At 55.0% G+C, this 61449-nt stretch overlaps 4 protein-coding genes across 4 annotated transcripts; 1 reads left to right on the top strand and 3 right to left on the bottom strand.

The window, feature by feature from the left end:
• Positions 1-2145: 2145 nt before the first annotated feature.
• Positions 2146-8318, bottom strand: TMEM147 (transmembrane protein 147). The gene is made up of 8 exons (XM_065420195.1): positions 8245-8318; positions 7577-7723; positions 6827-6896; positions 6197-6262; positions 5958-6094; positions 4105-4189; positions 3202-3323; positions 2146-2425 (listed from the first exon to the last, which is right to left on the bottom strand). The coding sequence occupies exons 2-8, from the start codon at positions 7651-7653 to the stop codon at positions 2305-2307; spliced, it is 678 nt and encodes a 225-aa protein (XP_065276267.1). The 5' UTR covers positions 7654-7723; positions 8245-8318; the 3' UTR covers positions 2146-2304.
• A 5128-nt stretch (positions 8319-13446) lies between these two features.
• Positions 13447-31233, bottom strand: LOC135892732 (glyceraldehyde-3-phosphate dehydrogenase 2). The gene is made up of 11 exons (XM_065420529.1): positions 31181-31233; positions 22428-22553; positions 21555-21651; positions 19585-19691; positions 17987-18077; positions 17550-17668; positions 16970-17051; positions 16706-16857; positions 16167-16329; positions 14508-14605; positions 13447-13849 (listed from the first exon to the last, which is right to left on the bottom strand). The coding sequence occupies exons 2-11, from the start codon at positions 22454-22456 to the stop codon at positions 13777-13779; spliced, it is 1011 nt and encodes a 336-aa protein (XP_065276601.1). The 5' UTR covers positions 22457-22553; positions 31181-31233; the 3' UTR covers positions 13447-13776.
• A 9547-nt stretch (positions 31234-40780) lies between these two features.
• On the bottom strand, positions 40781-55310 carry LSR (lipolysis stimulated lipoprotein receptor). Its single transcript, XM_065420346.1, is given in 11 exon segments — positions 40781-40816; positions 41820-42290; positions 42292-42407; positions 42656-42787; positions 43491-43550; positions 44060-44245; positions 44510-44656; positions 46372-46428; positions 49511-49630; positions 52782-53123; positions 55241-55310. Coding segments are annotated over 11 exon segments (1737 nt in total).
• Positions 55311-57518: 2208 nt separating this feature from the next.
• Positions 57519-60922, top strand: FAM187B (family with sequence similarity 187 member B). The gene is made up of 2 exons (XM_065419926.1): positions 57519-58339; positions 60583-60922. The coding sequence occupies exons 1-2, from the start codon at positions 57519-57521 to the stop codon at positions 60920-60922; spliced, it is 1161 nt and encodes a 386-aa protein (XP_065275998.1).
• Positions 60923-61449: the final 527 nt, after the last annotated feature.

The following is a 61449-nucleotide window of genomic DNA, read 5'->3' as shown; positions in this document are numbered from 1 at the left end:
GTTTTTATTAGTTAAACAAAATGACCTTAAAGGTGCTGGCAACATAAGATGACCAAGTAAGTTCACGTTGCCGACACATTTAAGGTCATTTTATTTAACTATAAGAACCATTTTTTAAAAGTTTGGTTTTGTGCATTTTTAATTGCGTTCCAATTTCCATTCAACGGCAGCTTGACCCCAATCACGAGTAGAAAAAAATGATCGTGCAAATAAGGTCTGCGTCATTTGCTGTTTTCTAACGCTCCCAAAAATTCAGCTTCTGAATTGTCACGGAGTATGGGGGGACTCAGGGCCCTGCACCCCCGGCTTCCTGCGATTCACCATGACTCTCAGCCAGCCAGTAAAGCAGAAGGTTTATTTAGACGACGGGAATACAGTCCGAGACAGGTCTTGCAGGCACAGACAACAGGACCCCCCTCAGTTAGGTCCATCTTGGGGTCCTCGGGCACCCCAGCCCCCCTCCAGAGGTCAGAGCCCTCCCTGCCTGCCAGCCACCTCACCAGCCAGCTTCCCAGACTCTGCCTTCAGCGACCCCTCCCACAGCCTTTGTCCAGTTTCCCGGGCAAAGGTGTCACCTCGCCCCAGCCCCCTCCTGGGTTCTCATGTTACAGGCTCAGGTATTTTCAGTCAGTCTCCCATCCCCCAATGCCGACTATCCCAGCCACACTCCCCTGTCAGCACTCACAGACCACAGTAAGAACAGTCCCAGTTCGTCACATGAATAAACAGCTGTTAAGCTACAGAATTGCTTAAATAAATGTTTCAAGCTATTTCCGTAATTCTATAGCTTAGCCGCCATTTATCCAGGGGCTTAATTTTTATGTTTTTTGGATTGTTAGAAAATAGCGAATGACACATTCCTCATTTGCCAGATCCTTCTTTGGGCTTTAGCAAAAAGCAGCCCCAAATTTAGCATCAAGGCCGGGTTTAGTTGTAAAATCAACATGTGAGGTCTCAGGTGCAGAACTGGGGGGGGAGGGGACGGGACGGGGGACGGACACGACACACACAACCTTTGATAACGATGGGGATAAACTAGAGGGAGTCTAGAGGAGTGGGACAAAAATGAGCAAAGGTTCAGAAAACCTGAGCTGGGAGGGAAGGATAAAAACCGGGGCTTGTTTAGTCTTGAGAGAAGACGACTGAGTGGGGATCTGAGAACAGGCTGCAAACATGTTTAGGGCCCTTCTAAGGAGGACGGAGATCAAGGCAGGACAAGCAGGAATGGGCTTAACCTGCATCCAGGGAGATGGAGGTTGGATATTAGGAAAAACTCTCTAACTCCCAGGAGAGTTCAGCTCTGGAATCGGTGGCCAAGGGAGGCCGTGGGATCCCCGTCACTGGAGGTTCTTAGGACCAGGTTGGACAAACCCCCGTCAGGGCTGGGGTGACTGGGTCCTGCCTCAGCGCAGGTCTGGCCTGGACGGGCTCTGAGTCCCATTGCGACGACTGGGTTTTCATGCTTCCTGGCCAAGGAGGCTCAGGGTTTTCCTTAGAAAAATCACTAGAAAGCGCAACTGGGAAGCCAGGTTTACGTGGCTGGTTACGGTGCCGAGTTCCTGCGCCCGCCGATTTGAATCCTGATTAAAATTGGTGATTTAAATCAATCCACCCCAGCCTATTTCCTGCCTATTCCGCCCGGGAGGGGAGTGGGACCGTCCCCTGTCGTGCTGGGCTCCCCATCCCCTGGGGGCAGCTCCTCCAGCCTCACAGACCCGTTGGCGCTGGGACGGTGCCCACCAAGAGCTGTCTCCAGCCACTGTCCCCCCACCCTGCCCTGTAATCACCCCTGCTTTGGTGTTCGCCATCCCGCGCTGGATCCGTCCCCCTCTGCTGAGCTGGGCAGACCTGGATTGATTCCCACCCTGAGAGATAGAGGGCGCCCGGCACACTCATTCACACACAAGGGGCAGGGCTCGTCCCCTCCAGCAGGGACACACAGACACAGAACAGGGCTCATCCCCTCCAGCAGGGGGCAGCAGGGACACACACACACACACACAGGGCTCATCCCCTCCAGCAGGGGGCAGCAGGCAGACACACACACACACACACACACAGAGCAGGGCTCGTCCCCTCCAGCAGGGACACAAAGACACCTCCCTACCCCGAATACCACACACAAAAAATGTTGAAAATAAACAAAAAAAGACAGCTGTGGTTTATTCTGACCCTCATCCTGGTGGATCCAACATGGATCGGATCCGGTGCCGCGGCGGGCGGCAAATCCGGGTGTTTAGCCATCCCCAAGGTCCCTAGGTAGTAGAGCTGAGAGCATCCCTGGCGGGGTGGGGGTGGGGGCAATTAGTTTCCGTGGACTAAGGTAACAAAGAGACCCAGGGAGCTGAGCGCCAGGAAGCCGGTGATGACAGCTTTGACCAGCAGCGCCGTCCAGCTGCCCAGCAGGAAGACGTGAACGAAGGATCTGGAAGGGAGAGAGAGAGAGAGAGACGGGCAGAGACGTGAGTTAGCAGGAACTCCAAGGCTGGGGCACTGCCCTGGGGAAGCTCGCAGCACCACAGTGTCCCCACACCCCTTAGTGAAAGGGAACGGGGCGGGAGCGCTCTGAGAACGTACAGCGCGTGGCGCCGCGGGATGGCGGGCCGCTACGGAGACCCCAAGGGTGAGGAAGATTTTCGACAGGGCAGTTTACAGCCGTCTGCGGGAAACCAAAATGTTCAGGGCCGACAAGGGGTGGGGGGGAAGTGGGGAAGGTTGCGATTGTCCCAGGGCTCCGAGCTCGGGGGGCCCAAACCCCTGTAACTGGTGAAAAGGGAGGGAGGGGGACGCCGGCACACATGATGTCGGGGGCCCCAAACTTCTCTGGATGTACCTGTCCCAAGACAAGCCTGTCCTCCAGCCAGGGCTCTTGGCCCAGATCATCCCCCCCCCCGCTCCACTCCCTAGATCCTCTCCCTTGCCAGAGCCCCAGCCCACCCAGCCCCTAGATCCTCTTTCCCCCCTGCAGCCCACCTGGCCCCTAGATTCTCCCCCTAGCCCCAGCCAGGTCCAGCGGGAACCTAGGCCTGCTTGCCAGCCCCTGCACACCACCTAGGTCCCTGTCCCCCCTCCAGCTGGGACCTGCCACCCTCCCCAGACCCCACCTCCAGCCAGGTCCCCAACTGCCCTGGAGCCCTGTGCCCCGCCCCGAGAGGCTCCGCCCCATCCCCCGCCCCCAGAGGCTCCGCCCCCCACGCTCACTCCATGAAGAAGGCCTTGTAGACACTGAGGCCCAGCAGCAGGGTGAGGGGCAGGCGGTAGCGCTTGGGCAGGTCGTAGCGGGTGAACATCCACACCAGGGCAGCCATGGCGATGTAGTGAACCTGGGGAGGGAATGCAGGGCAGGGGTGTGTCAGAGAGAGCAGGGCACTGCCCTGAGGAAGATCGCAGCACCAGGGTCCCACCCCCCACAACTGGGGCACTACTCAGGGGAAGATCACAGCACCGATCTGTCCACTCCCCACCCACGTCTGGGGCACTGTCCCAGGGAACCTCACAGCACCGGAGCGTCCCCTTCCTTGGGGCTGGGGCACTGTTCCAGGGAAGCTCGCAGCACTCACACATCCCATTCCTTGGGGCTGGGGCACTGTTCCAGGGAAGCTTGCAGCACCAGAGCATCCCCTTCCTTGGGGTTGGGGCACTGTCCCGGGGATTTTCGCAGCGCCAGAGTGTCCCCTTCCTTGGGGCTGAGGCACTGTCCTGGGGAAGCTTGCAGCACTCGCACATCCCATTCCTTGGGGCTGGGACACTGTTCTAGGGAAGCTCACAGCGCCAGAGCATCCCCTTCCTTGGGGTTGGGGCACTGTCCCGGGAGAGCTCACAGAACTGGAGCGTCCCCTTCCTTAGGGTTGGGCTCACAGCACCTACATGTCCCCCTCCTTGGGGCTAGGGGACTGTCCCAGGGAACTTCGCAGTGGCGGAGCGTCCCCTTCCTTGGGGCACTGTCCCAGGGAAGCTCACAGCACTGGAATGTCCCATTCCTTGAGGTTAGGGCACTGTCCCAGGAGAGCTCACAGAACCGGAGCGTCCCCTTCCTTGCGGCTGGGGCACTGTCCCGGGGAAGCTCGCAGCAGAAGGCCCAGGCAGCAGTAGAGGGGCTCTCACCAGACTGATGTTGGAGTCGATGCTCATCTGGATATATTTCCAGTCAAACTCAATGCCGCGGGCTCCCACCCAGAGAGGAATGCACCTGACAGACACACAGGGAGGGTCGGAGGTTGCTCAGCCCAAACCCCACAGCTGGGACAGGCAGGGAGTGCTCGTCCAGCGCTGAGATGCAGCCAGCTCTGGGGCTGCTGGGGAACAGCCGCACAGAACATCAGGACGGGAAGTGAAGGAGAATCCTTGGTCCCAGTGACATTTTGTAGGGCCCTGAGTCGGTGACTGTTCACGGTGGCACAGCGCCCCCTAGTGCTGCGCTAGGGAACCGGGGCCAGCCCTGACTGCCAGGGGAGAGTCCTCACCAGTGTGCCCTCTAATTTTTCCCACCCGTGTGGGGAATGAAATTTGTTATGTGCAGCAATATGGAGGGGACGTGTGACACGACCCTGTGACACATCACCTCCATATTGGGGCACGTAACAAAATTCATGTGGCGGGGGTAGGGCCGAGGGGTTCGGAGTGTGGGGGGGCTCAGGGCTGGGATAGAAGGTTGGGGTGTGGGGGAGTGAGGGCTCTGGCTGGGGGTTTGGGCTCTGGGGTGGGGCTGGGGATGAGGGTTTGGGGTGCAAGGGCTCCGGCTGGGGGTGCAGGCTCTGAGGTGGGGTCAGGGATGAGGGGCTCAGAGGTTGGGGTTCGGGGGGGGTGAGGGCTCCGGCTGGGGGTGCGGGCTCTGGGGTGGGGCTGAGGGGTGCAGGGCTGGGCTGTGGGCTCCGGCTGGGGGTGTGGGTTCTGGGGTGGGGCTGGAGATGAGGGGCTCAGAGCTGGGGCAGAGGGTTGGGGTGCAGGGGGGTGAGGGCTCCGGCTGGGGGTGCAGGCTCTGAGGTGGGGTCAGGGATGAGGGGCTCAGAGCTGGGGTAGAGGGTTGGGATGCAGGGGGATGTGGGGGTGAGGGTTCCAGCTGGGGGTACAAGCTCTGGGGTGGGGTCAGGGATGAGGGGTGCAGGGCTGGGGTGTGGGCTCTGGGGTGGGGATGGGGGGCTCAGAGCTGGGGCAGAGGGTTGGGGTGCAGGGGGTGAGGGCTCTGGCTGAGGATATGGGCTCTGGGGTGGCGCTGGGGGTGAGGGGCTCAGAGCTGGGGTCGAGGGTTGGGGTGCAGGGGGGTGAGGGCTCCGGCTGGGGGTGGAGGCTCTGAGGTGGGGTCAGGGATGAGGGGTGCACGGCTGGGGAGTGGGGGTGAGGGCTCTGGCTGGGGGGGCTGGGGATGAGGGGTTTGGGGTGCAGGGGTGTGAGGGCTCCGGCTGGGGGTGCAGGCTCTGGGGTGGGGCTGGGGATGAGGGGCTCAGAGCTGGGGTAGAGGGTTGGGGTGCAGGGGGATGTGGGGGTGAGGGTTCCAGCTGCGGGTACAGGCTCTGGGGTGGCGCTGGGAGTGAGGGGCTCAGAGCTGGGGCAGAGGGTTGGGGTGCAGGGTGGTGAGGGCTCCGGCTGGGGCTGCAGGATCTGGGGATGAGGGGGTTGGGGTGCAGGCTGCCCCAGGCTATGGCGGGGAGAGAGGACTCCCCGCAGCAGTACCTGGGCTGGGGAGTAGAGGCACCTCTCCCCACTGCTGCAGCTCTGGTCCGGGGCGGGGGCGGGGCGCCGAGGCAGATCTGGGGCTGGGGGAGGGGCATCTCTCCCCGCCACTGCCTGCGCGGCACTTCATAGGCTGCTGCGCGGCCGCGCAGCTTAGAGGGAACTTAGGCCCTCCCCCATCCCTCGCAGCACAGCGCCCCCTAGCTCCACACGGGGGCCAGCCTTGGCCGCCAGGGGAGGTCTCCCATCCACGCCCTGGCCCAGCTTAGCGGGAGGGCGGGTCCCACCTGGACATGACGAGCTCGGCCGTGGCCCATCCCATGGCTGCCACCATGATCTTGTACTCGCCCTTCCCCGCGTTCCTCGACATCACCAGGTGCAGCCCCACCAGGTCAGCCAGGTCCACCGTGGCCTTCATGAACTCCTGGGGAATACGAGGGGTTAAACAGTGCCCCTCACTCCCGACCCGCAGCCCCCTGCTAGCCCAGCCCTGGGCTCTGCCCCCACACACCCAAGTTGAACTTACCCCCACAAAATCGTAAGCCCCGGCTCCACCCTCCCAGGTGGGAAAGAAAGTGGCCAAGAACAGCATCTGGAATGAAAAGCAACGAGAGATGACACAACATCACAGCAACGGGCCCAGCATGCCTCAGACCAGGTCAATAGGCCCATGTAGTCTCTCACTCCCCTCCCATAGCCAGGGAGAAAACCCAGGAGTCCTTGCTCCAACCCCGCCCCCTCCCCCCGCTCTAACCCCTAGACCCCACTCCCCTCCCAGAGCTGGGGAGAGAACCCAGGAGTCCTGGCTCCCAGCCCCCCTTGCTCTAACCACTGGACTCCCCTCCCATAGCCAGGGAGAAAACCCAAGAGTCCTGGCTCCAAACCCATCCCCTGCTCTAACCCCTAGACCCCACTCCCCTCCCAGAGCCAGGGAGAGAACCCAGGAGTCCTGGCTCCAACCCCGCCACCCCCCCCACCCCCGTTCTAACCCCTAGACCCCACTCCCCTCCCAGAGCTGGGGAGAAAACCCAGGAGTCCTGGCTCCAAACCCGTCCCCCGCTCTAACCCCTAGACCCCACTCCCCTCCCAGAGCTGGGGAGAAAACCCAGGAGTCCTGGCTCCCAGCCCTGAGGTCGGTGATAGACGCACCCCTCACCTTGCAGAGCTGGACAAAGAGGTAGGTAGCCCCAGCTTGGACGCATCTCCAGAAAGCGTTATACTCCGACCTGCGGGGAAGGGGGGAGAGATCAGCTGGGGGCATGTGGAGGGGCCCCCCAGTGATGTTCCCAACCCAGGACAATCCAACCCCTCCCCCCAGAGCCACCCCTGCAGTCCCAGGAGCAAAGGCAAGTTCATGGCAGGAGGAGGAATCCACTAGCCCAAACAATGTGGGGGTGTCACCAAGACCTCGATTCACGATAGGATCAGCCCCATGTGCCCATCTACCCTGGTATCCCGCCCACCACCCCGCTCAGCCCCAGGGGCCCCATCTATCCCGGTATCCTGCCCCACGGGCCCATCTACCCCGGTGTTCCATCCCCACCCCGCTCAGCCCCAGGGACCCATCTACCCTGATATCCCGCCCCGCTCAGCCCATCCACTCCGGTATCCCGCCCCCAACCCGCTCAGCCCCATGTGCCCATCTACCCTGGTATCCCGCCCACCACCCTGCTCAGCCCCATGGGCCCCATCCATCCCAGTATCCTGCCCCATTCTGCCCCAGGGGCCCATCTACGCCGGGGTCCCGTCCCCACCCCGCTCAGCACCAGGGGCCCATCTACCCCAGTACCCCACCGCACAGGCAGTATCCCCAGCCCCCCCGGAAGCATCGCTGCACCCCAAACCCTGCCTCCCCAGCTAGGCAGAGCAGCTGCCCATAAGTACAGACCCCAGACCAGGCACTCACAGGCCGCTGCACTTGTAGGTGATGAAGTAGGGGAAATAGGCCAGCGCGAAGCAGTTGCCAAAGTGGAAGAGGGTCATGGCTGCGCTGGCGCCAGGATCAATGTGAGGGTGGGGCGGGGGGGCCCGTCTGGCACCGCCCAGATCCTGCCTGGGGAGAATGACAGGGATAGAACCCAGGAGTCCTGGCTCCCAGCCCCCCCGTTCTAACCCACCAGATGCCACACCCCTCCCGGGGGCAGGGAGAGAACCCAGGAGTCCTGGCTCCCAGCCCCCCCCCCCCGTTCTAACCCACCAGACGCCACACCCCTCCCGGGGGCAGGGAGAGAACCCAGGAGTCCTGGCTCCCAGCCCCCCCGTTCTAACCCACCAGACGCCACACCCCTCCCGGGGACAGGGAGAGAACCCAGGAGTCCTGGCTCCCAGCCCCCCCGTTCTAACCCACCAGACGCCACACCCCTCCCGGGGGCAGGGAGAGAACCCAGGAGTCCTGGCTCCCAGACCCGCTGCTCTAACCAATAGACCCCCCCAGCTCCTCCCCCCGACTACACCCCACACACCCCCGGGCCAGGGATAGAACCTAGGAGTCCTGGCTCCCCGCCCCTCCACTACACCCCCCTCCGAACCAGGAACAGATCCCAGGAGTCCGGGCTCCCAGCCCCTGATACTCACTAGACCCCACCAGTCCCTAGCACATGCGCCGCAATGAGCAGCAAGGTGGATTGACTCTTGCCCTGCCCCAGTGCACTCTGGGAGCTGTAGTTACTAGTTTCCCTTGGACCAGCCTTTCTATTGGCCTAACTGGGTAATTGGACTACAACACCCATGATGCAGCGCGCACCCAGCTGGTCTGAGAGCAAAGCACTATGGGAATCAGACACGGTCACAGTACCATTGGACTACATCTCCCATGAGGCTGTGCACCCAGTATGGCGAGCGGGGCAGCATGGGAGTTGTAGTCACTCGTTCACTGGACTACATTTCCCGTGATGCAGCAAGCCCTGGCAGCAGTGCACTATGGGAGCTGTAGTCTTCCAGCCAGCTTGCACAGCAATAAGGACTTCAGATCCCCACCATGCATGTGGAGGCATTAATAATAGTAGGGTGTAGTTGGTTTGAGAAGGGGAGGGGGAGTCAGGACTCCTGGGTTCCTTGCAGGGAGTGGGGTCTGGTGGTTAGAGCGGGGGGGGACGACTGGGAGCCAGGACTCCTGGGTTCCATCCCCGGCACTGGAAGTGGAGTGGAGTGGAATTCTGCCTACACTCTACATCCTGAAGCCAGATCCAGGGGACAATAATGGATTAAACAATCATTTCCCCTTCCCCCGCCCCCCATAAGTGGCTCAATCCAGGGCCGCCTGGCCAGATGTTCCTCACTGCTGCATCCCGCAGCTCTAAGGGTTTCCCTGCCTTTGTGCCTAATCCCATTGCATAAACGGCTGGGATTTTCTCTGAGCCCTTTATCCGGAGCCGGGATGGGAGGGTGGCAGAGGTACCGTCCCCTGCCACCGCCCCTCTGGTTAGATCCACGCCCTGACTCTTTTCAAGTAGATCCCTCCCAGCAGGCTGCCATAAATCCCTAGCTGGAGTCAGGGCTGCCCCGATGTCTGTGCTCTGTGCTGCAGGGGGAAGGGTGCGGGGCTCTGCCCTGGCAGTCAGGACTGCCCCTGATGTCCCAGCACAGCTCAAGGGGGCGCTGTGCTGCAGGGGGTGCGGTGGGGGGCTCTCCCCTGGCAGCTGGCTGGCCCTGGTGCCCCCCGGGTGGTGCTAATGTTAAGACCCTGGATTCAGACATCTCGGTTCATTATTCAGTTCTGCCACAGGCTGCTTTTGTGACCTTAGGAGAGTCACTGCATCTCTTGGGGCCAGTTTGCCTGTCAGTACGATGGGCACCGTAATCATCCCTTTCTATGGAAATTGTGACATCTAGGGCCAGGGATTGGCTCTGGGCAGTACCTGGCACAACAGGGCCCCGATCTCAGCTGGGGCAGGGACTGTCTCTCACTGTGTCTGGGCAGTACCTGGCACAACAGGGCCCTGATCTCAGCTGGGGCAGGACCTGTCTCTCGTTGTGTCTAGGCAGCGCCCGGCACGACGGGGCCCTGATCTCAGCTGGGGCAGGGACTGTCTCTCACTGTGTCTGGGCAGTGCCCGGCACAACGGGGCCCTGATCTCAGCTGGGGCAGGACCTGTCTCTCGTTGTGTCTGGGCAGCGCCCGGCACGACGGGGCCCTGATCTCAGCTGGGGCAGGACCTGTCTCTCGTTGTGTCTGGGCAGCGCCCGGCACAACGGGGCCCTGATCTCAGCTGGGCAGGACCTGTCTCTCGTTGTGTCTGGGCAGCGCCCGGCACGACGGGGCCCTGATCTCAGCTGGGGCAGGACCTGTCTCTCGTTGTGTCTGGGCAGCGCCCGGCACGACGGGGCCCTGATCTCAGCTGGGGCAGGGCCTGTCTCTCGCTGTGTCTGGGCAAGGTCCAGCCCACTGGCATCTCATCTGCAGCCTCTAGCTGCTCCCAGAACCCAAGTCCCCAGGATGCCGATGCCCCAGCCGGGTCGCCCCACTGCAGCTTCACACGGGCGCTACAGGGCTGGCGGCTAGCATTGGACTTTCCCAACCAGCCGAGAGGTCTGAGGCTAGGCCCCGCGTTGCCGTCTCTGCATCCCGCGTCCCCGCCGCTGCTCCACACGCCCTGGCTGGTGTCCTCAGCCTCGCTTCCCGCTGACGTCAGCTCCTAAGTGGATCACATGCAGCCTGAGAGCCGAAGGCTGATGCCACACAGGGTGACCTTGCTGAAGAAGGGGCTCTTCCTCCCTGTCATAGCCACATTGGCCACTGGGGGGCAGCCTTGGGTTGCCATTTGAATCAGCTCACCTGGCCTAGATTTGAAGAGGAAAATAATAGGACAGCTGGGTTGTGGTCTAGGGGTTAGAACAGGGAAGCTGGGCACCACGACTCCTGGGTTCTAGCCCCACTTGTGGGGGAAGGGAGTGGGGTCTAGTGGTTAGAGCAGGAGGGCTTTGCTAACCCCAGCCTGTGTTCTCCCTCCCGGAGAAGGCACCGGTGTTAGGGGGAAGGTCCAGCCATGCTGGGTTACTCTGGAGTTTCACACACAGGAGGAACTGCTGCTACTTCCCCTTCTAAGGGAAAGTAAACGGACGTTGCAGGCAGTGAAAGCAAGTGCCAGTGGGTAAGGAGGATGGGGTTGTGGGGAGCAGCAGATGGGGTTTTTAGAGATCTAGCTTATAAGCCCCACTATCACTCCCATCCTCCAGAAGCCCTTGGCCTTCTGTGACTCAGTTTCCCTTCTATCATACATGGGTAATAGATCTGAGCTATGGTGCTTTGTTTACCCCACTCCTGACTCCCCTTCTCTATCACCTCAACCACCAGCTGCTTGTCTTCTCTTCCAAGGCTGTTCCTGGCCTGTTGTGTGCCCCCCACCCTCAGGGAGCTGTCACCCCCTTCTCTGCTGCCAGCCATCATCACCTCCTAGTTACATTTTTCAAACCAGACCCCACTGTAGGCCCCAGGCCAGCCCCAGAGCCACATTATCTGGGTGCATAGGTTGCCATACCCACACTGGGTCACTCCTGGGTCATTGTTGCTTTGTAGCAGCTGTAGTTTCCTTATATAGTTAGATTATAGGATTGCGTTTTTGTGCTGAGCAGATTAGTAACTGTTTCCTATCTTTTAACCCCAACCTAGGAATAAACAGTCAGTTTTCACCATCACAGGAAATAAATAGTGGTGAACGCTGGGGATCTGTATGGGGACCAGTGCTGTTCAACGTATTCCCAGCTGACTGGGAAAAGGGGTAAAGACTGAGGTGGCAAAGTTTGCAAGCAATACAGTTAACTTGGGCTAGGGAAGTCCAAAGTTGCTGATGAAGAGTTACAAAGGGACATCGCTGCACTAGGTAACACCAGGGTAAGTGAAATTCAACCTTGATAAAGGCAAAGGAATGCACAGGGGAAAACATTCCCCGTGCTGCCTACAAAATGATGGAGTCTCACTTGCTGTCACTGCTCATGAAAGGTCAGGTAGGCATTGTGGATAGTCCCCTGAGGGCAGCAGCTGTCAGAAAGCTAACAAGTGTTAGGAACCCTTTGGAAAGGAAGAGACAGTAAGACAGAAAATATACCACCACTGTATAAATCCATGGTACCTTGAATACTTGGTGCAGTTCTGTGCCCCACCTCAAAACAAAAATTCGAAGTGGAAAAAGCTGCAGAGAAGGACAACAAAAATGATCGGAGATATGGAACAGCTTGCGTGTGCAGAGATTGAAAACACTTGGACTGTTCAGCTTAGAAACAAGGTGACTGAGGGGGAATATGACAATCTATGAAATCATGAACAGTGTGGAGAAGAGTTATGGGCGGGGACAACACTAAGAACTTGGGGTCACTATGAAGAGAGCAGGCAGCAGGTGTAAGACAAGCGTAAATACTTCCTTCACCCCACAGTCAGCCAGCCTGGGGAACTCACTGCCAGGGGATGCTGGGAAGGCCAAAATTGTAACTGGGTTCAAAAGAGAACTAGTTAAGTTCAGAGGATAGGGCCATCGATGGCTCTTAGCTAAGATGGTCCAGGACAAAACCTCATGCTCTACCTGTCCCTAAAGCTCATGGCCAGCAGCCAGGACTGGACAGGGGATGGATCATTCTGGAACGGCCTTGTTCTGTTCATTCCCTATGAAGCCTCTGCTCCTGGCCCTTGGCAGAGAACAGGATACTGGGCTGGATAGAGCGCATGGTCATACTGGGTATTGAAGTGCTTACTACAGTGAGGTCCTGGCAGCAGGCTGGGGCTGCTAGAGTAGAATTCCTCTGCAGCAGCCAAGAAAGGCAGAGATATCAAGACTCTAGGGTTGCATGGCTGGGCCGCTGTTTTCAAAAGGCGCTGCAGGCTGTGAGCCAGGGGGCACAGGCCGGCTATTGGCCCTTTTAGGCTTTGGGAACAGCGCTTCGGCTACACCCGACACTACAGCTTAGAAGCGGGGGTGTTTTCTGGGCAAGCACTGGCATTTCAGCATATGGGTGCCCCAGCCTCTGGAGGGGACATGCTAGGAAAGCGTACACCAAGCGCAAGGGGCCCAGCTGCTGTCAAGACCCAGCATCCTGCTTTGGGCAAAAACAGCCCTTTGCCAAGATGGTGACATGCCAAGCTAGACATAATGGAGACCTTTATGGAGAATCTGCAACAACTTGTTGACTGTTGCCGAGCAACGAGACAAGGCCCTGAATGGCTCCATTCAGAGATCAGGTGTGGACAAGCCCCTGCCCTGGCTGGGGAGGTAGGGACTGCCGGCCTCCAGGCTCTAGAAGGAGGTCATTATGAAGCACCTGAAGGCTGCACTATGAGCAATGCTTTAATTTCTCCACCCCACCATGGTAGGACACCCTTGGCCCTAGCCACCAAGATCTGGTCCAACCCCTTGCACAGAGAAAAGACCAGACAGCAGCTGTCAATACAGATCCCAATCCCGTGGACCATTGGTTGTCTACAGGCAGGTGACAAACATTCAGCAGAGAAACAAGCAATTAGAGAGGTGGCCCCCATGAAAAATCTGCAGCTATGTGGTTTGCAGATCAAGACCCTGCTAGAGCCTCTTCAGGACCTACTTTGTGCTTAAGGCCCTGTCTGGGCCTTGCCTCAGTTTCCCCTCCTCCTCATGTATTTAGGCTTGGCTCTTTGGGGCAGGGATCATGTGTGCAGCACCTGGCACTACTGCACTGTTTGAGATGAGGTGCTACTGCACCATGTTTGCAGTCCTTGAGGACTACACAAATAGTCTAGCTCTGAAGCCATGATCGCATTTGGGCCCAGGCTTCAAAAGCAGGTGGAATAAAGGATCTGGACAATTTCACCCACATTTCCGCAACTTTAAGTGGCTTTTATTTCCAACACTTATGAAATCTCAATGACACTACCGCCACAGACCACTACTAACCCCGGGCTAGACTCCTTCCCCCGGGGGAGGTGTTGGTGCAGTTTTCTGGTTAGGCGCACGCAGGCCACTGTGAGAGCAGGATTCACACACGCACACGGACACGCACGAAGGTTTACGGGGACAGATGAGGCGCAGCGTTTGGGGCCGTGTGGTTGAAGCATTAAGATAGGATGGATCTTGTGGCCAAATATGTCTAGAGGGGGGTGAGGCGGATTCTTCAGATGGCCTGGAATGTATGTGGGACAGGCGCTCAGTTCTCCTTGGTGTACATGTGACTCAGGAGGTCTGCAACGCGGTTACTGTAGCCATATTCATTGTCATACCTACGGGAAGAGAAGAGGGACAAGTTCAGCTCTCAGCCACCTCACACACCAAGTGGACAACCCTGACCACAAAGGAGACCCTCCCAACTGGATGTTCTCACACGACCTCTAGGGGGCTCCTGGTTTCCCATCCCTATTGCCTCAGCCACATGCCACTGCCTATAGGCCTCTGGACCAATCGAGGATGGTTGGAAGGCGGCAGAGGTAGTAGAGGACCTTGTGCTTAAGGTACTGACTGGGACTCAGGAGATCTGGGTTTGTTCCTCAGTCTTCCTGTGTGATCTCTGGCATATCCCCTGTTCTCCACCTGGAGCTTAGCTCCAGGGCCAGTGACCTCACTAGATCTGGACTGGGACCCTCAGATTTAGCCAGTCGTTCACCCAAAGGTCTTCAGCTGGGTTACAGGGGCCCTTTGTGCATGGGACTAGGCTAAGGTGCTCCAAGCATACTCTACGGCTAGGGGGGGAACCCAGATGCCTCATGCCAGGCAAGTAAGATGCAGTTGATGGAACCTGCTGGTTCTTGACCCACTCTGGAGAGTGGTCACTGGACTCCTAGAAGGCTGGGGTGGAGGAATCCAGCATGCTCAAGAGAGGCTGGTTTTCAGATCCCTCCCTCTTCTTAGGACCAAGTGCAGCATCCCTCTGCCAGGCCTTACCAGGAGATGAGCTTCACAAAGTTATCATTGAGGGAGATCCCAGCTCCAGCGTCGAAGATGGAGGAATGGCTGTCGCCGATGAAATCAGAAGAGACCACCTGCAAGTGAGGGGGGCATGCATCAGGATTGGCTACTGGGGGCATTTGGCTTTAGTTAGAGAGATGCAGGAGCAGGGGGAGGAATGTGTACGGGCCAGTTCAGTAGGAGGCCTGCCTCCCTTGGCCAGAGGTCCCCAGAAGCAGCTTTGATTGCACCATAGGCTACACATCAAGATTTAATAGGGCTGAAGGCTGAGACTATTAGATTAGTCTTACCATTGGTCTAGCACAGGCCACAGAATGTCACCGTTACCCCCATACTCAACCCAAGGACTTCAGACAGACTACAGCATTTCAGTCCTCAGGAAACTCAACTGTTACATGCCACCAGCAGAGAATAGGAGAGACAGATGCCACCAATGCCTGAGGTCCCATCCATGGCAGGGAATTGGGTTGACAAGACCTGCCCAGATGATCTATGCCCCATGCTGGGGAGGAAAGTGAAAAATGTAAGTCCCTGCCAATTTGATGGGGTTGGGGGAAGGGGAAGATTCCTTCCTGACCCCAAATGCAGTCATCAGTTTGACCCCAAGCATGTGACGATGCCAGGCAGGCATTCAAAAGGGATTCTCTGGCCCACCAGCCTGGGGTCCCAGCTGATGTTTCAGAGGAAATGAGAAGGCCCAGATTACATCCAAAAATTCCTTCTTGATCCCTTCACGCAACCAGCTAAAGCACTGAATGGCGAGTCCCCAGAAGGCCTAGAAGAATCAGTAGCAACACGCCAGGCCAATGCGTACCAGCGTGCTGCCCCCGTGAGCAGGCCCTATACAGCTCTGTGGATACAGAGCTGGCGTTTGTTATGTGCTCCCCTCCACTCTGACCCAACCTGAAGCAACGCTTGATGTCATCTGCGGTCAGCGTTTTCCCTACCAAGGGGGTTCTGCCAGCCCTGCTAACATCACACTGCTTCATTAGCATGGTTCATCTTCAGTGCCCTTCAGACTAGGCAACTGGCTGATGTGCTGCATGTGGGCACCAGTTGAGACAGGAAGTGAACCTGTACTGAGATCTGCAGAGGGAGGGTAACGAGCTCAGTAAGCAGGAGTCTGGCTAGGGTATTGGGGTCACCCCCACCCCTGTTCAGGTCTCACCAAGGGTTAGTTACTCCAAGCAGCCAGGGTCTGTTGCACCTAATCACAGACCACCTTCAGGGGAAGGATGCTCAGTGGTTAGAGGGATTGGCCTGGCTTCAACTCCCAGCTGGGCCAGACACCATGTGCCTCAGTTTCCCCATCTGTAAGATGGACAAAAGCTCTTTCATACTTCAGGGGTGTTGCAAGGAGAAATGTGTGGAAGATGGTGAGGTGCCCAGACACTATGGAGATGGGCACGATAGGTCCTTCTGCTTCAGTAACACTCTGCACAGCACTGCTCTGGTGTATCCATCAGCACTAACTCACTCCCACTTCTGGCATCAGAGCACCCCCTAGTAAGGCACAGGGATCAGCATGCCTAACAGCTCAGATCTCAGCACATCACCCATGCTGCTTTGGCCTCCCCACCCTGAGCCCAACCTTGCTGCCAGCACTCGAGATGGCCGCTCCCATTCCCTGCTCACCTCATCTTCTGTGTACCCCAGGATCCCAGCCATGGGGCCCTCGGAAGCCTTCTTCATGGCCTCTTTGATTTCAGCATAGGTCGCCGGCTTGGCAAGGCGGCAGGTTAGGTCCACGACGGAGACGTCAGAGACAGGCACACGGAACGCCATGCCGGTGAGCTTCCTGTGAGGAAGGAAGTTCAGCCAATGAGAGAACCAGCTAGGACGGCCTGTGAGTGAGACATTGATGCTCTAGCAGACCAGTCTGTGGTTCTGGCATTGGACCCCCAAAGGGAGACCCCCAGACCCTCCCAACAGAGATGTGGTGTTTTGGGTTTTGCTTAGCGAACACTGCTAGCTTGTCAGCCACCATGAATGGTACAAGCTTCTACACAGATGTGGTTTGCCTATCCCCATGGCCACCTCTAGGAGCCAGAGTTTCTCTCCCAGCCACCATCCGGCCTGTGGGATGTCACCCAGCCACCTGGGGCAGGATTGCTACTGGGAGGCCTAGGCCAGAGACCTCTCCTGCTGCCTGCTCATTGAGACATGGCCCGTACCCGTTCAGCTCTGGGATGACCTTGCCAACTGCTTTGGCAGCACCAGTGGATGCTGGGATGATGTTCTGGTGGGCGCCCCTTCCGTCGCGCCAGGCCTTGGCAGAGGGTCCATCCACAGTTTTCTGTGTGGCAGTGTAGGCATGCACCGTGGTCTGAAGGTCGAGAGGAGAAGCATGGTTATGAGCTGGTAGAAGCTATAGAGACAGTCACCTGTTCCTGCACACAGGCGAGCTGCTGGGGGTTGACAGCACACAGGAGACTTACCATGAGTCCTTCCACAATGCCAAAGTTGTCATGGATCACCTTGGCTAGAGGCGCCAGGCAGTTGGTGGTGCAGGAGGCATTGCTACATGGGGAGGGAAGGGAGACAGACTGATGTCTAGGAAACACCTGCTACTGGAGGAGTGCCAGTAGCCTGCCTAGCCGAGTTCCCATTCCCATCACCACCTCCATTTCTCCCTGGTGTAGGGGAGACGATAGAAACCATACTAATTAGGATAGTCTTTGCTCACATGTCAAGGTGGAAGCCCACCTGCCCTCCTCTTGAGGGGACAATCTTCCAGCACAAGCTGTCTATAGGCCTCTTGCTCCCCAACTGTATGGCACAAGTGGCTAAATTCTTGTCTCAGGCCCTTTCCTCAGGCACATGTCCCCAAAATGGAGGCTCTCAAACATCCCTCTGACCCTGAAGGGCAGATCCATACCCTCATCTCTCCTTGGCCACGTACAAGGCAGCCAAACTCAGATCACTCCATGCCAGTCTGGGGAGCAACTCAGAAAGCTGTCCCATCCCACTATCAAATCCTCCCCCCCCCCCCCCCCGATGTGGGGAGGCAGGCCTTACCTGACGATTGTCATGCTGGATGGGTCGTACTTGTCCTCATTGACACCCATGACAAACATGGGAGCATCGGGGGAGGGGGCGCTCACCACCACTCGCTTGGCTCCACCTTGTATATGGGCCTATGGAAGAGGAGGCTAATCATGGAGGATCCTGCTATGCAGAAGGCCAGGCCAACATCATCTGGAGGAGTTAGGCACTAGCCGACCTAGGTGTTGATGGAAGACTCCATCATACCAAGGTCTTGGATGAAGGCTGCCCAGGAGAATGGCATCCCAGGCAGAGCCAGGCTGTCCTAGCCCTGTAGTGGCTCACCTGGTTAGCCACAGGTTCTCATTGAATTCCCAGTCAAGGATGACAAGCAGGTGTCTGAGCCCCACATGCCAGTCAGACATGGGCCCTGCAGCTCCTGTACGAAGCTAGGTAGCTCAGACACTCACCGAAGCTTTGTCAATGCTGAGGAAGACTCCGGTGGACTCGACAACGTAGAGAGCTCCTGCGTCACCCCAGGGAATCTCACTGGGCTTCATGCTGTAACAGACAGCAGACCAGGGTTACTGCCCCAAGGGCCGGCGACTTCCAGGTCAATGCACATGTCCAAGCCCAGATGAGGGCTGAGTCCCATTTCCATACAGCTTGAGGGAGTGGTGTGGGACCCCCAGCCTCCAAGGACCCTGATCTACCAGCCCCTTGGCACCCAACTCTTCCTTTGACAATCTAAGGTGACCTAGAGATACAGCTGAGTGGAGACACATCAGCAATCTGGAGGAAGGCTGGTCTTCTGGTTTCAAGGCAGTGGACAGAGACTCGAGATCTAGGCTCAACTGTGACTCAGTACAGATTTACAGGTTGGGTGGGAACTATTTCCCCTTGCTCACAGGGGGCTGGGAAAAAAGCCCATTAGTACTTGGGAGGCAGACACCACAATGATGGGCTGCACACAAGTACCTAGAGATCACTGCATAGCTCTGTCAGGTCCACTCACCATCCCTTCATTTGCACTAGCATGATCCTTCAGAGATCCAGACCCCTGGCTCTTACCCGCTAGATGCTAGGCTCTCATCTCCTAAATTGAGCTGGATTCTCAGAAGGCACTTCTCATCTCCAGAGAATGTCACCCTGTACTGAGACCAATCACTTCTGATTTGGCGTGAAGCCAGACTGACATGTCCAGCTAGCCATGCTCTCAGCTCAACCCGACGGGCTCCAGAGTCAGGGGAGGTGTCTCCTTTACACTACAGATTCACGTCTTGAAGTGAAGCAGGCAGGTCTAGTGATGCAGGAGGCAGACTAGGACATCTGGGCTCTGCTAGACTGGCATGAGTCTCAAGTAGCTGGACATGCTATATGGGAAAGCGGTTATTTCTCTAGACACTGCTGAAGGATGCTGTGTACAGGAGTTGCTGTCTGTACACTGCAATGCTACCACCTCTGAAGTGGCACATGGCAGCTGATTTAATGCCAATGCTAGCTTCCTGTCCTAGACTATGTACAGGAAGTCTACTACAGCCAGCTGAAACTGTGGGAAGGAGTTTTAGCCTAACAGTCAGAACGCTGGAGTGATGCCACCATGGCGCAGAAAGGCTGTCAGGAAGCAATGCTCAGTGCCTCAGTTTCCCCAGCTAGGCAACAGAAGACAGCCCTCCAGCAATTTGGCAACCATTAGCCCTGATCCACTGTCGAAGGACCATCAATTCCTGCAGCACCATGCACTAGGCTCAGAAGTCTCCCCTCCCAGTGTTGAGCAGACTGGCCCCGCTTAGCTGGCAAGATCCCAAGCACTATGCCAGTGATGAGGTGCCAGGTGCTAGCCCGCACCCTGTGCTACACAAGAACGGCCAGACTGGGTCAGACCAAAGGTCCAGTATCCTGTCTGCTGACAGTGGTCGGTGCCAGATGCCCCAGAGGGAATGAACAGAACAGATAATCAAGTGATCCATCCTGGTGAATGGAGGTTAGGGACACCATCCCTGCCCATGCTGGCTAACAGCCATTGATGAGTCATGGAGGATAGGTCCATTCAGCTCCCCCTACTCACCACTGGAACACCGAGATCTCACTGCCGTCCACCACCAGCTTGCCATCTTCAGCCTTCACCTCGCCGCTGTAGCGCCCGTGAGTGGAGTCATACTTGAACATGTACACCTGAGAGGTGAGAGCGCGTCAGCCTAGCAGCCCAAGCCTTTGTGGAGTTACCCTAGGCAACTGCTGTCATTCAGCAGGGGAATCTCCCTAACTGATCAACTCCGCTTCCAGCAACTGCAAAAGGTTAAGCCGGTGACCAGTTCTCTTCAAGATGGGGACTGAGCAGCAGCAAACCTCTGGCTGTGCAGTAGAGCAGCGAGCATTAAGACGATCCTCCAAGTAGATCCAGAGGAGGACACCGAACGAGGGGGCATCAGCACAGAGGGCAGAAGAGCCGAGCTCCCTGAAAGCTAAGGGGTATGGGGCCTTTAGAGTCCTAGCACTGAACAATCAAACCCAACGGTGACGGCAGGATGGGTCCTAGACAAAGCCGGGCATCAGATGCAATGGCTCCTTCGCAGCCAGCAGCTGCTGTATATGCAAGGCCAAGAGAAAAACCCAAGTCTCCCAGCCAGCTTCTAAACTACAGGAGCTGTCTTGGACTGGAACACAAGGATCAAGTCCCAGGTGAGGCAGCTCAGAGGAAAGTTGGCCATGGCTGTGTGACCATGTGCACCCTATATTCACTATATGGGGATAGAATTATGGCATGTTGTGTACAAAGTCTGCCTTGTGAGGCATCAGTTTAAAAGGCTTGATCTGTTGAACATTAATACCCTGTTGGATTGGATGTGCTGTCATTGTATGGGGAGCTATGAAGCTTTGCTCTGTTGTGAAGTTGGAAGCACCCACACACAGGCTTTCAGGTACAACAATGAAGAAGCTAGACAGTGCTAATGGCCCCATTAAAGGGAATCCACACGCCCAGGGACTCTCTGGAATTGTTTACAACCGGAGGCTTCCCAGAGGGAGCACGTAGGCAATGGAGGATGCTGGGGGCAGGGGGAGGAGGGGCACGGACCCTCACATCATGAGCAAAGATCTTTCTAGCAAACTGGAAGAAGCTATAAAAGAGGGGAAGTGACATCACCACTTTGCCTGGTTTCCCCTACACCCCAAGGAACAAAGACTGAACTGGGGAAAGGGGTCCCAAGCAGGACAGAAGAATTCCAGCCTGTGTATGCAAAAGCTGTAACCTGCTTTACTAGCTAACAGGGCGAGACACTCCTTGATTCAAATCCTATCTAGTTTATAAAGCTTAGATTGCGTTTTTGTTTTATTTCCTAGGTAATCTGCTTTGAGCCGTATGCTCACTAAAATCATTTAAAATCTTTCTGTAGTTAATAAATCTGTTTTATATTTTTTACCTAGCAAAACACACTGTTTTAGAAGTGTTTGGGGAATCTGCTCAGGAACAAAAAATGGTGCATTGTCCTCTCCACATTGAGAGAGGGGCAGACTGGGTAATAAACTTATACCGGTCAGGCTTCTGACTAGGCCAAGACAGTACAGCTCTGGGGTCCTAGGCTGTGGAGCTGGGGGAAGCTGGCTGGAGCCTTTATTGTTAGTCCATGAGTGGCGGAGGAGAAGCATTCATGTAATTGCATCTGGGTGTGTCCCTACCTGTGTAGATGTCTGTGTCAGTGCAGGACTGGGAAAGATCTGCAGCTTGGTACAGTCTCAGTGTGAGAGGGGACCCAGACTGGTATGTCAGAGGGCTCAGCGGTACCCCAGTTCCAGGCTGCACTCAAGGGAAGCCAGTCACAGGCTGAACGAGGCCCCCAGGTCCTCAGCTCCCATCACACACTGATGTGCCAGCTGGCCCATCCCACCCATGCCGCAATCACTATCTACAAAGGGTTGAGGTTGGAGATTCTCAGTGTCCCTGGACAACTAACTGTGGGAGTCTGAGCTTCTGAGACATGCAGAAGAGTGTCATAGGCAGGATAGTTTGGCCATTGGATTGAGGGGCGGTGAAGTTACCATGTAGTTGAGGTCAATGAAGGGGTCATTGATGGCCACCACTTTGAGTCCCTTCTCCAGGCAGGCTCGGAGGACCAGACGCCCGATACGGCCAAATCTGGAACAGGAATGTTAGTAGTTAGATTGATTCCTGTAGCCGTAGTCCCATCCAGGGATCTAGTCATGAAGGGACGTCTCTTCCATGCTGGCTTTTGAGCTTCCTTAGCCATTAAGAGGCCTCCCCCCACATACTCGCAGCACAGCCAATGGGAGCTCAGTCAGCAGGGCTTCCCCATGACTGTCCAATCACTAGGACATTAAGCTACCCCCTTAGCTTTGCATTCTAGTGGCGTCCCCTAGCTCTGATCTGGTAGTAGCACGAGCCAGCTGCCCTAACCACCTTGGAACAAGTTCCTCCATGAACTCCCCCTGACATCAATCCGGCAGCTGCAGAGGAGTTAAATGCTTCAAGATGACAGCCTGGTGACCCCCTGAAGTCACCTCTGACTAAAAGCAAGAACTGCATCTTTGGGCTCAGTCATTCATTCAACACCACTACTGCTATGAGTAAGCCAGGCTCTTCCTTGAAATTAAGATGGCTGCCAGTAAGTGTGGTTCTGGTGACACCAAAGGGGCAAAGAGCCAGGTGCTATTTTGACAGAAGGGTGCGTTCCCAGCCACTAGAGCTACAGGGAGTCACCGAGTGACTTGCAAAATGAGTGGAAGCACCGCAAGGTTGATTTGACCATAGCTGCCTCTTACGGCCACCACTTCTTACTACACGCAGCAGAACTTTCCACTCCTGCTGCGCTAGGCAGCCTCACCTGTGCCACGGTAGCAGAGGGCTACAACTCCTGCCCTGTGGGCAGCATAAGGGGGAATTTGGGGCCTTACCCATTAATCCCAACAGTGAGCTCAGCCATGACTGGTTCTACTGGTTTCTCTACTGGAGCCGGTTCCTCAGCTTTCTCCGGTGCTTTCTCCGGAACGGACGGTTTTCGGGACTGGGAGACCTCAAGTCTGGAAGGAAAAGGAGGAATCAGAGCAGAGGCTGGGGCAGATGCCAGTATAAAGATAACAGCAGACAGGCCTTTTTGCAAGGGAAAACCACAGCTCCTTTAGAGCAACTGGGAACATGGGATTTGCCCAACTACATCAGTCCAGTGGGTCCATCCAGACCAGTATCCCAGTTCCCACCATGGCCTGTCCAAATTTCATTAGAGGAAGGTGCAAGAAAGGCCCCCTTCGAGGGCAGTGATGGAATAGCCTGCCCATGGCAGGAAGTGTCTTCCTGACCTCCTTTAGAGATTGAGGCTTATGCCCTGAAGTCTGAGGGTTTACATCCCTTCCAAAATCCTATTTTCAGAGGGTTTCTTAACTCTGGCTATTCTACGCCCTTTCTGAATCCCTCTCAGCTCTTGGTCAAAGTGACCTCTTGTGGCACCGAGTTCCACAGGCCAGAAGCATGGAACAAAAACATCTGATCAGTTCTAAGTGTGCTGCCTGTCACTCCCCTTGTTTGCATAGGGGAGAAGGTGAATGGCAGCACCCAAAAGGGACAGACCCAATCCTTTCATTTTCATTACCCATCTCATGGTCCCTCTATTTCTGCTCTAACCTTTGAGATCCGAGTGATCCAGTCAAGGGCACCTAACTAACAATGCTGCTACACAAACAGTGTTTTACAGTAGTGCCTTGGGCTGATCCAAAAACAGGGCCCCATTGTGCTACGCACCATAAGAGCGGCAATCTCTGTGCCCTGAAGAAACTTGGTTTCAACAAAATTCAATCTGCTCTATCCCATTCCTTACACACTAACACCATTTGCTTTCCAGGGGCTACTGCGTATTGAGCAGGAGTCTTGAGGCTTGTCCAGACAGAGGTAGTGGGTTCAGAATAACGTAGGGTGTGAATTTAAAGAACGGGAGCTACTCCAGAAATGTCCCCCCAGGGAGCCAATTCCAGAATAGCTTCACAGAGAGATAATCCAGAATAACTTCTGCAGAACAGCTCCTTGTCAGTTTCCCCCTGTTGATGAATCCACAATGAGGCACAGGACTATAAATAAAGGGACATTGTAGTCAAGATGCTGCCTCCTTTGTGTCTATCAGTCCCGGCTATCAGCCCTCCCCAGTAAGGTAAAGTTACACTAGTCAGCCTGCAGGTACAGCTAGGGAAGCATGAGCTGGATTCTATGCTGACTCGTGCACCAGAGTTGTTAACGAAGCCCCACTGGAGGAGTCTGTTGCATTGGACAAGGAGACGCTTGCTTTACTCTGGGTATAGCTACACTGCAATCAGAGGTGTGACTGCAGCACGCGCAGGCCTGCCTGATCTAGCTAGCGTGATGGACAGCAGCCGCAAAGCTGACGCAGCACAGACTAGACACTCAAGTCCATACACAGGATCCCAGCTCACGCTGAGGTTTCACGGCTGTTATTTCAGCCAGCTAGCTCAATGCTTAGGGCCCTACCAAATTCAGCGCCATGAAAAACACGTCACGGACCATGAAATCGGATCTTGTGTGCTTTTACCCTATACTATAGGGATTTCACAGGGAAGACCAGCGTGTCTAGAACTGGGGATCCTGACCCAAAACGGAGTTGTGTGTGTGTGGGGGGGGGGGTCACAGTATTGCCACCCTTACTTCTGCGCTGCCTTCAGAGTTAGGCAGCTAGAGAGCAGTGGCTGTTGGCCAGGTGCCCAGGTCTGAAGGCAGTGCCCTGCCAGCAGCAGCACAGAAGTAAGAGTGGCAATACCACACCACGCCACCCTTACTTCAGGGCTGCTGCCCGCAGAGCTGGGCAGCTGGAGAATGGCGGTTGCTGACTGAGGGCCCAGCTCTGCAGGGAGCAGCACTGAAATAAGGGTAGCACACCCCCCCCCCTACAATAACATTGTGACCCCCCCCCCCCAGCTCCTTTTTGGGTCAGGATCCCTACAATTAGAACACTGAAATTTCAGATTTAAATAGCTGAAATCATTAAATTTATGACTTTTAAATCCTATAATATGAAACTGACCAAAATGGACTGTGAATTTGGTAGGGCCCTATCAATGCTGTATGCACTACAGTCACACCTTTGAGTGCTGCGTAGACATGCCCAGATTGGGACAGAGACTGAGGCCCATGCTTCAAGGGCTTAGATGCTACCAGAATACATAGAATATCGTCTACCGAATAGCCCTGCAAATTTACCCTGGGATCTGATCTCCTGGGATCAAGTCGTTTGAGAGATTAAAGTGCAGATCTGCTCTGCGTTTTGAAGGTCACTATCTGCTCCTACCAAGGCTGATCAAATCTAAGGCTATGTCCTCACTACGGGGGGGGGGGGGTCGATTTAAGATACGCAAATTCAGCTATGCGAATAGCGTAGCTGAATTCAATGTATCGGAGCCGACATACCCCGCTGTGAGGACGGCGGCAAATCGACCTCCGCGGCTCCCCCGTCGATGGCGCCTACTCCTACCTCCGCCGGTGGAGTAGAAGCGTCGATTTGGGGATCGATTGTTGCGTCCCGATGAGACGCGATAATTCGATCCCCGAGAGATCGATTTCTACCCGCCGATTCAGGCGGGTAGTGTAGACCTGCCCTTAGTTTAAAAGGGAAGCTGCAGTTATTTGCTCATCACTACACACAGCTATAAAGGAGAGCAAGTCCCCAGAAATATACAGTCTCATAAGGCCAGAGTAAGGCCCACATGTATTTAAGTTCCCACTAAGATTCACTTAAATCAGAGCTTACCTGAAAACTTTGACACTAACAGATGATCCAATTGACTCCTGGCTCAACGGAGAGTTACAACGCTGCAGCATTTTGCTGGCTGCCCTAGCTACTGACTGGAGATACTGAAAACAGCGAGTTCAAGACACTTTTTAAAACTGATCTTTAACGTAATCACTGGCTATACTGAGCTCTATGTTGCTATAACAGTTAGTGCGGGTCTCTTTCAGAGAAAGGACCCAGACAGTGAAGTCATTCTTACTTTCAGTTCCTTTGACCTTGGTTTAGTCCCATCATGGGGACACCAGCCCTGATCCTGCGCAGCACTTGGGCCCCCGTCTCCTGCAACGGCTACTCACGTGTTTATGTGCATGATACTGGGCCTACATTCCATGATTTCAGGGGAGGCCTCTGTTTTGTCAGGGCAAAGTCAGCCCAGCAGAGGATTGCAGGCAGAGGCTAGGCAGGGGAAGGGCTTGTGGGTTGAGCGCAGGCCTAGACCTAGGATGCCCACGTGACTGTAATTGACCCTAATCAAGTCAATTTCACCTCTAAGACAATTCAGGGCTCAAGTCCTTCCCATTGTTCCCTGGCTTCAGGCAGGTTGGGGGCATCCTTGAGGGAGGTCTCACCCCCTCCAACTGAGCAGAGGATTCTGGGGGGGGCCCTTTCTGCAGACCCCAACCCAATCCATGATGGGGTAGCAGCAATGAGTCCCCACCCCCTCCCAGCACTGTGACTGGATGAGCCAGCTAGGACCTTCCCAGAGCAGGTTTCAGAGTTAATGCAACACAGAGATGCATGGGACATTACCCCTGCACCGCCACGCTATTGTTTCAGGCTCCCTGCAGACTCAGATGCCGCCACGCTCAATTGCGCTAGGGGCATGCGCTTTCATGACCCAGAGCAATGCAAGTGGAAGCTAAAGCCCAGCAGCCAGGTCATTAGGCAGGCGTATCAGAATGAGGCCTCCTAAAGTAGTCGAAATACACAACACACCAAGCCCCTGATCGCATAAGTACTTTGCTAGGCCCATTTACATAGCCCTCTGTTTCCATCAGCTATAAATCCTGGTATGATGCTGCCATCCATCATCTTGCATCTGAATCCGCAGAATATAGCATCAACCAGAAGATTCCCAGAGGCCCCACTCCACAACATCAGTTACAAGGTCAAATGGCAAAGGTGAATCCGGCATGAGGCCCTGCTGGGGTAGAAGAGAGCACTCTGCTTTGTGTTTACACTGAGCCTGAGCCTTTTGAGAGACAAGAAATCCCTCTGGAGTCTGCCCCTCAAAAACAGAAGAGCAAGCGATTCATGCATCACAGGCCACTTCATTTCAGGGACCAGTGCTTTTGGCAAGCAGTTTGAGTAGCGCTCATCCCCAACCCTCGGTTCGGCAGCCTCTTTCATCCAGGACTCCCTCAGATACAGAAGCAGTGTGACAAGGGTTAGCGCAAGGGATTGGAAATCAGGGTTCCCAGATTCTAGTACCAGTTGGCATGACCTTGTCCAAGGTCACACCAGGTCCGTGCCTCAGTTTCCCTATCTGTACAAGAGTGGGTGAATTCCCCATTTTAACTGGACTCCAGGTTTTAACAGAGCTAACAGCATATGACTGAGTCGTCCTGTCGCTTCAGCACTAGACAGTCTCAGACTCCCCCCAGATATCAATTAAGTCACATACCAAGAAACTAAGGCAGAGATCACTAGCACTGACTGAATACAGTCCAGACGCCCTGACCCCCAGTGCCTACCCAAACCACTAACGGCACTGTCTAGGCCTTGCATGCTGCCAACCCCTCTGCCCCACAAAAATCACAGTAGGGACTGGGGCCTGCAGAGCAAAGATAAGCACCCAGAAATATTATAGGCAAGCCAGCTGATCGCCTTGTTTGGTTTCAAAAACTAGTCCAACAGCTAACCACAAATGTAGCAGATCAATGCAGGCAGGCAGAGGGTTTGGCCTGAGCCCTGATGGGGTGCTAATATCCAGCCACCACCAAAGAATTAAGCCAACCGTGGGTGCACTCAGAACTGCAGCCCTCCGATTGCAAAGCTGGGGTGGGATTTATTGTAGAATTTGTCCCATCTCCCCCCCCCCCCCATATCAGAATCCAGGAGGTTGTAAAATAAAATATCTAGGCAGCAGCTGCTAGAGGCAGCAGATGGCATTTCGCTTCAAGATGGCCAGCTCTTGAAGATGGACTCTGTAGCAGAGAACCGCGTGAGGATCAGCTCCCAACACCCCACCTGCATTTTGGGGGAAGCATCACTTCCATTCCCAGCAGAGAGACCATGGCCAGCTCTTTCACTCCACAGCTACTAGTCCTGAAATCTAAGACCATGTCTACACGATCACTTGTTTGGCAAAACGTATGTCGCTCAGGGGTGTGAAAAAACCACCCCTCTGAGCAACCTGAGTGCTCATGCCAGTGAAACTTGGGTGCACAGTGCTAGGTCGGTGGGAGAGCTTTTCGTTTAAGTGGTTTTATTATGTCAACAGGAAAGCTCTCTCCTGTCAGCATAAAGCAGCTACACAAGCGATCTTACAGGGGCGCAGCGGCATCAGTACAGTTGTGCCGCTGTAAGTTCGCTAGTGTAGACATGGGCTAAGTGCGGCAGGAAGGGCCACCTAAGACGGCTGCAGCTTTGAACCCATTGGCTGTGCTGCCCAAGGAAGAGAAGGTGCAGAGGACGTGCTGGTCTAGACACAAGAGGACTGGATCGCTCATTTCTGCAGCATCATTGCAAAGCTACGCTTGCCACACACAAGGAGGGTCTGCATTTTGGCATGACTCATGAGAACCCATTCTGTATCCTTGCACGCTCTGATCATCAGACGTTTGTATTACCATAGCAACTAGGACTCCTCCTCATGGAGTAGGACCCCCTTGTGCTAGGTGTCCATCACCATGGCCCCTTTCACAGTTGCCCCAACTGAATGGGGGAATACTTAGCAATGCTTTAGGGCCTACGCACAAAGGAATACAAGGGATCTTAAAGGGATACATCTGCACCAGCCCAGCTAAGGTTTTAACAGAACTAATGGCATACGACTGAGTCATCTTGTTGCTTCAGCACTCCACAGTCTCCGACTCCTCCGGATATCGATTCAAGATAAGCTGGCCGGTCTGTACTGGCCGCAGGGGGGGGGGGGGGGGGGGGGCGCGTTGGAAGGAAGATGTGGCTACTTCCACCCCACTGCAGGCATTCTACCGCAGTGACATTGAGAGGTCAAGACGCGGAATGCCAAAACCAGACAAGAACGCATTAGGCACACGCCACAGACACTGCCATCTTCGCTCAGGCACGGATACCCGGCATCAAACCTCAGGGACTTTACAAGCATCATTTTATGAATGTGGAGAGCTGGGGAGATTAAATGACCTTGGAAGAGACAGTAGAATAGAACACAAGCCACCCAACGCCCTCTGCTTCCACCACTAGACCGCGTTGCCTCTGTAAGACAAGTGGCACTTGCCTTGGCACTTGTTCTGATCTCTAGGTTTCCTCAAGCACAAGAGCTGGTGTCTGCTGTCCCACGCCAGAGGACGCATCCAGTTTCACCTCTGGCAGACTTCCAGCAATCAAAGACAGGAAGTCTGCTCAGTTTAGATACTCACTCAGCACCACGGCCGAGGGTCACAAATATGCTCTATATGCACACCCCCTTTTTCTTCTGAAAGGAGGAGGCAGGAGAGAGAACAGCTTGCTGGCTGCAGATGCTGATAGAGGCGAAAGTGCCTCCCTGGAGGAGCTATAAATGTACTTGGGTCTCGGGGGCCTGATGTACTGATGATAAGTGCTAGGTAATACAAGTGTAGATCTCAAAGTGCTTTACAGAAATTGCCTCAGTTGCCCCATCTGTGAAATGGGGGGGGTAAAGAGGGGAAGTGACTTGCCTAAAGTAGCAGGACCTAGTGGATAGAGCACACAACTCTCTCCCCACTGTCTACACTAGGTTGCAACAGATCAGCATTGTAACCGTCAGTCTTGAGCAGGATTACAGAGCTGCTTCTCGCCCTCCCACCAGTGGCTGATTTTAAGCTAGATGCCATACATGAATTAATAGGGAGAGACCGCCTCTTCTGCAGAGGGGAGGGGCATAGGACATCGGCAGTGGTGCAATACAGTAGAGGCGCAGTCTGTTCTCCGACGCCGGTGCAATTTTGCTGTGGGGAGCATGCCATCTCCTGCCTGTGCAACTGTTCCCCCCACCTAGATCACATGGAGGGAGGGGAACAATATCTCCTCACTGGAAGTGTTACAGTTCGGAAGGAAGCGGTTTAAATCTCTCCAGGGTCAGGGGATTTTAGGCATGCAACTGGAAGGACAAGCATGCTAGCAATAAAATGCTTCCCATATCAGAGGGGGCAGGGCACAGGAAGGGGAGCAGAGGGCCACTAGCCGTGGAACAAGCAGCAAGGCAAATTCCCTGGAGGTGCTCTGGGCTGGGTTGGGGGGGTGTCCAGCCAGCTCCAATCAGGCATGTAAGAGAGGCTTGGAGGGATGAGGCCTCAAACAGGAGATGCAGCTGTGGCCCCAGGGTTTAGTCTATTTTGAGTGGATTCTATTTTAATTAAGCAGCACAGAACCCACTTGATCTGATCAGCAGGGAAACTCTGCCCATAGAAGATCTCCCACATGGGGAGGCGATGGGTGGTCCAAAGGAAGAGCAATGCATCTGCCCATCCCCCACAGAAGGAGGGACTCATTTCTTGCATGACTGCAGGGGGTGACCAGAAGGTAAATCCCCCTCGGGCCGGGCCCTGCCAGGAGGGGGAGGGGAGGTGATGCTACCAGAGTCTGATTGGAGTTTCCCCTGATGTTGCCATGTTTCTAGAGAGATCCATGGTGCAAAGGCACCATCAGGTCACAGTCTGCATCATCACCCTCCCCTCCACTCCACTTTGCAGACATCACCCCCTCAAACTGCCCCAAACACATGGAGCTGCTCCCCAAGCAGATCCCTGCACTCCCCTCCCCACCCCAGGGCACCCCGATTACCCCCTCAGAGCTGCATCCCTCCCTTACCAGACAGGGAACCCCCACCACCCCATTCCCCAATACACCCCTGGGCCCTCTCCCATTTACACTTCACCCTAGATGCTTGTTCCACTCCCATCCTATCCCTGGACACGACATCCCCCTCCTCATAACTCCCTGCATATACATAGTGCCCCAAGCTATGCCCCCCCACAGCCTCCTCCCCATCTGCAGCATCCTCTACCCCCCAGCTCCCCACAGCTGCAGTCCCTGCCCCACAGCCCCTCCAGTTCTGCCACTACTAACCCCCCTCCCAACTCCTCCACATGCTGCCCCTCAGACCTCTTCTTGGCCCCTCTCCACATCACCCCCCCATCTAACCCCAGCTCCCCACCCCATGCAGCCACCAACTGCTCCAAATCCAGCCCCAAAGCCCTGCTGTTCACCACAGCGCCCCCCCACTTCCCCAGCCCGCCCTGCCCATCACCACAGCCAAACACAGGAACACAACCACTCACTCATAGCTCCCCATCCCCCCACCCCAGCTCGCACCTAACCCCCCCCAGAGCCAACCACCCTCACCCCAAATCTAACCCCTGCTGCATCCCCCACAGCTTCTCCCCACCAGGAGCACCCTACTTCCCAACCCCACATCCCCCACATCCATCCCCCCACCCATGGCCACCCCCCACATCCAGCCCCTCCCCCACATCCAGCCCCCCCACCCATGGCCATTCCCCCCCATCTCCCATCTCCAGCCCCACAACCCATAGCCATCCTCCCATTCATACCCAGCCCCCCAGGTCCATCCCCTGCCCCCCACCTCATATGCATCTCCCCCACCCCATGCCCCAAATCCATCCCCCCCCACCCCATAGCCAGCCCCCCGGAACCATCCCCTCCCCATCACCCGCTGCGCCCCGCACCACATACCAGGGGGCCTGGTGTCTGGATGGCGTCGAACGAAAGGAACAGCCACTCAAACGCCCGTTTATATACTCCCCCGCCCCTCCCCTGCCACGCCTCCCTCACCGCCTAGCCACGCCCCGCACTCGCTAGCGCGCGCTGTCCCCGCCCCGCCCTTCCCGTCCAGCGCGCGCCTTAGTAACCGCACAGCGCGTGCCCGTCAAACCGTCGCGATGGAAAGCGGGCGGGTTGGGGGGGGAAAGAAAAAGCTGGTGGCCTCTACTGCGCAGGCGCCATGGCGTGGTCGCGAGGCGCGCTGGCGGTTACCAACCGCCGCGGCACGCGCCTCCTCCAGGATCAACCACCCCGCCCCCCCCACTCCCGTTTTCGTGCGCACGTGCAGATCCTTCTGCCCTCAGCATCCTCCGGCTGCACACCTGCTCGCGAAGGTTTCTGGGGATTGTAGTTTTCCTGGCTGCTCCCTGCCTGGTGTGAGCTGGACCCTGCAATGCACCCCTGGTGGGGGGAGGGCGGGAAACAGGACTCCTGGGTTCTGCCACTGCCCCCCTGGGTACTGGACAAAACACGAGAGGGGGCGGGGTATGGAAATGAATAGATAGATTAGATAGAGGGGATGTACAGGGTTGGAAGATCGGGCAACACACTGATGAGGGGTATGGAACTGCTGCCGTATGAGGGGAGATTAATAAGACTGGGACTTTTCAGCTTGGAAAAGAGACGGCTAAGGGGAGATATGTTTGAGGTCTATAAAATCATGACTGGTGTAGAGAAAGTAGATAAGGAAGTGTTGTTTACTCCTTCTCATAACACAAGAACTAGAGGTCACCAAATGAAATTAATAGGCAGCAGGTTTAAAACAAACAAAAGGAAGTATTTCTTCACCCAACACACAGTCAACCTGTGGAACTCCTTGCCAGAGGATGTTGTGAAGGCCAAGACTATAACAGGGTACAGAAAAGAACTAGATAAGTTCCTGGAGGATAGGTCCATCAATAGCTAATAGCCAGGATGGGCAGGGATGGTGTCCTTAGCCTCTGTTTGCCAGAAGCTGGGAATGGGCGACAGGAGAGAGATCACTTGATGATTCCCTGTTCTGTTCATTCCCTCTGGGGCACCTGGCACTGGCCACTGTCAGAAGACAGGATACTGGGCTAGATAGACCTTTGGTCTGACCCAGTATGGTAGTTCTTATGATAGATAGATAGATAGATAGATAGATAGATAGATAGATAGATAGATAGATAGATAGATAGATAGATGGGATACGGGTACAGATAGATAGATGGTGGGGTATGTATGGGGATAGATAGATTAGATGGATGATGGGTGTGTGTATGGGGATGGATAGATAGATAGACAGGTAGATAGAGGAGTGTGTATGGGGACAGATACATAAACAGATAGATGATGGGGTATGTGGGGATGGCTAGACAGATGGGTGTGTTTGGGGGAGGATAGACAGATGAGGGGAGGTGTATGGGGGAGGATAGACAGATGAGGGGTGTGTGAATGGGGGATGGATAGGCAGATGAGGGGATGTGTATGGGGGATGGATAACAGATGAGCAATGTGTGTGGGGATGGATAGACAGATGAGGGGTGTGTGAATGGGGGAGGGATAGACAGATGAGGGGATGTGTATGGGGGAGGATAGACAGATGAGGGATGTGTGTATGGGGGATGGATAGACAGATGAGCGATGTGTGAGGAGATGGATGGACAGATGAGTTGGGCTGATGTGGGTGATGCTGAAGGAGAGGGACAGCTGGGCACTGTAGCTGGGTCCCTGTGCCGGCTGGCTCCCTATTCCAATGCTGGAATTACTTGGAGGCCTCCCATCCCCCCAGCTGGGGAAGGGGGGTGCGTGCGCGAGCCCGCGGCCCGCCTGACGTCAGCCGGAGAAATGAGCCAGCACAATTGAGCTGTTAATAATTCAGGCGACAGCGGGGGGGACAGGGGGGGAGCAGCTGATGCTCTCGCCCACTGTGGCTGATGCCTTTGAAAAGGCCAGGCCTGGAGGAGAATCCCGCTGCCATGGCAACCCCCGGCCCATCACTCACACAGCATTGGCATCCCAATACGTCCGCCACAGCCCCCACCCCCACCCAGCCCCCCTAAATGGGGGGGGTTAACCCTCTATGGGCCAGAGGAATTGTGGGTCTACAGGAGGCCGGCCATGACTCAGCACAGATCACCCAACTCTAGCCTGGTGGTTAGGCCAGAAAGAAGGGCCAGGACCATGGGAGTCAGTATCCCCTGTGCCTCCTGTTTGAGGCATGATGAGGGGGAATCAGAATGAAAAAAACCAAGCCCCCAGGTCTTGTGACAATTAGGAGCCCAGACTCCTGAGTTCTATGTCTGAGAGGGGAGCAGGGTCCAGTGATTAGATCAGGGGACTGGGAATTAGGACTCCTGGGTTCTCTCCCCAGCTCTGGGAGGGGAATGGGATTGAGGTTTTTAGAAGGAGGTGCTGGGAGTCAGAACTCCTGGGTTCGGCAGTAGCTCTCCCCTCTGCCACATTGTTTGACCTGCAAGGCACAAATATTACCAACAAATCATCCCATAACCAGAAGTCCACAATGCTTTGTGAATGATGTTAGGGTTAGGGTAAGACCGCCAACTTTCACTGTGTGTTTGTGCAGCACCTGTCCTGGCACAGCAGGGCCCCGATCTCAGCTGGGGCAGGGACTGTCTCTCGCTGTGTCTGGGCAGCGCCCGGCACAATGGGGCCTGGATCTCAGTTGGACAAGCCTGGCACAGCCATTATGATCCTACATACATTTAACATCTCTGAGTTAGGGAAGAGCCCAACTGATACTTCAGGATCATTGCAGGACTAAAATAACGAGACAATCAATGAGCAGAGCAAGAGAGAGGAACCAGCATCCAAATCAATAACCCGCACTAATGCAAACTCCGGTATGGACTGCCAGCATGACCAGGTATCTGTCTGACCTAGGGAAGTTACATCTCAGAGCCAGTGATCTGTCCCCCACTCAGGCCACCCATCCTTTGGTCCTGGATGTGGTCTTTGGAAATGCAGAACCCTTCCCAGATCATCCCCAGAGGTTGACACCGCCCCACTCTGCATCTGAACGTAGCTTCACTGGAGCTTGCCTGGGTTATCTTGTCCCAGCTCTGACACTGCCTGTGTTTGCAGCTTTGGCTGCAGACAGGTCCGGGGGGGCCCGGGTGGTGGAGAAGAGACTAAAAATAAATCATCAGGCCTCACTGGAGAGAGAGGGAGAGAAAGGGGAGGAAAAGAGAGAGAGAGAAAAATGCAGAGAGATGGAAGAGAAAAGAGAGAGAGATAGTTTTGTTTGGCGATAGATAGATAGAGGGGGTGTATGGGGATAGATAGATAGATAGATAGATAGATAGATAGATAGATGTGTGTAGTGGGATAGTTTGCTTATGAGAATGTCATGTGGGACTGTCTCAAAAGCCTTACTAAAATCAAGATATATCAAGTCTACTGCTCCCCCCCCCCCCCCCCAATCCACTAGACTATTTACCCTCTCAAGGGAGGAAATTAGTTTAGTTAGGTTTGTTTTCTTCTTGACCAATCCGTGTTGGCTATTCCTTATAACCCTGTTATCCTTTAGGGGCTTACAAATTGATTGTTTAATCATTGCTTCTGGTATATCTTTGCAGGTATCAAAGTTAGACTGACTGGTCTATAATTCCCTGGGCTGAGGTTGTCTGTGGCTTGGATTGCCCACCATTGTGAGCCCTTGTCCCAGTTTGTTAGCTCTGCATCTGATCTTATGGGGGTGGGCTGTTATGGCTGGGAAAGGATTTCTCAGAAGCCCTGGGAGCCAGGACTCCTGGGTTCTATCCCTGGCCCTGGCCCTAGAAGGGGAGTGAGGTCTAGTGGGTTAGAGCAGAGGGGGCTGGGAGTCAGGACTCCTGGGTTCTGTCCCCAGCTCTGGGAGGGGTTAGAGCAGGGGGAGGGTTGGGAGTCAGGACTCCTGGGTTCTAGTTTTGCTTTTAGGAAGATAGAGGAGATCAAATGGTCCATGGATAACAGACACAGAAGGAGGTGATAACGGAGAGAGGGAGATGGAAGATAGATATAAGGGTGTGTATGGGGATGGATGAATAGATAGAGGGGTGTTTTGAATGGGAATGTTTTGCATTATATATATTCACTGTAATGAATGTGTGTGCATCCCTGCTGCCCCCTGCTGGAACGGATGAACCCTGCTCTGTGTTTGTGTGTGTGTGTGTGGGGGGGGGTCTTTGTGTGTTTGGTATTCTGTGTGTGTATGCATGTGCGCACACGCACATACACCTTCCCGCTCCTCTTTTGGCTAGAATCACAACTATTCCTGTGTGCCCGTGTCCCCGCACTGCTAAAAGCCAGTGGAGAGTCCCGCCTCTCCTGCAGGCCGGGGCTCTGGCTGCAGTGGGCTGGGGAGCTCGAGATTAACTAGGGCATAAACTGCGTGTGTGTGTCCTGCCGCCTTGTCCTGGCTTGTTTGTGCAGCGACGGGTCACGCAGTGCTGCATGTGAGCGCACATACGTCCCTCTGCTGGGCAGCCTGGGAATTTGCAAGCTGACGCACCTCAGGGATTCAGTGTGTTGTTTTACAGGCAGGCCAAGCTGTGCAAAGTGCTGCCAAAGCACAGGGAAAAGACAGCCCATCGGGGGCTCTGTCAGAGGCAGGGAGGCACCTGAGACGATGGGTCATATGCTGTACTTGGGGCCCCATCTCCCGTGCCCGGTTGCCCTCCCCCCGTTACAGATCTGGTGCCGTGTTGCTACATAGCGCAGGCTCTCATAGATTCATAGGTCCCAAGGCCACGAGGGACCATTGTGATCATCTACTCTGACGTCCTGTGTCACACAGACCAGAGACCTGCCCTGAACGAATTCCTGTTTGACCTAGAGCAGAGTTTTTCCAGAAATCCTGCTCTCCCAGCCTGCCGGGCAGCTGCGCAGTCAGCGACTGACAATTTGCATCCTTTCCAGGTTTTGGCACGGGGTCCCCCTCGCTTTTCGACAAGGCCTCATCTTGATCACTGGAGGAGAAAACGTTTATTAGCAGTACTAGAAGTACTAGTACAGCAGAACCCCGTTTATCCCATCGAACTGGGACTGGGACCAGATTGGATAATAAAACACTCGGGTAATGTGGAGAATGGGAAAGTGCTAGGCTGCAGCGCTGTCTAGCGGCCACAGGAGAGATCGCCTGCTTCTGGACCTGTGTGCGCTGGTTGTTTGGTTAATACGGAGAGCTGGATAATGGAGGGGCAGATAAACGGGGGGGGGTCTACTGTAGTAGTATATTAGATGTATTACGGTAGCACCTACCAGGACCCCATTGTGCTACATGCTGCACATTATTATTTATTAGGTGTATTATGGTAGCGCCTAGGAGCCCCATTCATGGACCAGGACACCACAGTGCTAGGCTCTGTACATTATTGTTTATTAGGTGTATTATGGTAGCACCGAGGATCCATCATGGCCTAGGACCCTATTGTGCTAGGTGCTGTATATTACTGTTTATTAGGTATAATACAGTAGTGCCCAGGCCCCCCGCTGTGCCAGGTGCTGTACATTATTGTTTATTAGGTGTATTATGGTAGTGCCCAGGTGCTCCAGTCAGGTCCCAGGCCCGCCGCTGTACATTATTATTATTAGGTGTATTACGGTAGTGCCCAGGTGCTCGTCAGGCCCCAGGCCCGCCGCTGTGCCAGGTGCTGTGCGGCAGGTGGTGGACGCTGGGATCCAATCCCTCATTCTGTGCCAAGTGTCTCTCTCTCTCTCCTCTTGACTGCAGCGAGTGGCTTCAGAACGGCTCAGGCCTGGATTTCCAGCCTCTGTATCCTCCTAGGTTCCCAGGGTGGACGGGACCATCCTGCCCATGCAGGCTGCCCCCTTGGCATAGTCCAGGTCACAGACCCTCCCCCAGGGATCGCTGCCCAGCACTGCGATCATTAATCATTTATTACCATGGTAACTTGCGCCAGGCGCTGCACAAACACAAAGCAGCAGGCGGGGGGGTGGGGGGAGGGAAGAGCTGGAACATCCCCCCCAGTGTGATCACCAAGACGGCAGCAAGCCCACATGGTGGGAGAGGTACCTGGGTGGTTACGTCCCGCCTGTGCAGCCCTGGGTCCAGCCGGGTGCTGGCACTGGGGTGGCCCCAGCTGGGCCCCATTTCACCACCTCCAGCAGAGCAGCCGCTGCTTTGGCCTCTGCCGTCACAGCTGCTCCCTTGCCTAAGTCCTAGCCCCGCTGGAATGTAAATGATGATCACCCTGCATGCAACGTTCATTGCAACACTGGACTCTAGCTGCAAACGCAGGGCTCCCACTGCAAGCGTGTCCAGGTCACCCTTCATTTTTCTGCATGTCCATTGCATTACTGCAGTGCCATCTCCCCTGTACAGCAGCAATAGCCCCGGCCTTCCTCTGCCAGGGAGCTTGAGACTTGCACACTGTTGCTTTACGTCGCCCCAGCTGTTTAACAGCTGTAGTAGCTCAGGGCCTTTTGGAAGGGCAGGAGTTTGCCTATCACCACCTGTCTTAGTGAGACAGCTTCAATTTTATACCCATGTCTTTGATTTATTTATGGAGACTCCCATTGTCCAAGTACATTTAAATCCTCTCCTGGATCCTACAGAGCTCTTCATCTGGGTAGTACCTTGTGGGCTGGAGTTCCACTGGCTAATTGGAACACTTCTAAAAAGGTGCAGTTCCTGGGTTTGCTCCACCAGGTGGGGACATTCTAAATGCCAGGGGCTAGGAATAGTCCTATTGGCCTGTGTTGCTCATGGCCACATGAAAGCACAGAGCTCAGCAGGATTCAAAAAAAAAAAAAGATTGGGATCTTTATATGCATAATATGAACATCCACAGTTACACCCCAGAGTGAGGAGTAGAACCCAGGAGTCCTGCCTCCCAGCCCCCTGCCCTACTTTAACCTATTAGACCCCACTCCCCTCCCAGAGTTGGGGATAGAATCCAGGAGTCGTAAGAACGGCCATACTGGGTCAGACCAATGGTCCAGCTAGCCCAGGATCCTGTCTCAAACTATGGCCAATGCCAGATGCTTCAGAGGGAATGAACAGAACTGGGCAATTCTCAATTGATCCATTTCCTGTCATCCAGTCCCAGCTTCTGGCACCCAGAGGTTTAGGGACACCCAGAGCATGGGGTCATGTCCCTGACCATCACGGCTAATAGACATTGATGGACCTAACCTCCAGGAACTTTAGTTCTTTTTTGAATCCCATTACCCATTTGGTCTCCACAACATCCCCTGGCAGTGAGTGCCACAGGCTGACTTTGTGTTGTATGAAGAAGTAATTCATTTTTGTGTTTTAAACCTGCTGCCTATTAATTTCAAGGTTAAGTGGAGGAGTAAATATTTCCTTATTCACTTTCTCCACACCAGTCATGATTTTATAGAGCGCGATCATATCCCTCCTGCATCATCTCTTTTCCATGCTGAACAGTCGCAGCCTCTTTAATCTCTCCTCGTATAGAAGCTGTTCCATACCCCTAATCATTTTCATTGCCACTTTTTCAATTCTGACATATCTTTTTTGAGATGGGGCAACCAGAACTGCAGGCAGTATTCAAGGTGTGGGAGCACCATGGATTTATACAGTGGCATGATGATATTTTATCTTATCTAGCCCTTTCTCGCTGGTTCTTAACATTCGGTTCACTTTTTTGATTGCCGCTGCACAGGGAGTGGATGGTTTCAGAGAACAATCCCCCCATGACTCCAAGATCTCTTTCCGGAGCAATAACAGCTTATTTAGACCCCATCATTTTGTATGTACCGTTGGGATGTTTTCCCCACCTGCATTACTTTGCACTTATCAACATTGAATTTTATCTGCCCTTTTGTTACCCAGTTTTGTGAGATCCCTTCGTAACTCTTCAGCATCAGCTTTGGACTTCACTAGCTTGAGTAATTTTGTACCTGAAAACTTTGCCACTGCGCTGTTCACCCCCTTTTTCCGATCATTTATGACTATGTTGAACAGCACCGATCCCCAGCGTCCCCACTATTTACCTCCACTGTGAAAACTGACATTTAGTCCTACCCTTTGCTTCCTGTCTTTTGATCAGTTACTGACCCACAAAAGGACCTCCCCCCATCATCCCACAGCTGCTCAGTTTCCTTATCAACTGCTTGTAGCTCCCACAGCCACCACCAGGCGGAGCCAGTAAGTCAAACTCCTGCCACTGCCACCTTTCAGACTCTGCTTTTCTATTTTTGCTGCCCAATTTTCCCCCTTTAATACTTTTTAAACAGGCACAGTCCTGTCCCCATTTGCCCCCCAGCCACCTTTCAATAAGGAAAACGAGGTTGGTCCCAGCTGACCAGTCTCAGCTGCTCAGCCCACTTCAGAGCAGCTCCTGGATCTCTCTCTTCCCAAGCGGATCAGGGGCCTCTTCCAGGATGTAAAAATTAACCCCTGGAGCCTTCAGGTATCCAGCTGAGGGCGCAAATCCAGCCCAGCCACTACCCCCACGACTGTAGTGTGGAGGGCTGAATCCAGGGGATGAATGGCCATGACTTCACAGCAAGAGACTCAGGCTCTCTGCAGACTCAGGCAGTGTCCTGCATCAGTTGCACTCAGGGAAGCTCCCCCCCTCAGCAAGCAGTTCTGATCCCATCCTGTAGAGGGCAGAATTGCACATGCCCCCTTCAACCCACCAGTTGCCCCAGCCTCACCCTGGAGCAACCTGAGGTGGGGTAGGCTGGGCTCCGTGTCTGGGGCCAATCCAACTCTCTGCCCCTGGGCTGCAGGTGCCAATAGCTGATGCAATTCTATCCCCACCCACTGGATCATGGTAGCTTCAGTCACAATGTTGGGGTCTGTAGCCCCTCAGTGTGGCTGGCTCGGTTGCCCCCTAGACAGAAAAGCCCGTGTCCCATTCCCCTAATCCCCCCCCACCCCCACACACAAACATTTTTTAGATGAATTTTTTATTTTCTACAACAATCAGAAAAATCTCAAAAACCTACTGATAAAAAACCAGCCCAGCTTTTTGCAAAAGTATGTACAGCATCTGGGATTCCACAACTCTGCTAAAAAAACATGTAATTTTAAGACAGCTTTGAAAAAAGTTAGTCTTAAAAGCGTCAAAATATTTAAAAATATCCAGGGAAACAAAATTTACAGTTATGGACCAGCTGGGAATCGGAGCCAAAATAATAGGCCAGTCCTCCAGCTGGTGTCAAGCGCACGTCGCTCAACTGAGATCAATTTATACCAGTTGAGGAGCTGGTCCAAATATTTCAAATACTATATTAAAATTAAGGCTAAAATTTAGAGACATCCTCCTCCCCCACAAGGGCTCCAGATTCCCCCAGTAATGCCCTGCTTTTCCATGGCAATCAGGAGCCCCTGTCCCTTGCCTGACTTGAAAAATCTCAGGCTACACATTGATCGAATTCATAATAAAAGCATCAGGTAGACAAGGCCCCAACTGCTTTGCCGAACCTTGTGGCCACGGGCCAGCCAGTGTCCTGTGTGCCTTCCAAGGAAAGACGTGACCGTCTCAGATCCACGGCCTCCATCTCCCGCACTGGTGGTGCTTCTGGGAAGTGATCGGGAAGGAAAGCGGGCTGCGTTTAAACCACCAAGCTCTCTCTGCTGAGGTCATGATTCTGGAAGGGAAACAGATGCAGCAGGATCAGCAAAGACAGGGCCCCGTCTCCAGGCCACAGGCCCCCACAGAGGTGAAATGCCTTCCAGTGAGACTCAGAGCACACCACCTGTTGAGCTGATCATAAAGATCAAGAGGGGATTTCCTCAGGGGGGTCTAAAGGCCGTTCACTGGGGGGAAATTCAAAGCACTAGCATTGTAGCTGTGAGAGTCCCAGGATATTAGCGAGACAAGGGGGGGGGGTGAAGGAATGTCTTGGAAGCTTGCCTCCTTCACCAACAGGTGCAGACACCATGGGCCAGGAGTGCAAATAAATAAATAAATAAAATAAAAATCATGTTGGGTGCTTATTTTGCCGTTTAGTTCCAGAGTCTCAAAAGGGTTGTGTTTTAGAGAGAGAAAAATCAGCATATGCCCCAAGATTTGAGGGGTGTGAGGGGAAATGCCTCCCCAGCCCTCTTTCCCCAGCCATGAGTACAAGAAAACTGCTTTTAAAATCCCCACACCAAACAATAGGAGACTTGTGGTGAAGCCCTAACAGGCAGCCACATCACCTGTTCACTAGCCAATTCAACAACCAGCCAGCCACGAGGGCTTTCTGAGGAAGGCAGAGTCAAAGGAACAGGACAGCAGAGCCCTGAGCCGCAGGTTGGCTTGGAGGAGTCTTGTGCTCTCAGTTATGTGGGCCCGTGTACATCCGCCTGCCCCTCTGCTATCCCGAGCAGAGCTTTATCCTCCGGCAGTTAAAGGCTTCCTGCCCCACACATCCTGCCCAAGACCCTTACGTGGAGGAACAACGAACCTAGATCACAGCTAATTCTGCGAGCAACAGCTGTGCTGCTGCCATTCCTGACATGGATTTGCAACTTAGCGCCCCCTAGAAGAGAAAGGCTCATGTCCCACTTACTGCCATGCCCCCCCATCCTGAGCCAGTGGCACACTGTGGAGTGTGATGGCAGTTGGCGCCCCCTAGAGGGGCGGGGCCCTGCATCCCATCCACTTACCCGTCGGAGCTTGCGGTCGTTCTTGCCCCGGGAGGAGACCGACTCGGTTTCTGTGTAGGGTGGCGGCGGTGGGGGGAAGCCATCTTCATCCCGGTCCCTCCTGTGCCCCGATCGTGCGCTGGACCCGCTGCCCCCATCCAGGTCCTCGCGGCTGCCGGCCCGCCCCTTCTTGCGCAGCGCCTCCTGCAGGAGCCGCCCGTCGTAGTGGCCCCTATCCAGCTCCCGCAGGTCGTCCCTGCTGCGGCTGCGCCGCTGGCCGTAGTACTCCTCCTCCTGCCAGTCGGGGGAGCTGTCCCGATGCTGCCTGCCCCGCCCCCTACCCCGTCCCTCAGGCTGCGGGGACCAGTCGCGGTCCAGGTCATCCACAGAGTGGGAGCGGGGCCGCCGGGCGTAGTGCTCCTCCTCATAGCGTTCGCCCCGCCGGGGAGGGGGGACGAGGCGCCGGGTCTCGCTGCCCCGCCCGCTCTCCCCCCTCCCCCACGTCGCTGATGGGTGACATGGGCCGGCTCCGCAGCCGCCCCAGCCCCTGGCGCAGCTCCTGGCGCCGATCGTCTTCGTGGAGGGAGCTGATCTCACTCATCACTGAGGCTGGGAGGGAAGAGAAAGGGTTAAATAGGCCTCCGTGCTCTCCCCAGCAGTCAGGCCTGGCCCCGATGCCCCAGGCAGCGCTAGGGGGGGCTGTGCTGCTTGGAGCAGCATGGGGGCACTCTCCCCTGACAGGGCTGGTCCCGATGCCCAAGCATGGCGTGTGCTGTGCTGCAGGGAGCTCTTGGCATCCCCTGGGTTTCTTGCTGGGTGGAAGGAGAAGAGGAATCTACAGCCAGGAGGCGACTCACCTTTCTCCAGCTTGCCATTGGCCTGGCCCGGCCGCGTAGGGTCGAAATTGGCCAGCTCCTTCTCCATGTAATAAAGGACCCGCATGGAGTCGTCCTGCTGGTTAGCCTGGATCCGGTATCCGCTCCGCACTGCTGGGGAGAGAGGGAGCCAGAGAGGGGAGTGAGTTAGAGACCCCCTTAGTGCCAATCCTGTCTGGAAGGGGCAGGCACAACCAGTGAGATGGAGCCACCTCTGAGGCAAGGCAGCTAGATACAGCTTAATAGCAATGCCTGAGATGCAGCCACCTCTGGGAAGGGGCAGTTGGGGAACAGCTGCACATAACGTTGCACAACAGCAAGCGAAGGAGAATCTCAGATCCAAATGAATGGGGGTGGAATGGAATTGCCCAATGTGGGATTTGGCCATTGGGTGTATGGGGCACTTACAGACCTTTAAGAATCAACACGCTAAGCAATCTTTATGATGATGGGTGAGCACCTCTCTCCGCATAGCACCCCCTACCACCATGCTGAGGCACTGGGGCCAGCACTGACTGCAAGGGGAGAGCGCCCCCTAGCACTGCCCCTGACTGCAAAAGACAAGGGTGCCCCTCTGACAACTCCCTACAACATAGGTCTCCCATCCTAGCCCTGTCCAGGTCTGACTCTGCTTAGCAGCATGGCTCAGGCCGTGAAGGGGCTATAACTGTGGCAGCCTGAGCTGAAGGGGACACTATGAACCACAGGTGAGCAGTGCCAACGCCATCCAGCAGGGGGCAGCGGTATCACATCACCAACTCCCGCTGCTGTACTGTCATCTACCAAGTCTCTGCTTCACAGCCTGGCTTCTCCTTACCTGAGTTCCCACCACTATCGGTATCCCGGAGCAGGGGCACCTGGGAGCTGTTCCCTCCAACTACAAGGAAATCAAGAGAGATTAAGGACATCAACAGCTTCAGCCTTGCTGCTCGGTGCCGTGATTTCCCCATCTATGCGCCACAGTCCTGCAAGTCCCAGCGCTCCAGGTTTGCAGGATCAGGGCCCATAGTTCTACCACGAGACCAGGAAACCTATTATTTATAATCTGGTAGAACCCATTGTGCCGGGCGCTGCCCAGACACAGCCAGAGACAGACCCTGCCCCAGCTGAGATCAGGCCCCGTCGTGCCGGGCGCTGCCCAGACACAGTGAGACAGTCCCTGCCCCACAAAATGAGAGTTAGCTGAGCACCGTAACTCTGTAACTAGGACTGAGCATGCTGCTATCCAGCTTACATCCTACCCTCCGGGTAGCCAGGGGTGATGTAAGTCAGCATTGACTCCAGTGGTGCTACAGCCGATTGGCAGATCCCCAGCTGGGGTCACTGACTCCAGCACAGTTAGTTACTATTGTGGCAGCACAGAATTGACACAGAACGCAAAGTTACCGGAGCTGGCTCTGTCGTACTCTGCCCCATAGCCGTTGTACATGGGCGACATGGGGCCCATGGGGATCGTGGTGGCGGGAGGACCTAGCTTCATGGGGTTTGGGTGGGAGTAGATACTGGGGGCACCGACACTCGGAGCATAAATGCTGGGGACGCCGGCAGTGGCAGCTTTTCCAGCGGCATAGACTGAAAAGAGAAAGCAGGGGGAGTTCGTGGTATCGGAACATGCAGATCAGCAGAAATAGCTCCCATTGCAGGACTTCCCCAAACCGCCTCCCAGCACCAGGGAGAGAACCCAGGAGTTTTGCTCTCTCCCCCCTCCCGCTCTATCCACTAGACCCCACTCCCCTCCCAGAGCTGCAGATAGAACCCAGGAGTCCTGGCTCCCAGTCCCCCCCCCCCCCCCCCTTTGTAAGTTTCCCGTGCAGCATGAGAGAGGAGAGAACTCACGAGCTTCTGGGCAGCAGCACTTCTCAGGGCAGCAGGGGCACCGGACGTAGCAGCAGCAGGTGTGGGGGCAGCATTGGCACCAGCAGATGCCGAAGAGGAGGAGGATGAGAAGGAATCCCAGCACCACCAGGATGACGAAGAGCCAGTCTGCAAAGAGGATTCTTGTTATGGACCCAGTCGCCAACAGAACCCACCCAGCAGATCGGCGTCAGGGCCTCCCTGCCCTGGGGAAACTGAGGCACACACCAAGGCCAAGGTTTGACCTGACACCCTTAGAGGGGCTGATTTACAGGAGGCCCCATGGGAAACAAAGCAGCCCAGCTGGCAGGCAGCATGGGCTAGTGGAAAACACCCAGTTCTATTGCTGGCATTTGTCTAACACAGAAAAGTGTGAACGCTGCATGCAATCCACTCCAAAACTCCAGGGAATACTCTAGACATCCATGGGCAGAACTCTATTGATTTGGGGGAGAAATCAGAAGTCCAGAAGGGGGACAATGGAGGACACAGAGGCCCCAGCATCTGATTAGCAAAGATACAGCTTCAAGCAGCTCTGCAATTGGCTAGGAATGAAGGAATCCGTTTCTGGTGCCATTAACACCTTCAGGCATAACTCCCCTGCCCCCAGCTCAGCGGCCAGATGCAGTTGAACATAGAGATGCCCTGCGTTACTAGTCTCCCAGATAGATTGGTTGGGGACACACCTAGCTCCTAGCATGGGGGGCGGAGGGCAATCACAGGGCATGGGGAGTTGGAGGGAATCTCTGAAATGGCATGAGGATAAATATAGCTAAGCAGCTCACAATCGTCAATGTGACAGTGATGGAGAGCAGACAAGCAGATCACCACCATGGTCTGTCTGACCCCCTCCATCAGAGCTATATCTTGTAGTCTGGAAGGGGAGTGGGGTCAAGTGGGTTAGAGCAGGGGGGCTAGGAGCTAGGACTCCTGGGTTCTATTCCTGGCTCTGGAAGGGGAGTAGGGTCTGGGCTGGGAGGCAGGGTACATGCTCAACTCTGCCCTGTGCCCTACCACAAGGAGAGCACAATCTAAACACTCAAACATGAACACACCAGGAGATGCAGAGTTCAGGCTCTGGAGGGACTGTCACCTTGAGTCTGGCCCCTTTGATCCTTGCACTAAGGAGTAAAGCCAGGTCGAAAATATTCCATCAGGACAGTTTTCTATCAGAAAACGTCATGTGGATGAAATCAAAGCGTTTCACAGGAAGATACCGATTGTGTGTGAAGTACTGCTGTTCAGACTTGTAGTGTGTTATAAGCCTCCGGCCCCCAACCAAATGAAATATAAATGCTGAAACAAATACAGTATTTTCAGCATTCCGCCCCCAACTTGGGGAGATTGGAGCCTGTCAAGATCCCACCCCGAATTCAGAATATCGCCATTTCCGTTCTGCAGGAAATGCGTTTCCAACAGCGCTATCAAAGAATTTCACAGGGCGATCCCAGCACTGTCACCTTCTGCGGGACAGAATCCGAACTGGCTATTCCCTAGAAATCGATTAGTAATTCCCTCATAGTAATTAAGTATTACGATAGCGCCTAGTCAGAGCTCTGCACCCCATGCTGAGCACTGTACATTTTTATCGCTATTCAGTTTATTATGGTAGTAGTGAGGAACCCCACTCTCGGACCAGGACCCCATTGCGCCAGGCGCTGTACAGACATGGAACAAAGACTCTCCCAAAGAGCAAATTAAAGCCCCTTTAGCTATTTCTCTCCTCTCACCAGCTCACGTCCTTCAAGCTCTGCCTCAGTCATGATCTAAGAGTAATGTGCACTGCATAAAAGCTAAGTGGTGGCATAATCACCCCCCCCCCCAAAATCTAGCAAGGCAAGTACCTTCCATGTGCCCTATCTGAAAGCCTGGCAAAAGCTCTGAGACTTCGGATGATTTGCCTACGGGACAGAGAGAGAGACAGTTACTAGAGATATAGGCGAACGCCGTAAAGGCAAGCAATTTGAAGCCAACTGTGCTATAAGGGTGGAGGTGGGGATAGTAAGCAGTGAACTGGCCCAGGTGGGCATTCAAACTGGCTCCCGAGTGCTTGGTGCTTGAGAGATCTCACTCACACAGGAAAAGAAAAAAAGATTTGGGCCGTAGCTACAGCTGGGTAACCCTGCGAGCGAGGAAGATCGTCACTGATTGGGCCCTGCCACGTGGGCATTTTGTGCCCAGAATGGAGGAGAGACTGAACTCCTCTTTTCCCACTTATCTAGCAACAAATCCTCAAGCCAGGCTTCCAAACTTCACGGCTGCAGCGTCTGACTCCTGCCGCAGCCGTCCGGACAGTCTCGCGTATCCTACAGGGGTGAAGTGGAGCCAGATGCTACATACTCCAGCAGAACCAAAGCCAGGGTGGGTTTGGCCACAGATCCACATGGCCCTGCTCTCCAGAACCCTGCAGCTGAAGCCAAAATGCATTTGGCTGTAGATCCACTATGTTCTCCGGGAGCTCCATAACAGGATCCATAGCAGTTTGGACCAATGGCACATTATCCAGAGCACCAGACAACTCCATCCTCCTCCTCCAAATGCCTCTCTCTGACCTCAGCCTCCAGGCTCCCAACAACGCCAATCTCTTTGCCCCAACTAGTCTCTCTCTCCTGCTCCCCTCTCCCTGTGGCTCCTAGGGTCTCTGTCTCCAAACTAGCCAGCACCCCCTCTTCCTTCCAAGCAGGCCACCTCCTCCTGTTATGCCATGGTGGCTCTGGGTGGGGTGCTAGGCAAAGGAGTCCACCCCTCTCCTGCACCTGAGCCGCCATGCAGCCAGGACACCTCTTATCCCCACAATGGCCCAACCCATGAGCACGAGAGTGCTGGGGCAGGTGGGCTCTGGGATAAGAGAATTTGGGGCAGTCAGGCCACTGCAGTGGGTGATGGGAGATTACAGAAGACCACTCCTTTCAGATCAGGGCTCCCCAGGCACAGCTGTCCTGAGGGAGGCCCCCAGGATGGAGGCTGCTCAGTAAGGGTGCCGGAAAAGCATCTCCAGGCATGGCAATTTTACACCCAAACGGAGCTCTTTTGCATCACTGCGTTTCCATTTTACAGGAGAGAGGGGGATGGATATGCCTGATGAGATACAACCCAGGAGTCCTGACTCCCAGTCCCCGCCCACCAGATCTCCACAGATGAGCTGTGCAGCACAGCCTCCTTTGCTGTGCCCTAGTGGCAGGGAGCTGTGGCACTGCTCATGGGAGTGACACATTGGTATCAATGACATAACCATGGGGAAGCGCAACAGGATCAAAATCATTACCGGGCTAATTACTATTAGGTCATGGAGTTCCAGTGCCCAGAGGGCTGCTCTCTGAACGTTGAAACAGGCAGGACGTTTGAGGAGAAGAGCACGATCAGCAGCAAAAAGCTCCTGATTCCCATGAACAACCAACTGGAACAGCCAGGAATAGAACGAAGGAGTCTTGTTTCCCAGGCGCTCCCCTCCTTTAACCCATTAGACCCCACTCCCCTCACAAAGCTGGGACAGAACCCAGGAGTCCTGGCTCCCAGCCCCCTGCTTTAATGCACTCGAGTCCATATCCCTTTCAGAACCTGGGATAAAACCCACTGCAGAATACACAAGCCCTTTTAGCTCCAGCAGGGAAGCTAGATTCTAACTTCCTGTTCGCAACCAAGCCAGGAGGGAGACAGTACATTTATGAGACGGGCAGCAGGGAAGAAGAGACGTTTCAGGAGATTTGGGGGGAGGGGAGCGTGGAAAGTCACATCTTATGCCAGCTGCGAGTGTTGCTAGGTAGTGCTGCATGATGGTTAGCACTGTGACTGGGAGTCAGGACACCTGGGTACTATTCCCACCCCTGCCAACGACCTACTGCGTGGAATGGCCAAGTCACTTGGCCTGCATGCATCAGCACCCCCTTCCATCCTTTGTCTAGCTGCAAACTCTTTGGGGCAGGGACTGTCTCTCGCTGTGTGGGCAGCGCCTGGCATAACGGGGACCCGATCGCAGCTGGGGCCAAGGACTGTCTCTGTCCGTGCAGTGCCCAATGCAACGGGGCCCCAATCTCAGCTGGGGCAGGGACTGTCTCTAGCTATGTGTCCGTGCAGTGCCCCAATCTCAGCTGACACTATTGTAATACTAATACGGAAGTGATTGCTCTTTAGGAAGCTAGGCCAGCCGTGCTGGACAGACACGCCAGCTCACAGACGACACTGAATGGGAAGGAGTTCATTGAAAACAGCGGAGAGGACAGAAGTTAATACAAAGGGACTTGATTGGAAGACCTCCTTAGTTTCTGCTCCTTAAGTCCCTTTGTATTAACTCCTGTCCTCTCTGCTATTTACCTGACTGGGAGGCTGAAATTCCTGTTTGCGAAGCAGTGCAAGCAGCGCGGCGAGGAAAGGGTCCATGAGGAAGATGCCGTGAGGCAAAATCGGAAAGGCCCGGGGGATGGGGAAGGGAGGCAGGAGCTGTGTGTGAGTAGGACAGCACTGCCCTGCGTGGGCTGCAGGAGTCACTGCTTCCCCTTTCTGGTTAACCTCTTCCTAGCCCCAAATGCTGCTGATGCCTCCGATTGGTGCTGCTGTTACTCTGCTCCAAAAGCCACCTTCGGGGAAGTTGGGCACGGGGCGGAGAATGGCACGCACCAATTTACCAGCTACGTGTGGAAAGGGAAGTAGCTGCCTGTCTAGCCCAATATCTGCCCCTGCCCAACCCCATGCGCCAATCTCCGATCCCTGCTGCCCTGGAGCAGAGGAGTGAGCCCATCCAGCCGGGTATCCCACCTCCTTCCCAGATCAGTCCCCTGGGCCCATCTAGCCCTGTATCCTGCCTCCTCCCTGCCACCCAGATTCAGTCCCCTGGGCCTATCTAGCCTGGCATCCTGCCCCTTACCAGCCCCCCCGATCAGACCTACAGGCCCCATCTAGCCTGGCATCCTGGCTCCGACAGCACCTCCCCAGCCCATTAGAACACCCCGCTCCTCACCTGCCTGTGTCCCAGTCCTGGCCACTTACCCAGCACGATGAGCTCAGCGTAGGCCTCGTTGTTGCCCTGCAGGTCTTGTGAAGAGGTGACGGTGCAGTAGTACACACCACTGTCGCCCCAGGCTGTCTGGTCAATGCTGAGGTCGGCATCTGTGGGGGAGACGGAGGAAGGCAAAGCTGGAGACACCACAGCCAGGGTGGGAGAATCGGGGTCACAGGCTAACATGCAGGAGGGGTCTCCAAGCAGGTGAGCCAGTGCACCAACATGCCCTTTCAGCATAGTCTAGGCAAAGGCAGTGGTGTCCAGTGGCTAGAGCACAGAGCCAGGACTCCTGGGTTCTATCCCCAGCTTTGGGAGGGGAGTGGGGTCTACTGGGTTAGACTTGGGGAGGCTGGGAGTCAGGGCTTCACATTATTGTTAAAATACCAGCCAACTGGACAGCGTTTAGAGAAACAGCAACAATAATGAAGGGGGTCCCTGGGGGAGGCTCTCTGGCCTGGGCTGTGCAGGAAGGCAGACTGGATGGTCCCTGCTGGCCTCTGTGGTGTGGGGGGAGAGAGGAGAAATCTAGGAATTATCCAGGGCCGGTGGGACAAGTTATGCAGAGAAACTAAAAGCGGAATACTCCCCGCTGGGTTCAACAGCTGCAGCCCCCGCTTGCTGATCTCAAACAATGGCACTTCCACCAATTGAGGGCTTTGAAAACTGAAACAAACACTAAACCCTCAAGTATGCACACAAGCCACCATGCCCTGCTGTCGGGAACAGGCTGGAGTAGCAGGAAGCCAGAGAACAAGCCCTTTTGATCTCAGCAACCCAGTGGCAGAGCTGAGACTGGAATCCAGGTGTCCAGAAGCCTGGCCTGGGCAGCTTTGGGACAAGATTTTTTAGAAGTGGCTAGTGATTCTGGCCCTGGATTTTCAGAATGTGCTGAGCCCCAAATCCCCCCAAAAGAAAGAAGTCAGGTGTCTGTAAGGAGTCCCACCCAAATCACTAGTTGCTTCTGAAAATTTCAGCCCAATGTACAATATTCCCTCTAATTTTTTACATGCGGAATGAATTTTGTTATGTGCACCAATATGGAGGTGGTGTGTGGTGGGGGTGGGGCTGAGGGGCTCGGAGTGTGGGAGGGGGCTCAGGGCTAGGGCAGAGGGTTGGGGTGCAGGGGTGTGAAGGCTCTGGCTGGGGGCTGCAGGCCATGGGGTGAGGGGTTTGGGGTGCAGAAGGAGGCTCAGGGCTAGGGCAGGGGGTTGGGGTGCAGGTTCTGGCAGGGGGTGTGGGCTCTGGGGTGGGGCCAAGGATGAGGGGTTTGGGGTCCAGGCTGCCCCGGGGCTGAGAGAAAGACAGAGACAGACAACACAGACTCCCCCCAGCCCTCTCTCGCCACAGCGGGGCTGGGGCAGAGACACCTCTCACTGGTCGCAGGAGTCCTGGGGCTGGGGGTGAGGCGCCTCTTGCCCCTGAGCAGCCCTTGATAGCCTGCTGCGTGGCCACATGGCTTAGAGGGAACTTAGCCTGGCTGTGTGGTGTAGTGGATAGTGCGCTAGACCGGGGGTCAGGACACCAGGGTTCTTGCCAATGACCTGCTGTGACCCCTCAGCCACCTCTCTGTGCCCAAGATCTTGTATATTGTTGGTTTTAGGACCTGAACCTTGAGTCCATTTTGACAAACTTGCTCTAGGATTTTGCTGCACGCCCATTAGATCATCTTGTACTTTGGCTGGACGTCTCCTCTCATCTGGCCTCCTGTATAACAGGCCAGGGACTTTCACCCCGTTACCCACGGATTGCGTTGGACAAAACCATCTTCCAGAAAAGCCTCCAGTCTGGATTGAACGACCCCAAGAGATGGACAATCCACCACTTCCCTGGGGAAGTCATAATGGTTAATCACCCTGGCTGTTAAAATACTTTCTTTCTAGTTGCAGTGTGTCTGGCTTTAACTTCCATACGTTGCTTCTTGTTCTACCATTCTCCACTAGACTGAAGAGCTCATTAGTACCTGGGATTTTCTCCCCATGAAGAAGAGATCAAATCACCCGCTAGCTTTTTTTGGACAAACTAAACGGATCAAACGTTCACACTCTCTCACTGTCAGGCCTTTTCTCCAGCCCTTGGATTGTTTTCACAGCTCTTCTCTACACCCTCCGAAGTTTTTCCCAACATCCTTCATAAAAAGCACACCCCAGAGCTGGACGCAGCCTTCCAGTATTGCTCTCCCCAATGCCAGCAAGCTTTTTACACTTCATAAACAAGCAGTGTTCCCCGCTGCTCCAATTGACGGAGTGATGCTGAAATCTGGAATCTGTGACATCAAACACTCATCATAAAATCCAGCCACAACACCTATCAGCCTAACTAGGACATCACTAGAGTCCTGAGCTAATTGGTTCAATTCTGCTGACCTGCATCTTCAGCCACAGTTTCAATTAGACTCTCTCACACTTCCTGTCCCAAACAGTAATTAAACCTTTCCAAAGCACTGCAAGAATGGAAAGTGTTATGTAAGGGAATCATTAGAATTGTGATCAGCTGTAATTAGGATTATGATTTAACTGTTGGGTAGTGCTGTTAGCCAGTTGCAGTGTTCCACCCCTGAGCTGGCTGCATTTTGGCAGGGGGAAGTGAACCACAGTTTATAAAGTGCAAGACTCTAGAGGAGTATTAGAAACTGAAGATTTTTGCTGCATGAATCACGCACCAGTTGGGTCAGGTTACGACAAAGCTGCTGTTATCACAGAAACGCCTCCGGGTAAGACAACACAAAAAGAAAAGGCGTGATAATTTAACAGAGTTTGGCTGGAGACAGTTGAAGCACAGCTCCAGTTAGTTTTAGACACATGATCACAGGGCGAAGAGTTTTGCTGTGGACTTTTGACCCACTGTAATACAATGTGGTTGATTTACATTGTGAAACTAAAGCAAATGCAGTAGAACCTGAAAATATTTGTCTTGGAGTAGAGCCAACCGAGATCCGGGCCCCATCATGCCAGGCACTGCTGAGATGCAGTCCCTGCCCCAGCTGAGATACAGCCCCCATCATGCCAGGTGCTGCTCAGACACACAGCAAGAGACAGTCCCTGCCCCAGCTGAGATCTGGGCCTCATCATGCTGGGCGCTGCCCAGACACACAACAAGACAGTCTCCACCCCAAAAGGCTTCCAATAAAACACAAATTCTGCACATGCGCAGTGGCGCAGAATCCCCAGTGCTGTAGTTCCCGGCACCCACCTGGCATGCTACTATAATCTAGCTAATAAGTGATCAGTAAAAAACCCTCCATCCTTCCCGGGAACTTACTGTTGGTGATGGTGATCCGACGCCCCTGATAAAAGTCCCCCAGCGTCACGGCGTTGCCCTGCTTGGTAGCCACCACCCGCACGGTGCGAGTGTTGTCCTGGCACTCCACATAGGGGTTATAGCCGGGATTGTTCTGCTGCAGCTGGTTGTTGATCTGGTTCTCCTGACTGCTAGGGCTGAAGGCATCAGCCAGGCGGCTCCGGCAGTACGACTTATACTTCCAGGTTACGATGGGCGGCTGGGTGGCTGAGGTCTGATAGTTGCACTGCAGGGTAACAGGCTGGAAGAGGATCACCACATTGAAAGGGTTCAGCACCGTGACTTGCATCCCATGGGCAGGACCTAGAACAGGGAAAGGGCAGGGTCAGCTGGGAGGTCAGGTCAGATGGGCCAAAGAGGGTCACATACGGGGTAGGGGGTGTGCCCCAGGCAAATGAATGACAGAGCCAGAAAAGAACCCAGGAGTCCTGCCTTCCAGCCACTCCTGCTCTAACCACTAGACACCATTCCCCTCCCAGAACTGGGAACAGAACCCAGGCATCCTGACTCCCAGCCCCCGCTCTAATTACTAAGCCACATTCTTGTCACTCTAGAAGTCAGATTTCCATTACAGTGGTTGACTCAGAGACATGACCAGACTAACTTCTCTGTCCGCCCCCATTTGAGGGTAAACAGCCATTGAAGAGTCAAGCGTAAGAGGTGTCAAGTGACCTTATTACAGGACAAATCAGGAACAGAGTCATCTCAAGGCTAACTCATCATCGCTTGGATCACCATCACTTCCACTGGCCCATGAGCCATTCTGTGAGACACACACCCCTTGATAGCCCAATAATCCCTGACCTCACTGTATTCAAAACAGGAACGCCTGGTGCTTTTCCAAGTCACCAGTTACTAACCCACACAGCTTCATGTCTAAGAACAACCGGGATATCCTAGAGGTGGGTGGCAGAACTGGGACTAGAACTCAGGAGTCCTGGCCACCAATTCCTCTTTCTCTAACCCGCCAGACCCCACTCCCCTCCCAGAGCTGGGGATAGACACCAGGAGTCCTGGCTCCCAGCTGCCCTGCTCTAACCACTAGACCCCATTCCCCTCAAACCCAGGAGACAGAGTTGGGACTCTTCAGATTTAACAGATCTCATGCCCTCAGTGAGGAAATGCAGCTTCCTCTACTGTGACCCCACAGCAGCCATTTTAAAACCACCCACACCACCACCGGCCCCAACACTTTCCAGGTCACAACACCAACAATGTTCTCCATGCACAGTACGGCATGCATTCCAATTAAAGGGCAGGAGGAAAGCCAGGTCACCAATTACACCGTGAACAGGGCCAGGACACTGGGGTCCACGCCCCAGGCGAATGGGGGGATCCTTCCCAGAGATCTCAGCTATATCTATCTATCTTTTGCTGAGAGATCAGGGTGCTTTCCCAGCACCCTGCGTTCACGCCACCCCGCAGGGTTAAGGGTAACAGAAAGCCCCTCCCTCAAGGCACATCACTGAGCGGGGAGTTTCGACAGACGTGAGCTCACCAGGACAGGGCAGCTGCCCGCCCTTCCGGGAAGGAGGCCACACCTGCGTCTCTGCATTGGGGTGCGCCCCGCGCCAGAGAGAGCTGTATGTGGGTGACACGGGACACCCCGCCGTTACCTCACTTGGCGTGGGAAGCAGAACAGGCCAGCGGGCATGAAACCCAGGGTTGTGGGAAAGGTGAGGGCTAAAGAGGGAGTTATATTTGGCAGCTTCTTGTGCTACCTGTTTACCTTGGAGGGAAAAGTTAAACACACACACACACAGCAGACACACAGCAGGCCGATTAGACAGAATTGGGGGAAGTGAAAGGACACATGCAGTCTCTGATCCCACTCCCCCACACTGCTACATGGGACCCCCAATCCTACCCCTGAGCTGCCCCCACCCCACTACCTGGGACCCCCAATCCTACCCCTGAGCTGCCCCACCGCCACTACCTGGGACCCACAAACTGGGCCCTGAACTGCCCCAGTAGCTCAAGGGGACCCCTATGCCAACCCCCCCATGCCCACTAGTGGGGTCTCAGGCAAGGGGCAGCCCAGGGACCCACGCTAACCCTGCCCCACACCCACTAGGGGAGCAGCCCAGAGACTCCCCCACTCCAACTAGTAAGGCTAAGAGCACACCCAGATTGGGGGGGGGGGGAGAGCTCAGGGACCCACACCAACCCCCCTGCCCCCATGGGGGCACAGCAGCCCCCGCCCTGAGGGAGCCACAGCTGGGCGGAGCTAATCCCCCCTCACAACTCTCTCCTCCAATCAGCCGTCGAGTTTCTCCCTTCCCACCCCCCTGCAGCTCGGGGCAGGAGACCCCGCAGCACGCAACTCCCCCCTCAGAGGAGGGTGGAGGGGCGAGGGTAGAGGGGTATAGCGCTGCCGCCGCCGCCCGCCCGCCCGCTCGCTCTCCGGGCAGGGCGGTTACCTGAGACCCACGCGCCGACCAGGAGCCACAACAGAGTCCGCAAAGCCGGCTGGGGTCCCCGGGTCTCCATCCCCGCCTCCCCCAAGCAACACGGAGCCGGCGGCCGGGTTGATTCGCCCGCGTCGGGCTCTCGCCGGGGGGGGAGGGGCGCTGCCCGCTTGACTCGGTCGCGTCCGACTCCCGATTGATTCGCCCGCCCGCTCCGCGCGTCTGTCTCCAGCTCAGGTGCTGCAGCCTCGCCCAAGGGGCGGGACGTACCAATTCCTCACGGGAGTTGGGGGGGGGGAAGAAGAGAAATACTTCCCTCTTGCTCAGCAGCCCCTCAGGCGTGGGCTGTCAACTCTGACTCCATCGTGTCTTTGAATCAGGGGCTTCCCCCCTTCCCCTTTAAAGCTGGGGTTTAAAATAAACAAACACCTCACCTGTCTCCCTGCCCCCCCCCCGGGTTGAAAATGGTCCGGCCCAGGTACCCTCAGGAGGGTACTTGGGGCAAACCAATTTGTAGGTTGGAAATTGCGAGAGAACTTGGTTGGTTTGCCCTCCCCCCTATGTCAATGAATTGGCCCAGGGACACACCCTAGACTAAGTTGTGGGAGAAACCAAAGTAACTTTAAAAAGGGGGAAGGATGAATGTAACATTCCCCCCTTTATGAAAATGGACTGGCCCAGGGGCACACCCTAGAGAAAGGAGTGGGATAAACCAAAGTAACTTTTTAAAGGAGTTGGGGGGAGGGAAGTTCTGACTCACAATAAATATAGCACCCCTCACATAATTGGGAAATGGACTGTCCCAGGTGCAGCCAGGCAAAGTGTGTGTGTTGTTTCTCTTTCTTACAGGGCCAGTAGCACTAGGATCAAAGTGGAGTTTTACCATTGGCCTCAGACCTAAAGCCATCTTGATCTAACAGACACCGTCCAACAAGTTTTAAAGACTTTTAAAGAAAGGAAACAAAATTGGGAGTGAAAAGTTTTAGAAACTTTTGGAGGAGGAAGCGGAAACTTTCAAAACTTTTTCCCCTTCCAAAAAAGTTTCTGAAACTTTTTCCACTGCCAACAAATGATTTTGAAAACTTTTTTTTGCAAACAGTGTCTGAAACTTTCCTCCCTGCTCAACACAAGTTTTGAACAAATTTTCCCTCTCCAAAAGAAAGCTTCAAACACTTTTTGCCTCTAAAAAGAGTTTCAGAAACTTTTCCTATTAAAAAAAGTTTCTGAAACTTTACTACGAGTTTTGAAAACCCTTTACCCTTCCAAGAATCTCTGAAACTTTTTCTCCTTCCACAAAAATTTCAAAAACATTTCCCCCTTCAAAAAACAGTTTCAAAATTTTTTTTCTACCTCCCCAAAAGAGTTTAAAACACTTTTCCTATGGAAAAAAAGTTTTTAAAACTTTACTCTCGGCACAATAAAAGTTTCCAAAACTTTTCCCCCTTCCAATTTAAAAAAAATGTTTATTAATTATTATTTATTTTATTTAGATCGATGTAACACCTAGGTGCCCTACTCACGGACCAGGATCCCAATGTGCTAGGTGACATACAAACACAGGACAGAAAGACAGTCCCTGTTGCAAAGAGCTTTCAATGTAAGTATAAGAGAAGTGACAACATGCATCCACACGCTCTGGGCATCCCTAGCCTTTGTTTGCCAGAATCTGGGAATGGGCGACAGGGGAGGAGGGTCTCAGGGCTTCAGTCCTGCTCCTGTTAAACATGTGCCTACTTTAAGGCTATGTCTACACTGCTGCTGTAAGGTACTCAGTGTAGCCGCTCTTTGTGACAAAATAAAACCACCCCCAACGAGGGGCGGTAGTGTTGTTGGCGGGAGAGCGTCTCCCGCCGAAAGCGCTGTACACACCAGCACTTTACATCGGTAAAACTTATGTCGGTCAGGGAGATGTTTTTTTCACACCCCTGACTGACAAAAGTTTTATTGACAAAAGGGCTGTGTAGACATAGCCAAGTGAGTTCCCAGTGGGAGTGAAGTAATTCCGCTGCAAGCACATGCATATGTGTTTGTAGGATTGGGACCTTAGTTTTCTCTATGAAAAGTTTTTGAAAACTTTACTCCCCTCAATAAAATCGTTCCCAAAAACTATCCCAAGGATTCTCAAAACCATTGGCCTCAGGGAGCTGAGAATCCAGCTCTCCCTGGGGCTCCCCAGCTGGCCCCTGCTGAGCTAGGGCAATTATGATCTCACTCTCAGACTGATGACATCACAATGAGGTCAGCAAGCCGTTGCCTCCTGCTCCAGCCTCTGGGCACACCCCAGCCAGCCATGTGCCCCCGAGCAGTGGCCCTCAGCTTTCTCTTTGCCTTGATCTCTGCTGTGGCCAATGGCGACCCATCCCAAGGCGTCTCCCTGCCAGAGCCCTGCCTCCCGGGCCGCCCATGCACCCTGGCCTTGATCTCAGACAACCCTGTGACCCTGAGGTGCCCAGGCGCCCCCCACCAGGGCCCGGTCTCTTGGCAGTATGTGGATCCCTCCCGGCCCGGGGAGCGGCCAGCCACCTTCATCCACACCGGGCACCCCTTGGCGCTCATCCCCACTCGCGCCAAGCTGTGGCAGCTGCGCTTGAAAACCCGGCTGCTCCGGGGCGACCTGCGGATTTTGGATCCCGGCGTGGAGGACTCGGGCGTCTACACCTGCAGCCGCGGCGACGCCATGCTGGCCTACTATGAGGTGGATTTCCAGGATGCCGGGTGCCTCCACATCAGCCACGCCAGCCTGGGAGAGGCCGTCCTGGCTAACACCACTGTGGAGCTGGCCGGCGGGGCCCGGGGGCAGCTGTTCACCGCCTGGGCGCGCTGGCAGCCCTGCGACCGCTGTGGCGGCCCCGGCGAGAGGAAGCGGGTGGGGTTCTGCTACGCCCGGCTGGCATCGCACCCCCAGGGGCCCCTGCCATGCGGGCTGGCTGGGCGAGGGCTGCCCCAGCGGGGGCCGGAGCTGCGGGTGGAGAGCTGTGAGGTGCCATGTGACAGGGCCTACACCCCCAGCCGGGATGAATGGGGCAGGGCCCCCCTCCTTGTCATCACCCACTACCGAGCCCTGCCCCACGCCAACGCCAGGCTGAGGTGCCCAACGGCCTCTATATACAGGTACAAGGAGCCATGCCATGCTGGGGAGACCCAGGGGCCCATGCAGCTATGTATCCCCACCCTCCATCCCCGGATCAGACCCATGGGCCCATCTACCCTGGTATCAGGTCCCCTCCTTGCTACCCCAGGTCAGAGCCATGGTCCCACCTCAGCTGGTATTCCCACCCCATCCCAGATCAGACCCATGGTCCCACCTCAGCTGGTATTCCCACCCCACCCCAGATAAGACCCATGGGCGGCCTATCTAGAGCAATATCCACCCCACCCCCCATCTCTAAAAATCTGTCCCCTAGCCAGGAGCTCGGGTCTGTTGCAGAATCCGGCCCTAATGTACGGGGATAAATCCAGACTCCTTGGTGGGGTGAAGCTGGAGGGGCCCCCGGGAGGGAACGGGGGTCGATTGGAAGGAGTCAGAAGGAACTCGGGCCCAGCTTGTTTGCATTGAGCTGGTTCCTGTGTGGGTGTTGGGAACAGGAGCCGGGTTAATAATTTACCACCGCACTGAACTTTCACCCTGGTCGAAACTGAGCTGTGGGATCAGGAGACAGTGCCTGGAACAAAGAAGTCCCAGCCCGGCACTAGGGGGCGCTGTGCTGCAGGGAGCAGGGCGGGGGCTCTCCCCTGGCAGTCAGGGCTGCCCCGATGCCCCAGCATGGCACTAGGGGGCGCTGTGCTGCAGGGATCAGGGTGGGGGCTCTCCCCTGGCAGTCAGTGCTGGCCCCAATGCCCCAGCATGGCACTAGGGGGCGCTGTGTTGCAGGGGGAAGGGTGGGGGCTCTCTCCCCTCGTAATCAGTGCTGATGTCAATGCCATCTTTAGCAAAGTGTAACATCAAGTCCCGGATCGTGTATGGTCTTTTAAAACCCCAGCACACTTTAATACAAGAGATACTGGCTATGAACCCAGGCGTCTTGGCTCCAAATGAGTCTAGCTCCTGCTCAGGGGATACAAATTCCACCTCTGGGGGCTTCTGACCCATCCACTAACCATCCCAAATCCCGACAGGAAGATCACACCTCGTTAATTCATTCCCCATGCGCTATTTTCTGGTAGCATCCAGTGGTGCCAGCTCTCATGATTTTACTGTGACTCATGATTTTCCTAAAGCCCTCAACTGCTGGAATCATGTTAGTTCTAGAGCCTCTCAGCTTTCACGGAAAAAACATGACTAGTCTTCATGGCTACAGAGAAAACTTTGGAAATGTGACTCCTCCCACCTCCAACATCCGAGGGCCAAATAAAACCAACCTGACACTGATCATTTCTTTAATCTTATGATTTTTGGAAGCTGCTCTCACAGTTTTTTAGCCAGCCTCAGACTTTTTTTAAAGCCAATCTCACCATTTTTTAAACCAAACAAAGAGTTTTTGAAGCTGATCTCACCATTTTTAAGGCAATCTCGCAATTTTTCGACAGAACACCTCATTAAAAGTGAATGCCAGGTCGCCCTCTTGTGGCTGATGCATTGGAGAATAACCTACTACTGCTATCAGCTAACTATGCTTCTGTAGCTCAAGCACTAGGGTTCAAATCATGCACAAAATCCTGCATGAGGCCTGTTTTGGTGGCATCCCCGCTCCAGCCCTGCCTAGCTGTGTATGTTCATAACACATCAGTGCAGATGAGTTTAGCTACCGGCTGCAGACGTCTCACTGGCAAATCTGATCCCACTCTAGCCCCAGCCTGTGCTTAAGGCTCTGGTGGGGTTGGCATTTGCTGTTGTGGGGATGGTAATATCTTGTGGGCCAGACACATCTCAGACGCTGACTCTGACATTTTTGCTGCCTGTTAATTCCAGAGGGAGAGATTCCCGCCATCCTAGTCCCGGCCACCTGGACCAATTTAGCCCCCCAGCCCAGCACCCCAGACACCCCCACCCCCAGGGTCTCCCTCTAAGGGAGATCAGGCTCCATGGATAGCCAGCCTTCGGCCTCTGGTGATGAGAGCAAGGGGGCTGGTTAGTGCCAGCTGAAATGGACAGAGACCGGGTGAACTCATTCCAGCCAGAACCCCTTAGAGGGGTCCCATTCCCCGCCCCTTGAGCCAGCCAGTTCCCCGCTCTGGGGCTGGAGCAGAGCTGGTGCCCCCCAGAAGGGTAATGCTTTACTCTCAGCCCCCCAGCTCTAACCTCTAGACCCCACTCCCCTCCCAGAGCTGGGGAGAGAACCCAGGAGTCCTGGCACCCAGTGAGCATGTGCAAGGCCCACGCCCGGCTCTGCTAACCTCTCTCTGTCTGCTCCCAGCCCCGTGTACTGGCAGGAAGGCCCCACCGCCCTGACCTGGCTGGACCTTCATCAACGCAACGGCTCCATCGGCCTGGACAAGGCGACCGGCGGCGGGACCCTGCTGCTTTCCTCCTGGAACGGCACCGATGCCGGCTATTACCAGTGCTACGTGGGCGGCCGGCTGGTGGGCCGGTTCCTGGTCACCCCGCCTAGGGTGATGGCCCCCGCCCCGGAGCTGACCCGCGCCTACTCGGCCATCGAGTCCCTGGTGGTGGGGCTGGCCATCTTCCTCATCTTCCTCCTCTTCCTCAGCATCCTGCAATCCTGCCGCAGGAAGCCAGGAGCCATCATGGCTTGAGGGGGCTGCAGCTGACATCGGCTTGAGGGGCTGGGGAATAAACATATTGACCAGCAGCTTCGCTAGGTGTGCACTAGGGGGCGCTGTTCTGCAAGGGGCGGGGTGGGGGGCTCTCCCCTGGCAGTCAGGGCTGGTGGCCCCAATGCCCTAGGGGGCGCTATGCTGCAGGGAGCAGGACAGGATGGGGGTGCTCTCCCCTGGCACTCAGGGCTGGCCCCAATGCCCTAGGGGGCGCTGTGCTGCAGGGAGCGGGACAGGATGGGGGTGCTCTCCCCTGGCACTCAGGGCTGGCCCCAATGCCCTAGGGGGCGCTATGCTGCAGGGAGCAGGACAGGATGGGGGTGCTCTCCCCTGGCAGTCAGGGCTGGCCCCAATGTCCCGACATGAAGCTAGGGGGCGCTGTGCTGCAGGGGTTTGCAGCCCTGATTTTATTTGCATGCTGTCTACCCCAGTCAGCAGAGGGTGCTAAAAAGCCGGTGTTCAGATACAGATGCCCCAGCCACCTTTAAAGTGCCACCACGAAGTAG

This window comes from Emys orbicularis, chromosome 20 (genome assembly GCF_028017835.1).
Source record: "Emys orbicularis isolate rEmyOrb1 chromosome 20, rEmyOrb1.hap1, whole genome shotgun sequence".
Lineage (NCBI taxonomy): Eukaryota > Metazoa > Chordata > Testudines > Emydidae > Emys > Emys orbicularis.
The sequence above is the reverse complement of the archived record's forward strand: the minus strand, read 5'-3'. Positions and strand labels throughout refer to the sequence as shown.

Excerpts from the sequence above, each read along its gene's own strand:
- TMEM147 (XM_065420195.1), bottom strand. The coding sequence starts at position 7,653 with ATGACCCTCTTCCACTTTGGCAACTGCTTCGCGCTGGCCTATTTCCCC. Across the intron at positions 4,190-5,957 it reads GCCGAGCTCGTCATGTCCAG|GTGCATTCCTCTCTGGGTGG; the intron begins GTGGGACCCGCC and ends TGTGTCTGTCAG. Across the intron at positions 2,426-3,201 it reads TACAAGGCCTTCTTCATGGA|ATCCTTCGTTCACGTCTTCC; the intron begins GTGAGCGTGGGG and ends TCTCCCTTCCAG.
- LOC135892732 (XM_065420529.1), bottom strand. The coding sequence starts at position 22,456 with ATGGCTGAGCTCACTGTTGGGATTAATGG. Across the intron at positions 17,052-17,549 it reads TCCAGCATGACAATCGTCAG|CAATGCCTCCTGCACCACCA; the intron begins GTAAGGCCTGCC and ends CTCCCCATGTAG. Across the intron at positions 16,330-16,705 it reads GTCATCCCAGAGCTGAACGG|GAAGCTCACCGGCATGGCGT; the intron begins GTACGGGCCATG and ends CCTTCCTCACAG.
- FAM187B (XM_065419926.1), top strand. The coding sequence starts at position 57,519 with ATGTGCCCCCGAGCAGTGGCCCTCAGCTTTCTCTTTGCCTTGATCTCT. Across the intron at positions 58,340-60,582 it reads CCAACGGCCTCTATATACAG|CCCCGTGTACTGGCAGGAAG; the intron begins GTACAAGGAGCC and ends GTCTGCTCCCAG.